This window comes from Curcuma longa, chromosome 6, assembly GCF_044706935.1.
Source record: "Curcuma longa cultivar G26 ecotype Majalengka, Jawa Barat chromosome 6, ITB_CL_G26_1.1, whole genome shotgun sequence".
NCBI lineage: Eukaryota > Viridiplantae > Streptophyta > Magnoliopsida > Zingiberales > Zingiberaceae > Curcuma > Curcuma longa.
The window spans coordinates 559946-632034 of NC_133866.1; the positions used below are offsets into that span (position 1 = coordinate 559946).

General features: G+C 37.4%; 3 protein-coding genes across 3 annotated transcripts in view; all 3 read left to right on the forward strand.

The window, feature by feature from the left end:
* Positions 1-15556: 15556 nt before the first annotated feature.
* On the forward strand, positions 15557-33602 carry LOC141831060 (glutathione S-transferase T1). Its single transcript, XM_074718501.1, has 7 exons — positions 15557-15738; positions 15871-15944; positions 25087-25147; positions 27583-27636; positions 28845-28924; positions 29565-29770; positions 33546-33602. The coding sequence occupies exons 1-7, from the start codon at positions 15674-15676 to the stop codon at positions 33600-33602; spliced, it is 597 nt and encodes a 198-aa protein (XP_074574602.1). The 5' UTR covers positions 15557-15673.
* An 8906-nt stretch (positions 33603-42508) lies between these two features.
* LOC141831061 (protein TRIGALACTOSYLDIACYLGLYCEROL 4, chloroplastic-like) lies at positions 42509-53459 on the forward strand. The gene is given in 4 exon segments (XM_074718502.1): positions 42509-42593; positions 50856-51199; positions 52952-53059; positions 53061-53459. Coding segments are annotated over 4 exon segments (627 nt in total). The 3' UTR covers positions 53151-53459.
* A 14844-nt stretch (positions 53460-68303) lies between these two features.
* Positions 68304-72089, forward strand: part of LOC141831063 (mitochondrial intermediate peptidase, mitochondrial-like) — a 12905-nt gene continuing 9119 nt past the window's right edge. The window contains exons 1-4 of the mRNA XM_074718504.1: positions 68304-68537; positions 68617-68698; positions 68787-68839; positions 68935-68989. Coding sequence (XP_074574605.1) covers positions 68338-68537; positions 68617-68698; positions 68787-68839; positions 68935-68989 — 390 coding nt within the window. The 5' untranslated portion in view covers positions 68304-68337. The remainder of the gene's footprint in view (positions 68538-68616; positions 68699-68786; positions 68840-68934; positions 68990-72089) is intronic.

The following is a 72089-nucleotide window of genomic DNA, read 5'->3' on the forward strand; positions in this document are numbered from 1 at the left end:
CAATCTTAAATATATGCATATAAATGGGCTCACATGAGATGGCAAGTACAACATTACAATTAATATTTGGATTAAGTTGTAACTTGTTAGTAACACTCTCTAATTGCTTTTTAATATTACTGTAGTCAGCCACATAATGTGTCTTCTTTTGAGCCAACATATTATATTCATGATTCATAAATGTTATCAAATATAAGCTAGGGTAGTTATTTGAATCATAATCATAGCTCGCTATTACCTTAATCAGCCACATAACATATCTTTTTTGGTCAACATATCATTCACATGATCAACATAATAATATATTTTTAGTGAGCTACCTCAAACATATATCTAGTCTAAAATTGATTTTCCTTTATGCTAATCACTCTTAGCATAAATATATGTTTATCGATATAAAATGTACTAAACCTATATAAGGTGTCTTCCTTTGAGCCGATACATTAGTTCAATTTAGTAACACTTGTGTAGATAAACTCAAGAAAATCCTAAGAGATATGATCGAATAGAAATAATCCACTACTGCAAATGGTTTTCAAGTAATCCCAAGTGGAAAACCAAGCAGCGGAGCGATAATGGGGCTTCCAGGACATAAAATGGTCTAGTCGTGTCACATGACAGGGTCAGGGCGTGTTGAGAAATATGAGCATGTTTGGATTGGCTAGAATGCCACATGGTCATGCCGTGTTTCCAACACGATCGTGTCTGACTTGGCCAAAATGTGACCCGACCAAAACGCTACACAACCTTGCCATGTTGGGCAACATGGTCGTGTTCGGTCGTGTTGGCATACAACATGCTACACAAGTATGGTGTGCACCATCACGCCGCATGACCTGGTCATGTTTTTCAATACGACTATAGCACCCTGATAAGTTAGGATTTTATACATTTTTAATCGATTCAATTTTGGATTTTTACATGAAAATAAATTGTTAAATGAATCGATTTGATTATAATTGTGACATATTGCATAATTGAAGCTTGATTATAATTTTCATGAAATTTAATGGTAATTTTTGCATTAATTGGGTTTTAATTGATTGTAAGGTTCAAATCGGATTAAGATTCGAGCTCAATCACGATCAAACCGAGCCAATTTGCCCAAATTGATCAAGCCAACATGGAGGACATGACCTAGCTCAAGCCCGATCAAGATCCCTCAAATTTTTATAAGCCCTAGACTGCCCTAAAGCCCTAGATCAAGTTCTGATCGTCAGATCAAAAATGGAAGGCCCAGATCCTTCAATTAATAGGCAGTATTTAAATCGAATTTAGGGAATGAATAGTTCGGCTGGCCGCACTGTTGACTCGTCCCCGCGAAGCCACCCCTGCTCGGCGACGTAGCTCTACAAGTAACGCCATCCACACAAATTTCTTCCATTGCGTTGCCTTGTCCACGGAGGAATCTCCAAAACCGGTTCGTTGGGTGAATTCCGGCAGCTGGAGGAGGCGCGGCGAGGGTCTCACCGGCGGCCACCATCCCTTCTTTTCAGCTTGTCCATCCATCCAAACACAATCCGAAGCTGCGATTCCCTTGAGGGGTTCTCTGAGAATCGTCCAGCATCCCGGAATCAAGAGAAAAATCAAATGGAGCAAAGTTGAAGCACGTAATCCAGTTTTTGCAGCTTAACATCCTCGCACAGCGCCTGTTTCGTTCAGAGAGGGTTTTCCAGCCGTTTTTGGGTGCTGGCAGCGAGAAAACCATGCGACGACCTAGTTGAAGCTTAGAATGGATTATTGAAATCACATTGTGGGAGTAAACGGCTTGATTGACACCAAGTTGAGACAAATTCAAGGAGAAAGGAGGGCTGGATGCATTAGATGTTTACTGCACATTTCTGAACTTTCTGTTTCTTCATTTCTGAAATTCTGTTTAATTCAAATCAACCTAAATTAAATTATCTTGTAAGCACCTTGGAATTTGTTTGTGTGTCATATACTTGTTAGTATTATCTTAGTTTTCGATTGTTAGGAATTTGTTGGATGCAAAACACACTTAGGCTTCTAACTTGCTACTTACTGTTTGTGTCATTTTGAGCCACTGTTCCGTGCCATCAGGATTAAGATAGAGCTAGTTTAAGTGTTTCCATTGCATTCTAGGATTTAGGTAGTTGGTTTCAATAACTTGCAATTATTTTTTTTTGCATTTTCTTGCATTGTTAATTTTTCTCGCATTCTAGGCTTATAGGTTTTAGATTACTGCATTTAGGGTTTTGTTAGGCTTTAGGAGACATTTTTAACTTGCATTTCATTGTGTTTTAATTAATTCGTTGCAAAACACCAAACCCCCATTTTACATTTAAAAACCCAAAAAAAACGACGCACGAAAGCTTGAATTAAGCAATTGTCTACTAGTCCTTGGAAAAATATGACTCGAGACCCCTAAACTTCATTTGTTTGAATTTATTATGGATTTTCGATAAATTTATAAATTCTAATTTGCAACCCTACTCGTGACACATAGTAATCTAGGATTGTCAAATTTTGGCGCCGTTGCCATGTAATTAACTAGTAGAAATTGTTTGATTTGATGCTTATGAATAATCTCCTTTATTGTTACTTGGATCATTGTTGGGTTCTAAAATGTATGAAAATTCTTTTTATCAACAACCATCTTATCGACAATCTGAACAGCAAAATTTTATTTGCAGGAGCCATATCAAGGTTTTCAACATGTGGATCAACAATTTAAACCTCAAAATCAGAATTTTCAAATGGGGCAATTTCAACAAGATTTCGAACGAGCAATCAAATCAATTTCAACAATCGTATCAACAACAACAAGGATTTCAACAACCATACAATAATTTTAGCCCCAATTCCATCATTTTCAGCAACCTTAATTCAATAATTTTCAGCAAGCACAGTTTCAGCCTTCAAACCAAGGATTTTCAGTCTTATGGTGGTTTCCAGCAGCCCCAAAATCTAAATTTTCATGGCGATAATTTTTAGCAACATTCATGGAACTCTCAAGGGAATTTTCAGCATCAAAACCATCCATTTCAACTCCAAAATCAGTGCCAAAAACAATTTTCTCAAAGTGGACAGATTTTCATACAATTTTCAACAGCCCACTTATTTTCAAAATCAACAACATTTAAATTCAATCCAAGACGATTATGGGGGTTCTAGTGAGTGTATTCAACAACAACAAAGGCTTGAGGAGATGATGCAATAAATGATGCGACAATAGAAATTGCAAAATCTTGAAAGGCTAATGGGTGATATGGTAAGGACGGGCGTTACAGAGAGGTCCTTAATCAGATACCCAGTGACAGAGGGTAGGACATCTAGTAGTATACTGGGGTGCCTGAGTAACAGCGGGAATGCCTTAACCAGGCAATCTGGAGTCATCTCAAACCAACAATAGTAACACTAGAACACCATTGATTTATTCCGAGGAAACCTGACAAGGTATAATTGGATAATTTGGTAAGAATCTCTGCAAATATGCATGTATTGAGGAATGGTAAAGAATCCATAGACAATCAATCATTGTTTTGAGGAATCCGAAGTCCTAGGATCGCCTTCCACACACTATCATAGTCGATTTCTCTTTGATTGAGGATTAGGAGCACTAGCACTCTCCTTCACCTCCCCCACACAAACCCAAATCACATTATCTCTCCACTCTTCTTGTGTTAGTTTAGTGATTAATTCCACGATCCCTGTAGATTCAATCTTTTATTACTTGACGACACCCGTATACTTGCGGGAGCCTATCAAGTTTTTGGCGTTGTTGCCGAGGACCGTGCGCAATTTTTTTTACTAAACTTTTATATTAAGAGTTTTTATTTTCTTTTCTTTATACATTGATTCCATTTATTCTTTCGATTCTTTCATAATCATATTGCATCTTCAATTGCTCAATAAGAGGTCTAACCAATTGTTTTAATCTTGCAAGAAGAGGAGCAAAAGGATGAACAATATACCACTGAAGAATTATTCATTACCAATCTCGGGAAGATCATTGGACCCTATTGTGCTTCCACCAATTTCTACTCCAAGTTTTGACATAAATCTAGGACTCATAGCGAAAATTCAAGAGATTGGGTTTGAGGGGAGTGAAGTAGAAAATCCTTATGTTCATCTCATTGAGTTCCACAGATACTGTAGTACAGTGAGATACAGAGGAATTCAATCTGAGTTCATCTGGTTATTGTTGTTTCCTTTCAGTCTCTGTGGTTCCGCTAAGGTTTGGATGTATTCTTTGCTACCTCAAAGCATCAAGTCATGGGATCAGCTAGAACGAGCATTTATAAATAAGTTTATCCCACCAAAGAAAACAATGATATTGAGAAATCAGATTTTGAATTTCCAGCAAATCGAAGGTGAATCTCTATGTGATGCTTGGGACAGATATAGACACATGCTTCAGTAGTGCCCTCACCACGGAATTCAAGAATGGCTGATTTTACACACCTTCTATGTGGGGCTTGAAGGTAAAGTCTTGAAAAATCGTTCCGGTAGATTCTTACAGAACAAAAATTTTCCAGAAACGATCTCAAGTTGCCCTCATAGTCGATCAAACGAAGTTTGATTGACTCGTTTAAATCATTGGGCTCTTGTGTTTGGTTTACAGGATCCAATATGAAAATCATAATTTAATTAACGCGGAAACATTAAATTATACCTTTCTTCGGACGGTTGTGAAGGATGAAGTTTGTACCCGAAGACCTCTTGATCTTCTGCTGTATCCCTCTCCCCTTCTCGAACGTTGTGTGGGCAACGATCCTTCGAGAATTTCTCCACCAAGAATATCCTCTCCGATGGCTAGCTAACTTTAGAAGAGGAAGAGGTTTGGCTTGCCGAGAGTTTCGGCCACCAAGCTTATGGTTATTGATCGATGCATTAACCCCTTCCAAGCCCCTTCTTTTATAGCCTAGCCATCTCATATTTATGGTATAATTTGAGCCATAAACATGGTATGATTGTATCGTAAACTTGGTATAATTTAGATCAATCAATCAGGAGATTTTGGCAAGATTTCAGAAGTTTCCAATTCGAACCCGAGAGGCTTAATCGATCAAGGAATCGATTAAACATCGTAACTTTTTCTCATTAACACTGGTAATCGATCAGGTGATCGATTACCAGCCTGGTAATCGATCAGATGATCGATTACCAGTCGATCTCCCCGGAGTCTTGGTAATCGATCAGCTGATCGATTACCAAGGTGTGTAATCGATCAGCTGATCGATTACACCTCCTTGCATGGGCTCGAATGCCTGGTTTCTTCACGAATTCTTCCAAGGTGGACTTGAGGATTTCTAGAGGCTACAGTAGGGACCTAGAGGAGGAATTGGTTTTGGTCTCCTGATAAACTTAAGCTTCCCATGCTCTTCACCGAACACACAGCTTAAGTCTATCAATAATAACTCATTCCACTAGAGAGTTATTATTGCACTACCGCACCAATCCCATATTATAATATGGGCTCCTTCTTACTATCAGTACATTAGTCTCCCTGTGTTTAAGATATCGTATGTCCGTCAATTAAATGAGTTACTGACAACTCGAATTTAATCAACTTCTAATCCAAGAGTAGTACCACTCAACCTTATTATCATGCGGACAAGGTCCACCTGCAGGGTTTACATGATAATCCTTATGAGCTCCTCAAGGGGACATCATCAACCTAGATTATAGGACACAGATTCCTTCTATAATCAACAACACACCATGTACATAATACTACTTCCCAACTCATCGGGCCTATTGATCTATCGATCTAAATCTCACCCTTTGATGAATTAAAGAAGTACATACTAAGCACATGTGTTTGTTATTATATCGGGATTAAGAGCATGTACATCTATAGTAACAGAGGTTTAGTTCGATTATATAGTCAGTATAAATCGAACAATCCTCAGATGGTCCTGTTCAATACACACTTAGTGTACTAGTGTAATTCTATAGTCAAGACAGACTAAGACCGAATTACACTACAACCACTCCAATGGTTTGTCCAATCCATCTTGGTTGTGAACACTGTTTATAACCTATAAAGGACTGATAACATGGTCTTCTGTGTGTGACTCCGCACACCATGTTTATCTATAATATAGATTACAAAATATGGACCAAATGTGATTCTTATTTCAAATATTGACCAGGATTCTGGTATACATCCCAACAGGGCTTTCTTTTGAAAACAAAAGTATGCTGGACTCATCCGCTGGTTGATCATGGTTAAATCAGAATAAAACAGGTGCATATGAGATAATCAGTCTAATTGTATCAAACATTAAAGATTGGGCTCTTGATAATAAGGAGGATTCTTTAGAGACTAATTTGGGACTGAAACCTTATGACTTACAAGAGGAAAGGGAAGAAGAGAATGCACTTATATTCAGTGATGACAACAATTAGTTCCATATACCTTGATTGATCAAGCTATGCTTGGAAACCTATGCTTGGACTCGAGGTTTTTGGGTTCTATTTACCAACAACAAATATGATCTATGTCTAACGTTGTGTCCAAGTCCAGATCGATTGTACACAACTCTTTGAGTTTCAAGCATCATATCAAACTACTTGTGGCCCAAATTAAACTTTTCTAATGAACTTTTTAGATCTTCAACTTGAATTTTCAGATTGAAATTTTTTCTCTCAAGTTGGACTTGAGTTGAACTTCCTATCTGAATCTTTTCAATTGAAGAGCTAAGGTTGATTTTCTCCTTAAGGAGTGTAACCTCCTTTTGAAGAGACTTAACCTGGACTGTTGATTTTGCCAATTTCCTAGATAATCAATAAATAATAGAATATAATTTTTCAATTAATTATCACTTATAGTGGTGTTTGGGCCTTCTAAATCAGATACAGATCCGTAGCTTGATTCAGACTCAGTTTTTGATTCAGTGTCAGGTTCGGACTCAATCTCGGCTAGCTTCTCATTTGTCGATAGAGTCAGGAAGCTCGTGTTCTCTTTCTCCTCTGAGTCTTGTGAGGAGGACTTATCCCACATGGCATTTAGCACTTCCTTCTTGGTCCTTTTCTCCTTCTTTTGCTTAGGGCACTCTACCTTAAAGTGCCCTTTCTCGTTGCAGGCATAGCACGTGACTTCGGCCTTATTGATTGGAGCCTTGCTTGATCTAGCTTTTTAGATCACTTTCCTCATGTCTGACTTCTTGAGGCCCTTCTTCTTTATAAGCATCTTCTAAACTAGGTTAACTAGTTCGGTGGTGACTTCATCATTGCTTTCAGAATTTGATACATCTTCGGATTCAGACTCGAGTCGGCGTCTTCCTTTGTGCATCTTTGATTGCCCTACAAGAAGTGCAATTCCTTTCTTGGTCGGATTGATGTTAGTTAGCTCGTGGAGCTCAAATTTTGCAAAATAGTTCATCCAATTTAAATTTTGAAAGGTCCCTAGAAACCTTATACACATCAACCATTGATGCCCATTGGGTGTTCCACGGGAACGCTTTCAAGGTGTACCTGATAATGTCTTTATTTTCCATAGGTTGTCCTATGGCATATAGACCATTTAGCACATCTTAGATCCATGAGTGCAGTCCATTCACGGATTCACCATCCTATATTTTAATATTATATAACTTTTTTTAATAGTAAGTCGTGCTTGCTTACCTTTGTGTATGATGTTCTCTCATGTAGCTCAATGAGCTTATCCCATAAGTCCTTAGCACTTATGAAGAGATCAACTCGGTTAAGCTCTTCTTTGTTGAGACTGCATTATAGAGTTTGGGTTTCCTTTATGTCGACCTCGATTTTATGCTTTATGGCGGTGTCCCACTTTTTGCATGGCTGTGGGATTCCGTCTACGTCGGTTAGGAGCGTAAATCCTGTCTGGATTATGATCTATATAATTTGCTTGATAGCTATTCATAGTTTATAATGAACTATCAAATGAACAATCTTGAATCCATGATTCTAGAGCTGATCAAAATGCTCAAAACAGTGAAGTCATCTGTTAAGAAAGAACAGAAAGTTGTGATGGTGATTGACTCTTTGAAGAAAGGTTCTAAGAAAAGGAAATCAAAGGATCAAGCTAAGGGAAAAAAAGGCCAAGAAAGAAGAACCGACACCAAATGGAGCATGTCACCATTGTGGCAAGGTGGGACATTGGAGAAGAAATTGCATGATTTATCTTGAATCCATGAAGAAGAAGGCATTTGATGCTCCATCTACTTCAAGTATCTTCATTATTGATTGTCATACTATTTCCTCTAACACTTGGATATTGGATACTGGATGTGGCTTACATATATATAATGACATATAGGGGCTAAGGAATAGTAGAAGACTTGTCCAGTAAAATTTAAATTTGTGAGTTGGCAATAGAGCAAATGTTGCAGCCAAAGTCATTGGAACGTATTTGTTGAAACTCCCTAGTGGACTTGTTTTGGAACTGGATAATTGTTATTATGTTTCTTCTTCAATAAAGAACATTATTTCTATTTCTTATTTAAATAGAAAATATTTTCATTTGACTTTTAATAACAATTATTGTTATATAACTTTGAATGAAATTTTTATGGAACTTGAAACATTATGCAATGGTATCTATATGTTAGATATATCCAATGACATATTCAATATCGAACTGAGCAACAAGCGTGCTCGAAGAGACGATCAATTAACATCTTACACGTGACATTGTCACCTTGGCCATATAAGTAAGAAACACATGTCCAAATTACACAAGTGTAGAATTCTAAATACATTTGAATTGGATTCATTTGATACATGTAATTCATGCTTAAAAGGCAAGATGACTAAGTTACCTTTTAAGGGAAAAGGTGAATGAGAGAATGACACTTTGGTCCTTATACATACCGATGTATGTGAACCCATGGCGACTCATGCATGAGGAGGTTATAGCTACTTCATCACCTTCATCGATAATCACTCACGATATGGGTATGTGTATCTATTGAGATACAAGTTTGAAGCCTTTTAAAAGTTCAAAAAATTTAGACATGAAGCAGAGAAACAACTTTGTAAGAGTAGTATTAAAGTACTTTGATCTGATTGAGGTAGTGAATACTTAAGTCAAGAGTTTCAAGATTATCTCAGGGATAATAGAATATTATCTCAATGGACTCCACCTTATACACCACAACATAATGAGGTGTTAGAAAGGAGAAAGTGAACCTTGTTGGATATTATTAGGTCAATGATAAATCATGCAAGTCTTCCAAATCCTTTTGGGGTTATGCATTGAGACAGTTATTTACTTGCTAAATAAAGTCCCGATTAAGGTAGTCTCTGCCACTCCATATGAGATATGAAATAATAAAAACATCATTTATCTTATTTGAAGATATGAGATTTTGTCCTACTTATGTGAAGAGGACTGTATCAGACAAAATAGATGCTAAGTATGATAAATGTCTATTTATTAGTTATCCTAAGAAAACTAGGGGTTAATAATTCTATCATCCCTGGGATTAAAAAGTGTTTGTTTCAAGGCATGTTGTATTCCTAAAGAAAGAGTTTCTCTTACAAGAAAATAGTGGAAAGGAGGTTGAGCTAAGTGTAGTTCAAGAGACTCCAATAGACACACAAAAGATGCCTAATCAAGACCCACAACCTATTGCTAAGAGGGATGAGATAATGGCTGAACATATTGATATACCGCCACTTTATAAATCTAGTAGGGCATGTCTAATTCTCAAGAGATTTGAATTTATTATAAGTGAATTGAGAGACATGTTGCTTATTGAGGATGAGGAGCCTATTAGTTATGAAAAAGTTCTAAAAAATTTAGAAAGGGACTTATGGTTAAAAGCCATGAAATCGAAAATAAATTCAATGTATGAAAATCAAGTTTGAAATTTAGTGGACCCACCCGAAGAGATAACACCTATTGGGTGCAAGTGGATTTTCAAAAAGGAAATCGACATGTATGATAATTTGATTACCAATAAAATAAGATTGGTGGTGAAAAATTATCGTCAAAAATATAGTATTGACTATGATGAAACCTTCTCACCAATGACTATACTTAAATCCATTCAGATACTCCTAGCTATAACAGTTTATTATGATTATAAGATATGATAAATGAATGTGAAAATAGTTTTCTTAACGAAAATCTATTCGAGGATATGTATATGATACAACTCGAAGGTTTCACATCTTTTGATAAAAATAAAGTATACAAGCTTTAACAGTCTATTTATGGACTGAAGCAAGCATTGAGGAGTGGGAATATCCATTTTAATAAGATAATCAAAGAGTTTGATTTCTCATAAAATCCAAATGAACCCTACGTGTACATGAAAATTAGTGGGAGTGCGGTCGTATTCCTCATATTATATGCTAGCTGACGGATGAGGGGAAGGGCGGAGATTGGACAAGTGGTAGGTCGTTGGCTGTTGGTCCTCTTGGATGACAACACAAAGGCGAGAACCCCATGTGATCGGCGACGATAGCAAGAGGGAGAGGGGCAGCGGCAAGGAGGAGGAGAAGGAGAAGAGGCTTAGGTTTTTCAATTCGTATTCTATCTTCAATAGAAATCTATCTATAGATATCTAATGGATTTGATTCATGAATCTAAAATCCATATCCATGAACTCAAAATCCAAACCAATAGTCTTAAGTTTGGTTCATGACCAAACTATGTTAGTTTAAGACCAAACTATGTTGGTTCAACACTAAAATATCTTTTAATTAAAATCAAATCAATTTGGTTTATAATTAAACCAAAAGGGTCCACTTCATCTTCAAAAGATATAACCATCTGCACTTTCATTTCGACAAAATATTTTTCATATTTGCCTTCTGTCTAGTCCAACCAGACTCATTCTCTCTCGATCTGAGAATCTAATTCTCAAACTTATTTTATATCTTTTAGATAATCTCATAGTACGTGTGACCTTATAGGTTTCTAATTTATGTTGATCGTCCATAATTAATCATTAATTATGGATTGACCATGAATGACACCGAGAAGTAGATCATGACCCCCAATTAATCAAAAAATCACAGTTGATTCTAGAACTACTTCTAAACCCTTCGGCAACCACAGTTGTTTGTGTGTCTGTTTCTTTCACTCATCTTATACTCGCTTAGTTCAGAACGTGATCTATGTGTCAATCTTCATTAAGCTGATTACATCACACCTAGTCCAAGCAGTAGTTCCTTATCATACTGATTCAAATTACTCAAACATCTATCCAAGAGGATCATCCTCTTGACGTATTTCTACTTGGCTAAAGACTTACCAGTAACAATCCTAATATAAGTGAACATAGGGTATACGTCTCCTAATAAAATGAGTGGTGAATCCTCTATGGGCTACTTAATTACCTTCAAGTATTTCGACTTATACTCAATCATCCCGAGTCCACACCTCCGAAAAGACATTTGCTTAAAATGTCAAAGTGTAAGTCTTTATGACCAAGATGACGTAAATACTTCAAATCGAATGAAACTTGTATTCGCAATGAGATCTTCATAGACATGTATAGAATTATATGAAGTTTCATGACAGGTCACTTTCGATGAACTAGTTATCCTTAACCAATATCCATATATTAGCTCTTAACATCCTAATATTTCCAATCAATTAGAATTGACTGCTTGGATAAATCAAGGAGTCTAACATATGCTAGTCTTATAGATCAATGATGTACAGTCTCATCAATTCATTGACTATGGAATATTTCAATACGCATATAATTACACATGTAGAGATACTCACTAATTGTAATCCAATCACAATTTCTCTCATGCTATGTATTGTATTATGGATTTCATTAATTGAGTTTAAGATAATTAGATACATAGAGAATGCACACTCAAATAGTGATTTTATTTATTCAATAAATGATATATTATCTAAGACAATTACCTTAAAACACCTCTCAAATATAATATAAACATTCTACTCCACTTATGGTGGTAAGAATTGATTGATAATTCCTTAACTGAGAAAAAAAATTCTATGCTTGGCTTAGACACCTTTTCTAGCTTTAGAACATCTTGAGAATCATATAGAGGATCCCTCCATACACTTGAGCAGGTATGGTCCAATTGAGTACTTTGGTTGTTAAATCCTCCTCATCCTCACCATCCCAACGTTTTCGCTCAATTCAATTGATTATATTTCTCACAGACAACACCCAAATGATACTGTGAAAATCGATTGACAAGGTGGATATTAAAGTGGTGATAATGTTGTGATAATTTTCAACGAGGTGAATGTTAAAGTGAGGATGTTATCTGATCCATGTTTCATGATTTGACTTGAATGATGCTGCTTGACCTACCCACATTAGAGGAAACGGTAGAGGATGTTATCTATTGTAACAAGTCTAGTACTTTCTAATCAATTGGGCATACCGTGGAGAAAAAAAAAACACTTAGACGGTTACTAGCTAGCCATGATTGTGATTGTGGAGGGTAGGGCCGGCTCTAGGCATAGGCCACTAAGGCCTATGCCTAGGACCCCCTTTTAATTGGGGCCCAACTTTCAATATATCAATATATATATTAAAAAATAAAAATTATTAAAATAAGTTTATTAATTGGTTTAATCGATTAGAGTCCCGAAAACCCCTTAAAATTCTCAAAAAATTCTAAAAACCGTTCACCTTCCTTCCGCTCTGAAATATGAATCCCCGATTTGAACCGAAATTTCCAAGTCGCCGTTCGCCTTCGCCCCGCCTTGTGGCCTGCGCGGCTGCGCCTTCGCCCAGCCCTGCCCTACGAGCCCTTCGCCCGGCCCTGCGCCGTCGCCTTTGCCTTCACCCGGCCCTGCGCACCTTTCGCCCCGTCGGCCGGCCCTGCGCCTTCGCGACTTCGCAGCTTCGCCCGGCCCTGTGCACCCTTCGCCCGACGGCCCCGACCCTGTGCCAGTGCGCCTTCGCCTTCGGCCGGGCCTGCGCTCGCTTGACCTTCGCGCCTACGGCCTACGCCTTCGCTTTTGCGCCCTAACCCTTCGGCCTTCTCGCCTTTGTCGGTGAGCAATGATTTTTTTTATTAAATGATCTTTATTATTTTATAAAATGACTTTTATTATTATGATTTATTTCATTATTAAATTGCTGGCATGTTTTGATGATTCAACAATCAGACTAATTACTTCATTTAATTTGATCAATGACGAGATAATTCTGATTGAAAATGGAATGAAAATATAATTTTCATGTTCATGAACGAATTGAATTAAGAAATAAATATATATTGATAGAATATGTAAATAAAATATTATAAATTGATCTTTCTTCTACCTATTAAATAATTTTTTAGGGTAAAAATTAATGTATCTGAGTAATGATTAATGTATGTGTTTCTTCAGGGTGAAAAGTTTTTAGAAAGTTGAAAGTCTTGAGGGCTTATTTTTCAAAATTAAAATTAATAAAGTCTTATTTACGTTCAACTATGTCTCAAAAAAGATTAAATAATTTAGCAATGTTATCAATTGAAAAAAATTTATTATTAAAACTTGAATATGAAAATTTAATTAATAATTTTGCTTCTAAAAAGCAATAAAATTTAATTTTATATAAAAAATTTATTTTTAAAATTAATATTTTAATTTATTTTAAAAAAATTTTAAACCCACCATTGTCGATCTCAAGTCCAAATAAAAAAGGATGAGAGAATTTTTTTTTAAATAATAATAATTATTTTTAAAAAAAATTGCCTAGGGCCCCCCGTAGGCTTGAGCCGCCCCTGATGGAGGGGCCATTAGCTAGAATCTTGGGCCATGTCATCATGGGATCGTTACTGAACTAAAGGCTTGGGAAACCGAGCTATAAGGACAGTTCAGAAGGTCGAATTGTATGAAAAGCTTTGGAAGCCAAACTGTGTGAAAGGAGCTCGAGAGGCTGAGCTATATAAGGATCTTGGAAAATTGAGTCGTATTGAGAGATTGAGTTGTATGAGCAGGGAGTTCATGATTAGGAACTTGTGCAAATTTTTCTAAATGTGGAATGGTGATTCAACTGGCCTAGTAGAGAAGGTTTGGTCCTCGTCATTCATAATTTCAAAGCCACGTAGCTATGATATGCCTGGAGTGGGATCATTATTATATAGTATCAATATATATATTTTATACTTTATCAAATTATTATAAATTCCTAATAAAATGCCACTAAAGATTATAAACAAAAGTTAAGAATATTAAATATGATTCTAATATTTTATATCAAATATTAAAAATAATATAAAATTAAATTTTGACTCATATTTAGTATCAAAATATGATTAAATATTTATAAATATTACATTTAACTTAATAATATTTTTATAAAGTCATTAATTAACTTGTTTACATGTTAATTTGTTATACATTTAATTAATGTCAAACTATATTATATAATTATTAAAAAAAAAAAAAGATAGTTCTCCCAGTAATGCCGAGGCTTAAGAAGCATTAGATTATATGGAATTTATTGTACATAATCTTACTTTAAATTACAAGAGATTATTTTAACACTTATGACATATAATAATAATTTTATAATTGTGTCAAGATTCTCTTTTTGCACATTTGCTTTTAAAAATTCAAAACAATACCCTAATATATTTTTCATCTTAAAAATATTATTATTTCAGCGTTGTTATAGAATAACTGCTAGATCACATCATGTTAAAAAAAAATCCATTCAACTTTATAAAAAAAATACCATATATAAAGCATTTTTATATTAAATTTATTTTTATTAATTTAAATAAAATTATTTAAATTTAATGAAAATATTTTAACATGTTTAAAATCATCTTAAAATTATTATAATAGTGTCCAAATGACTACTATAACAGTGTAAAATTGACTATTATAATTATAATAAATAATTAATTGCAATGTTGTAGCAGTTATTGTAGCTACATACTGACTATTACTCTATTATAACACTACGAAATAATTGCTATAATAAATTTATGATTATTTTGACTTTTAAGCATGTTAATAAAGTTTAAGTAATATTAATCAAGTTGATAAATAATTTTTTATATAAAAGTATTCTATATATAATATTTTTGATCAAATTAAATTATAAAAAAATTTATTTTAATATATATATATATATATTATAATAATTGTGGTGTAGTTGGAGCAGCTATTTTATAATTGTTACAATAATATTAAAAAAATATTTTTGATATGAAAAATATAATAAAGTGTTTTTTTAACTTTTTAAAAGCACGTAATGCTCTTTTAATATTTAAAAAATTAAGGACACCTATTATTAAAAATGAGTTTTATATTTTTCTTTAATTTTGTTTTGATACAATAAGTTAAATGACTACTTAATTTTTGAAAATTATATTAAAGGTTCTAAATAATTATAAAGTGTAGATAATTTTTTTAGAATTTTCTTTCTTTTTTAAGTTTCTCTTAAAGAGCAGGAGTAGAGAGGTAATTAAATATATAACATATTTTAGAAATTATTTAGTTTTTATAAATGATATACTATTAAACTTTTCTCAATTGTTGATCGAAATTTGCATTTACTGTCATTTGATTTAAATTGAATAATTAACAAAGATACAAGTCAACAAAAAGCATCCAAAGTCAAGTTTAAATTAACCCTATTTGATATAAAACTGTTGCATAAGCTTAATTTGGCGTTCCAAAAGCGACGGGATTACGGGAAAGATAAGTGTTCAGTTCACCCCTTCTTCCAAACCAACACGCATCGCCAACGCCGATCGGGAGAGAAACAGCAGCGGCTAGTCGAATCGGAGAAAGATGACGCTAAAGCTCTACGTCGATCGCATGTCACAGCCATCGCGGGCGATTTTAATATTTTGCAAGTAACAATCCCTGCTCATCATCACTTTTTTTTTTTTTGACATCTTTAATTCGGAAGAGATATCGTTGTCTTTGATCTCGAAATAAGAAAACTTCTGTCTTAATTTCTGAGATAATGGGGCGCTTGTTGCCAGGGTCAACGCGCTCCCATTCGAGGAGGTCAGAATTGATATCTCAAAGCGCCATCATAGATCGCCTGCATTCAAGGGTATCCTTTTATTTACGTTTGCTTTTCTCCGCTTGAATATCGTTGAGTGGCTATTTCTTTATTGTTATTTATTTTTCAGCCGTTTCAGTATATGGAATTGCCAACTCTATATAAAATGATTAACTAAAATGATGTTCTATACCCGATTTTGGTTTTGAACATGGCACAGAAAGATTAGTTGTATTGCATGCAAGAAACTGCCTATCTTAATAACAATTCTAGTGGGATGGCATAGTTCATTGTTGTGTTGAAGTTACATTATTCTATGGTTCATGGTGTTGGATTGTGTTCTGGTGTGCTGATGTGGTAGAGTGATGAATAGCAATTTCTGTGATGTTAGTGATCTACAAGACAAATATATGCAACAGAAAATAAAGAACACAATAAATACGTGCAAACTAGAATACGTTGTGATTTACCGTGGTTCGACAACTCACAAGCATTTATTCCATGACCTATGATCCGTCAAGTGGATCACTCCCATGAACCTCTATATTTTTTCTTTCTCGGCAACACTTGAGGTGGAGAAACCTCTTACGGATCAACAATTATAATGTATAAAAACTAAGGAAAAAGAAATACAATGGAGCTCTCAATGTGGCAGACTAATAGCACTATTCTCACTTGATTGATTTTTCTTCTCACAGCCCATCTAGCTCCTTTTATAACCTTCTTTAATCTTGTCGTTTCGCTGATGTAACAACTATTAGTCGATTGTTCGTCAACCATTAGTCGACTGATAGACAATATCTTATTCGAATTCTGTCGTTGAAGCTTCTGTCTTCAGTTGTGTTTGAATCAGTTGTTGTAGCATCAGCCAACTGAAGCTACCATCAGTTGATTGATCAATGTTGAGTTGATTGACCTTATGGTCTTGGCCAAAGAAACCTTAGTCGACTTGGCTAGTCGATTGCAAACCTTCTATTTGTTTGCCAAAGGTCTAAAACATCAATCGACGGATTACTCCATAATACTCTAAATGAACCTAACTTGGGGTATTGAATCACCGGTCAACTAATATCCATTTATGAGTCTACTAGGCAACCATAAACCCCAAAATACTTGGGGTATTTGACTCTTTTGGCCACCGGTCAACTAATTCACAACCATAATTTGGGGTGTGGTTTTCTCAATCACTAGTCGATTAGATCCCAATAGTAGTCAACTAATTCCTTTGACTTTAACCACATGTATAGTCGAGTCTGCCTAACTTGCTATCAATCCTCGTCCCTTGTACATAGGTTACTCCACTTACATCTTTAATGAAGTTTCTCCAAGCCTTGAGGTCTTGCCCCATTAAATTGCATCTCTCGGATGCTCCGAGTCTTCTACTCCTCATTTTATTCTTCACGTCTTTGCTTATGTAGTTCACCTCCTCGACTTGCGATGCTTCAATACTCCTCATCCTACGATTCTTCGGATGCTCGCTCCATCCTTCTCTGATCTCCATGGATCTTGGTCTGCGGTACCTCAAATGCTTGTGTTTTGCTTCTCTGATCACTACGGACCTTGAGCCATCGAGCTAACAAACACCTTGCCTGCACTTAGTCAACTTGTATACATAGTGTGTTGGGTTGCAAAGGTGCAAACATAGTCCTACATCTATAACACATGGAAAAGATCATGGGTTTAAAAGGATGGAAGATATCTCCATTGGCATGAGACCTTTTGGAGAGAGCCCAAGAATAAAGCCATGAGGGCTTAGGCCCAAAGTGGACAATATCATGCCATTGTGGAGATATTTTGATTCCATCGGTTCTAACAATTGGTATCAGAGCGAGGTCGCTCTTCACCGGACTAACCGCCGGATGAGCCATGATCCGGATCTAACCATGTGGGTTGAACCTTAAAACAAAGGAAGTGGGGGCTCCTGTGTTTGAATCAAGAAGGACCAGACACCGGGCAGGAAGTCCTAGTAGGTCGGGTAGACCGAGGGGCAAGAAGTCCTGGTTGCGGCTGGGCAGGAAGTCCTAGTAGGTCGAGTAGACCGAGGGGCATAAAGTCCTGGTTGCGGCTGGGCAAGAAGTCCTAGTAGGTCAGGGTGGACCGAGGGGCAGGAAGTCCTGGTTGCGGCTGGGTAGGAAGTCCTAGTAGATCGAGTGGACCGAGGGGCAGGAAGTCCTGGTTGCGACTGGGCAGGAAGTCCTGGTTGCGGCTGGGCAGGAAGTCTTGGTGGGTCGAGGATTCAGACATCAAATGGAGGTTTTCCGTTTGAGGGGGTCTGTGGTCCTTTGTTTGAGGGGGGGGGGATTATTGGGTTGCAAAGGTGCAAACATAGTCCCACATCTATAACACATGGAAAAGATCATGGGTTTAAAAGGATGGAAGATATCTCCATTGACATGAGGCCTTTTGGGGAGAGCCCAAAAGCAAAGCCATGAGGGCTTAGGTCCAAAGTGGACAATATCATGTCATTGTGGAGATGCAGACATCCTTGGGGACCCTACATAGTGGATCTTGTGTAACTTAACATACAAAGATATAATAACCAACCTAATTTAAACCTTTGCTCAACTCATCAAAACACTTAATTGCCTAATTGCAAAGGGGGAGAGAGTTCCAACACATGGTAACATATTACTCCTGAGAATGTCAGGATGATAATATAACATCATCATGCTTGTTGAACATTTACTTTCCCTCAAGTAATTGACCATCTATAATAGTGGCACAATTGTTGTGATATAGAGGATGCAATGTTGAATCTTGGTTGGTGAGGATGGAGACGAGTAATTCGTCAAGGTAAAACTTCATTGTTTTCAAGAAAAAAAAGTGAAAAAGAACAATTGGGGATCATAAAAAGGAAAACTATTTTGGACATTTCTCCTGCTCCCTTAAACCTTTAAAAACCCAATAGTCTCCTCTTAACCTAGGCATAGATTGGACATTTTCTTAGACTAGTAAAACCAACATCTCAGTTAAAATGGGGGAAGTAGATAGATACTTCAAATTATATGCATCATTGTCATGTTGTATTTTCATAAGATGCATTAGAAGTTCATTACTAAAGTAAGATTGCTATTTATAGTTTATAGTTGTGAAGCCTTTGAACTATTAATTGTTGGCTGACTTGGTAACTTTACAACTTTGGCAACTTGTTACTTCATCACCTATGATTTATGTAAAATAATAAGACAATGGATTTCTCTCTCTGTCTATTACAAGATATAAGCTACTATTTATACATGAATATAGGGACCTATTCTAGGAGAATTATTCTAAAAAAGAAAAAACAGAATTTTTATCCTTAATAGAATATTTTAACAATTCCTAAATATTCTAACACTCCCCCTCAAGCTGGAAGATATAAATTATATGTACCCAGCTTGTTACATATGTAGTCAATTCGAGGATGTCCTTTGTCTTCATACAAAAGGTCCTTTCTTGGAGCACCTCTGATATATCGGATAATGCTTGTTACAGCATCTCAATGTTTCTTGCATGGAGAGTTGACTTACTACACTTACTGTAAATGAGATACCCGGACGAGTAACAGTAAGGTAGCTTAGTCTCTCTGCTAATCGCCTGTATCGTTCAGGATCTGAAAGAGACTTCCTCTGATTTGGCATGAGCTTGACATTCGGAGAGCTGGAACTTGCTAGCTTGTTGCCGTTACTGGAAGAGGGCAGCGGAGAAGAGAGGCGCACGACCACAGGAAGAGTGGCGTCGTGAGGAAGAAACAGGAGCGCGCGACCACGGGAAGAGTGGCGTCGCGAGGAAGAAACAAAAGCTCGCGACCACGGGAAAAGTGGAGTTGCGAGGAAGAAACAGGAGTGCGTGACCACGGGAAGAGTGGCGTCGCGAGGAAGAAACAAGAGCGCATGACCACGGGAAGAGTGGCATCGCAAGGAAGAAACAAGAGCGCACGACCACGGGAAGAGTGACATCACGAGGAAGAAACAGAAGCGCGCGACCACGGGAAGAGTGGCGTCGCATGGAAGAAATAGAAGCGCGTGATCACAGGAAGAGTGGTGTCGCGAGGAAACATGCTGCTCGTCGCATCGTGGAAGACGCACGACGAGGAAGCCACCGTGATTGCTGCGTCGCGACGAGGAAAACGCGCGACGAGGAAGACGGCTGACAGAAACGCACGCGAGGAAAATGCGTGGCGAACAAAGAGAGAAGGAAGTCGTTGCAATTGCTTCGTCGCGACGAGGAAAACGCGCGACAAGGAAGGCGGCTGACAGAAACGCACGCGAGGAAAACGCGTGGCGAACAGAGAGAGAGAGAAGGAAAAAGATTGGTTTGGGCGGATAACCCTAAACCTAAGGAGGGAGGAAAACCCAAACCAAAACACGAGCACACGCGAGGAAAACGCGTGGCGAACAGAGAGAGAGAGAAGGAAGAGGATTGATTCGGGCAGATAACCCTAAACCTAAGAAGGGAGGAAAACTCAAACCTAAACACGAGCACACGCGAGGAAAACGCGTGGCGAACAGAGAGAGAGAGAAGGAAGAAAAATTGTTGCTGCTGTGTTGCTGGAAAAGCAGAAGGTGCTGGAATGGCGTCGCGATTGCTCTCTGTTCGCGGTGGACGTCGCGAACAGGGATGGAGAGACGCGGGAGGCTGCCTTCTTGGGTAGTGCGGCGTCGAGGAGGAGGGACTCGATGGCCTCGGGGCCGTGGTTCTCCTTACAAGGGTCGAGATCCTCCGGACCGGAAGCGTTCGTCGAAACCTCCCGGAGAGGCGAAGGAGGAGCAGGAGCTGACGAGATCTTGGCAGCGGAACCACCGTCCTCGAAGACGGCGTTGTCCCAAATCTGAAGGCTCATCTTCTTCTGAAGAGTTGCAGCAAGCTTCATGATCGAACGGGGAGAAGTTTGAGTAAGCGACAGGGAGCTTGCTACGACATCCAACTCATCCAATTCAGATCCTTGGCTTCTCTTATTTGCCGGCATCGCCTCCATCTCCCGATCCATCCTCTTCAAAGCGAGCGTACACGGATCCATGAACTTGGCCGGCACGATCCTCCCGCGCGGCCGCCCCCGCGCGTCCCGATCCGCCTTCTTGGCCCGGAGCGCCTACAGCCTCGAACTCAGCCGTGCGATCATCTCCTCGATCCTCACGATCTCGTCGTCCAGCGAGATCTCCTCGACCTCGGCGAAGGCAACACGGGAGGCGGCGGCGATGAAGAGAGAGAGGAGAAAGAATTAGGGTTAGGCGGCGGCGATGAAGAGAGAGAGAAGGCAGCGAAGAATCCTAGCCACTGGATCTTCTTCTTCTTTCCTCTAGCGGCCTTTGATTAGAACAGGGAGGCGCACGCGATTGGAGCGGCGAACAAAGATTCGCGAGCGCAAGGCGCGTGGCAGCGGCGAAAGAGAGAAGGAAGGGAATTGTGGCTTGGTTCGACGGATAAACCTAAACCTAAGCCAACCTTCGCTCTGATACCATGTAAAATAATAAGACAATGGATTTCTCTCTTTGTCTATTACAAGATATAAGTCCCTATTTATACATGAATATAGGGACCTATTCTAGGAGAATTATTCTAAAAAAGAAAAAACAGAATATTTATCCTTAATAGAATATTTTAATAATTCTTAAATATTCTAACAATTTACATGACAGGAGCTTATGAACCAACATTGCTTTAGTTGTTCAAATCTTTGTTCTACAGATGATGGAAAAAACGCTTACACTAAGTCATAGATCATAGTTGTGTTCAAGGCAACTAGATGACTAGATCTTGATAATAGATAAACTAACTAAAGAAACTTTACGGTTAACACAATATAATAATCTTTGACAATTCAATGTCTTGATCAAGGATGTCGGTGCTGACCCGTGTTGCTTGAAACGGACGATTTCTACTGTTCCAACATGGAACCAACACTGATACCCTACCGGCACGGATGTGTGGATGGCTACATGAGAATCCTATGCTTGCATGCCTCCTTGCATGCTTGTTTCCAACCAAACTGCGATTGTCCGGCCAAATCACAATTGGTAGCGCCACTGGGAGGAGAAATCACAAATGGAAAAAAGAGCTTTTGGGAAAAAGAATTTTGATATGTTTTCTTAATCGATAGTAGTCACATTTAGGTTCTTAGAATTGGTCAAGTTGGGGATGATCTTTTGTAGGTTCTAGATGTTTGATGTGCTAGATGATTATGGATTTCTAGTGAAGTGGAGTGAGCTACCAATGCAAGAAAGCGTGCAGTCATAGCCAACTGATATGGTCATCAAGACTTTTTCCTGTAATAAGATCTCTTCTAGCCCATGAATCCTTAATGGAAATAGAACAGTAGTAAAGGATATTGAAAAATTTAGTGATTTAGTGACTTTTGTAGCAAATAGTAAATTTAAAGAAAATTCAAATGTATAGGCAACTGTAGAAGGTGGTAAAGATGGAGGAGTAACATGACCAACACCTTGTATAGATAAGATGTGCTAGAGCAAAATGAATAGGATATGAGATGTAAGCTTAAGGCTACAGAAAATTCAAGATACTAGTAAACATATGCTCAGAAGCTCAGAATCTAGAATTCTGTTTATGACACATAAATATTTTCCTTGCAAGTGATAGAAGTACCTTATGAAGTAGAGATGACATGGATTGAGGCAGTGCATTCTGAGACTGGTCTGCCACTGGAGGAAACGTGCATATTCTATCATTAGCAAAGGGCCTATTTCTAGCAATACCATTCTTGGAAGTGCTGAATCAAAAAATATAAGAAAGTTTATGCTAGTAGAGATTAAGGACATTGAACACCACAACAGTTATGGAAGTTGCAGAAGATTGTTAGAATTGTTCAAGAAAGGATGAAAAGTAGCTAGGGAAGAGGAAATCAATTGATTTCTTCCTGCAGTGTTGGAAATACTACTAGAAAAGTATTAGTGCAACAATCCATTGGATGCTCTCATGATTGCCGAAGCGGCTGTCACAAATGGCTCAAAAAAAAAAGTGGAGCAGCATCTTGATTCTCATTGATCAAGGCAATAGATTATGCTAGGAATTGGCAAAAGTTTATTATACTGGTTGTAGTTCTCATAGCTCTGGCGCAAGGCAACAGAAGTTTTTCTTCTCTTCATTCGAATGGAAAAAATTGGATAGCGGGTGAAGATGGAATTACAGCAGAATCACAAAAAAGGACTAAAGTATAAACCCTCTTCTTGTAGTCCTTTTCTTGCGATGATCTCGCAGGGGATGTTAGGTTGGACTTATGCAAGAGATGCAGAAATGCTTAGGTACTCTTAAGAAGTGAACAATATGCTATGACACAATATGGAAAGGGGCAGACCTACAGTGACTTTAGTGGGACAAATACGATTCAAACTTGTAATCAAAGAAAAGGAATTAATGGGAAGATGATGATCCTACTTGGAACCATGGTTTAAAATCTCGACCCGTGCCAAGGTTTTGGTTCTAGATCGGAACGATACAATTTCAATACCATATCGTGCCATGCCGATATGGTTTCGGTATTTTTTATATATAAAATATATTAACATAAAATAAAAAATTTAATCAAAATATTTAAAAATAAAAATTAAATAATTAAATATATATATATATATATATATTAAATTAATGGAATAATTTTATTAGATTTTAATTAAGTCTATTTAAATTATTTCAATCATAGTTAAGGAGTTGATTAAAATTATTAACCTAAGTTATTTAATTAAACCTAACTTAAAAACCTTCGGCCTCTTGTTCTGCGACGTGTTGTCGGGCTCGCGTGACGTGTCCGCGGGGCCTCGGGGCCTCGGGGCATGCTAGTACTGGAGGCGTGTCTGCGCCAGTCCGCTGACGGAACGAAATGTTTCGCTTGTATTGGACGAAATGACACGAGTTTTAAATTATGCTTGGAACCTTTATCTGTTCATAGGTAAAATTATTAGGGTTTATCTTTAGGGTAGTCTCCTCTACCTTTTTTTATTACTTTATTGTCATTTTACATTTATACTTAAGTCCTCAATCGTCTCTTTGAGACCAAGCCTGGCATGTTTGTTCTTTTCCTTGCGCAGTGTTATGGCAGATCAGTTAATTTAGGATTGGTTGTGGGGATGGTTTTCTTCCGTTAAAGCCATAGGACTAGAGAGCCTTCTACAATGGCATTTGAGCATCTCCTCCAGTAGAACCGAGGCTTCTCCTTACCTTGATTTGGTGATGTGTTGATGAACTCTATTTGGTGTGAAAGCAACTGCCAAATTTTCTCCAGCTGCTTGCTTCTAAGCTTGAGCTGCCTTGCACATGCACTTTAATCCTTCTCCCTATGGAATGCCAACCACAGTAGTCCATGGGCTCTTGTGCCAACATGAGCCCATATTTTAAGTCCCACTATTACTGTTATTGTATCTGTCTCCATCTTCACTATGAACATTAACTTCTTATCTTTATCATGATACATTATTATGCGGGGAGGCCTTTAGCCTTCTTTTTTTACAAAAATTGTTTACAATAACCATGATTCTTTAGGAATGCTGTAAAATAAGAGTCTCAATGGTTCTCCTTAGGCTTTATGGCGTTTCAAGAGGAATCTGATCTATCGAACATCAGAATATAAAACGGCCAGTTATGTGCAATCAATTGTGCTTCAGGATTGGTTCTTTCAGAAATTGGTTGCTAGATATAGTTAAAAAAATAATTCGCTATAAATTCAGGTACTGATTGAAATAGTTGTCTGGATATTGTCTTATGCTACTGTGAATTAACTAAATGTGATCGTAAATATTACATCACCACTAGTGTCATTATCAAGTGTTAATTTCAGTCCTAACTATTTAGGCCCAGCTATTAATTCTAAATATTGCCTTTGGCAATTATCTTGAGGTTAATCAATATTATCATTTTTGTTCATCTGAAAGGTGGATTGGATACATGCTAAATTTATAAAAGATGTGAGTAGAGATTATGCACCTTCAACTTTAGCAACATTCAGTTTTGTTGCATTAAATAGCTAATATCAAATAGGGTAGTAAAGTCAGATATGCATTTCTTCATTATGCTCCTTGGAAAAGTATTCTGTTAGATGAAAATAATGACTTTATTTACTCTTGATCTATTTCATGTTTGTAAATTCTTGTTTTTGTGCTCCTGCTCACACTAACAGATTAGAAGTTCCAGCTGATTGGTAACAATCATGCATTTTGCAATTTACGCTATATTCAAAAATGTACTGACTCAGATTGTTTCTCAGAAATAAACCCCATGGGACAAGTTCCAGCAATTGTTGATGGAAGATTTAAGCTTTTTGAGAGGTAAATATTAATTCTCTTTATAAATTTATTGCAGCGTTGTTTCTTAAATATGGTGAAATATATTTTTCAGTTAGTTTTTGTTTCATCTAAGTCATTGCATGATGGGCTCCACTCCTAGCGTGTTACAGAACACTATGATAAATTTCCTAGCAGCTCAAATGAGTTCAATGTTGGCAAATCATGCTTGTTTAATAGAAGTTATGTTGGATTGATCAAAATAATCATTTATTTCTACTAAATAATTAGGAAATATATAAGGGGTTTGATCCATTAAAACTAGGGGTATCCATCTTAACTTAAATTGACATCAATTATTATTTTTAAGAAAATGATTTAATTCTTCTGTAAACAATAATACAATGTTGGGCACATGTTATTTTATGGACTTATATGTGTATGAGAGCATGACTTTTAGTGTTGAGCCATGTTGGTCAATATGGACTGAATTTATCATTCCGCTCGCTGATTGACATGTGAGATAAACTTTGGCATGGTAGAACAATAAAAACATAGGTAGAGAAAGGAGGAGAAGGAGAGGAGTTCGACGGTGTCAGAAAATAAAGGAGTAGGGTGTTGGTGTACGGAGCACCACATGATCGAACTTGAATTTTGATAATGACAAATTATTCAAGTTAAGTTTGTAAAGTGAACTAATGAGCTGAACTAAATGTGCAAGTAGCATAGGGAAGTCCTAGTTGCAGCTAGGAAACTAAGACCTGGTTTGGAAGACTGGGCAAGGAAGTCCTGGCCAGGAGGACTGGCAAAGGAAGTCCTAGTCTGGAGGACTGGACAAGGAAGTTCTCGTTAGGGGGATTGAGTAAGGAAGTTTTGGTTAGGAGGACTGGGCAGGAAGACTTGGCAGATCAGAGCATCAGGCAAAAAAGTCTAAGTGGGTTTGGAGGACCGGGCGTCAGCAGTGAAAGTCCTCGGGGCCGAGGATCAAGGTTGAGTAAAAGCCCAACAGGTTTGGAAGACCGGGTTGGCAAAAGGTAAAATCTTCCGAGTGGAGTGAGCGAGAACGTGTTTCCAGGAAGGGGAACAGTGAGCGTCAGTCTGACCTAGGGTTTCATTGGAAACCTAAAGTTAAGACTAGATAGTTTGCCAAAATTTGTTTGTTTATATTTTGTTCTGGACTAACTTGTGATGCAAGAAAAGAGGGACTGAAACTGAGTTCTAGGTGCCCTTATCTCTATCTAGGCGATCGGACGGTCCAAGCGTTCGAAAGGGATTCAAGCGCTTGGACGTCATCCGATCGTGCCAATAAGGCGGATGAGGTGATAAAGTCCCAGTGGTCGGGACACCTTAGCCTCCAGACACCCGGATCGAAATAAGGCGTTGCGGAGTCAAAGTTAATCCAACAACCTCCAAGTTAGCATCCAGGCATTCAGAAGGGATATAGACTCCTGGAAGATGTCGAGTCAGCATTGGAAGCGGATCAACAGGATAACGTGAAGGTGTCTGGAAGAACTTTCAGGCATCCGGATCGGACTATATAAGTAGCTGCAAGGGGAAACCCTAGAATACAATTCATACGCTACTACGACAGCTTCCTGTCCGTGAACAACCCATCCAGTACGCCGTCGTAACGTCGAGGAGCTGCACCGACTTCTACATTTCAATTTTAACTTCCTAGTGGGTAACATTTGTATTTTTTTTTTTTTTTACTTAAGTTATATGGACAGTAAGCTCCTAACATATTTTGTAAAGCGAAAACTCCTTGTAAGAGGGGAGTTTAATAGTGGATTACCTGTTGGAAACGATCAAGGATCGTGGATCTTGAAGTAGTAGTCTGTGACTGTGAATCAAGTAAATAAAAGTGTACTTTTTAAAATTTTCCCTGCATTTATTATTTTCGTACTCTGATTTACGCAAGATTTTCTGTACAAGTGAAAAAGTGACAAAGCACTATTTACCCCCTTTAGCGCTCTAACTCGATCCTACATAGAGCGGAAGAGAAGAAAGACTGAGGGAGAGAGGGAAGATAGAGGAGAAAGAGAGGAGTATTAGAGACGAGAAGCAATGTGCGTGGATGATTGGCGGATGGGGGGATGGGGTGTGGGTGCTACAGAGGGGGGGGGGGGGGGGGGGGCGCTACTATACGAATCAGAAAGGGGAGGGGGGGGGGGCTCCTATAGGAATTAGAAAAAAAAAATAATGTGTGAGAGAGAAAAGAAAAACCTAATTTGAATTTACTTGATTATAATCATCATGTCTACATGATAAACTCCACCTAATCTTAAACAACCTTACACTCGATCACTAAAACTTAAAATAGTTGTTAATTTAACTTAATTGGTATCTAAAAAGTTTAGATAAGACAAACTTTATTGTCTAACCTCAATAAAGATTTTTTAAATATTATTTACCATCCTTTTTCTTGAACAAATATTATTTGTCATCTCACGGTTCAATTATGATTGTTTTTGCTTGTGCAGTCATGCCATATTGAGCTACCTTGCTTGTGCATTTCCAGGAATTCCTGACCACTGGTAACTTCTAATATGCCATTTAAATTCTCCTTTCTGGCCATTAAAGGGCTTGGTTTTGATTGTTGTATTGTCCTTCTGACAATTTAGTAGTGGTATCTGGTAATAAGTGTTGGGACCAAAATGTAAAAATGTAGGGAGCACATTTTAAATACTACAATATTAGGGTCCTAAGTCGACCTAATTTTAAAACTGTTCTGTTAATAATACGGGCAGGATGGGGAATGGGAACCCTAATGGAATTCTTCCCTTTGCAGTAAACATAGCTTTTATGCTGCCAGTAAGCAACTAATGCATTTATCTGAAACCCAATATGCTTTCCATATCTTTGACAAACAATGATATAGTACCATTTTTATGCCAACAGTGAAAAATGTGGCCTTCTGACAATTTAGTAGTGGTATCTGGTAATAAGTGTTGGGACCAAAATGTAAAAATGTAGGGAGCACATTTTAAATACTACAATATTAGGGTCCTAAGTCGACCTAATTTTAAAACTGTTCTGTTAATAATACGGGCAGGATGGGGAATGGGAACCCTAATGGAATTCTTCCCTTTGCAGTAAACATAGCTTTTATGCTGCCAGTAAGCAACTAATGCATTTATCTGAAACCCAATATGCTTTCCATATCTTTGACAAACAATGATATAGTACCATTTTTATGCCAACAGTGAAAAATGTGGTCTTCTCTACCTATCTGCATCTCAAGAAGGTTTTAGGAGACCAGAGAATTCAGTTTCAAGAATAGAAAAATAAGTGTGCAACTGAAAAATCTTCAGTAAAGTTGTAAGACAACTGTGTAAAAATTAATAATTAAAGAGTTTTTGCCTTCTGATTTGTGGAGAAGGAAATGCCATGGAATAGCAAAAGAATGAATCTTCTCTATATTCCGGGTTCCCCACAAAGGAATTTCTGGTGCCAAAACTATTAGCTGTTTGCTTTGGTCTTTAATTTAAAGGATCAGGGGAAAAGAGACTCTTCAGTTTATTTATTATTATTTGAAGTTGCATGCTTGGCGCATTAAAACAAATTTATTGATTCTTCAGATAAACTTTTTTTGATTATTTATGTTAAAGATTTATTCTTCTTTTGGCTTACTAGGGATTAGCTGATGGCAATCAAATCTAGAAAATAGTTTCCCATCAAATTATGTTCTTATCTTTGTCAGCTTGAGTTTCCTTATATCTTACATATGCATTTTTTTTGAAAGGTATCCTGCAGATCTCACGACCAGAGCCAAAATCCATTCCATCTTGGATTGGCATCACTCCAATCTACGCCGTGGTTCAAGTACCACATTTTTCCAGCTTACTCTGCATTCCTGATTCACAATGTGCATCTTCTTATGATTGTCTCTCAGGCATCCATGAGGATGGATAATTATTACTGAATTATGTTGAAGCATGACAGTCTGTCCATGATTAATATATAAATTATGCTAAAAATTATTGAAGATAAAATAATACTAAAAACAAATAATTTTTGTAGAATTATTAGAATCTAGAATTCTGAAACACTTGTATTTTAAGTGTTTGAATCCTGTTATGGTTTTAATACTTGATCATTTATTGCCTGGAGGTTTAGGAAGAGTTGGGCTCATGGCGTCCATTAAGATGAGAATTAATTTACATCCAAAAAAAGGAAATTAGAGGGGAGTTCCTTAAAAGAGGGGAAAAAAGATACTTCCAAGTTTCAAGTCTTAAGACCCCAATAGCAATACTTTATCTTCTGTAAATTATTAATTGTGTTTTTCCTCGTAGTTCTTAATTTTCTTTGCATGTAAATTGTACCCTAATGGAGGATTGTACCCTTAAGACTAGCACCAATATATAATTTAATTCCCATGACAGTTTTCCATATTTGTTAGTTGTACACACATCATGTAGTATAATGAGATTTCTAGTGCCTGATTCTGTATCTTGCAATACAGTGGGCTTTGTTCTTAACAGCACACTGGCGCCTGCACTTGGTCTGCCATTAAATCCACAAGCAGCAAAGGAAGCTGAGAAAGTTCTTAGTGAATCACTTTCCCATATAGAATCTGTATGGCTTAAAGGAAATGCAAAATTTCTGCTAGGGAACTTCAGGCCATCCATTGCAGATCTCAGTCTTGTCTGTGAAATTATGCAACTTGAGGTATGCCAGCTCTATTCATCACCATGCAAACTACTCATCACTTTGAATATTAGGCTTTATACTGAAGCTTTTTTCTTGTAGTTTAGTATTGTAATGATAGCACAAAAAAATTACTGTTTATAGGTTTGGTGGTATGAACTAGTTAAGTCTATTTAATGTGCCAACAAAATGAGACCAATGACTAGAAATTTGAAACCAAAGTTGCAACAGAACCACTTTAGATTTGTCTTAGTTATGTGTTATTTGAGCATCTCTATTTGGTTTGAAGTTGATTCATCTCCATTTTGCCACCAATGACCACTCAGCTGAAGTACAAGAATCATTTCAAGAATTTATCCCATTTGATTGATACTTAATTGGTTTATAATTCCTAGTCCCTTTTCTTTAGAAATATGTATGTCACTTTGTCAGTGTAACAGATGTTAGATAAAGTCTACATCTAGCAGATGTTCCATCGTTGATTTGATCTAAACCTTATGATCATGTTCCCTGATGATCACAATTTCATAAATAATAAAAAAAATTATAGAAGCATATGGCGTCATCTAGAGGGACTGAGCATGTTTCCAAAATGGAAAGAAATACTAGTGCATTGATTCAAGTTCCCATTAAGATCAAGAACATAAATCGAATAGTGGTAGTCCTTGATACTTAACACAGAAATAAGGAACCTGCCCTAAATAGCTTACTAAAATCATGAAGAACAATCAGGACTAAGCTCTCTAGACGCATGCTAATTACTTTTCCTGTTCATTTAATATTCACACAAGATCTATCCCTAAGCCCAAAATACAATTCACACAATCTTTTAAGGTAGTCTTTATATTACCACAAGTTGCAAGCTTCACTCATTGCATACTTTAATTTGTTTTGTCAAACTTTGTATTTTCTAATGACCTACAATAAATGCACCTAGTCCTCGTCTCGCTCCATGTGCCAACTTCATGCTATACTTACATAGTTCATCTTCTTCCAATCACCGTCAATGTTGTGCCTCAGTGCTTCTCGTCTTGTGGTCCCTCGGATGTTCCATTCCATCCTTCTATCTCTATTGGACCTTGAGTCACTGAGTCACAAAACTTGGTTGCGTTAAGTCAAACTTCACGAGTTTCTCCAATACCACCTTAACATTTGTCCTGCAGCCCCTCGTATACCTCATAAAACCTTCTTTGGACTTCCAAGCCATTGAGCATGTTGTCTTGGTCACACCAAGTCGCAACCACACTTGACCTCATCGAGTCACAAGCTCTGCGAGCTCAATATATGTCTTGCCATGTTTGTGCACAATTAAAACCCAATGTCAAGTCTGACCACTTTGGGCACAATTGCATTAAGAATCTCCTTTTTTATATTTTGATGCTTAGTAAGGAAAATTAACAAATGAAATAGGACCTAAAACGCTCCTCCTCCACCTAAGTTCCTCTTAAAGCCAGAAATTTTCCAAGAGAAGATGAGATTCCAATTCTCTTCACTTTTCCTGAAGGTGAGATTCCTAACTAAAACCTCGTCCCATTCCTTTTCCCCCTTCGACATAAAAAAAAATGCATCAACAATGGTAACCATCTTGAAATATTATGATCAACTCATGTTGAATGTTTCATTTCTGGACATTTTGCATAGCTCTAGTCTATCGCCTACCTAACCCCCAATTGACTAAACCCAAAGCAAGTTGTTTGGTAATGATTTAGCTTGCACTCATTCCCAAACCCATTGGCACATCTGATAACGCTTTAGTATGCTAAAACACATTCTTTAGGATCCTACTGTTATTGGTCATAATTCGGTCCACATGACACGAATAAGGTTCAAAATCTTAAACCTTGCTAGAATTTCGGAGTTGGACTAAAATGATACTTTTTTGGTATCGTAATAAGGTTCAAAATCTTAAACCTTGCTAGAGTTTTGAAGTTTGACTAAAATGATACTTTTTTAGTATCGTATTGGTGTTTCGAAATATAGTCCCGGTGGAGAATTGGAGGGGGAAGTAGAAAGGAGATGCAAAAGAATAAGAAAAGAACATCTTTAGCTTACTCGGATGTCCCATCTCAAATGATACAGTTTTAATATAGTATTGTATGAAAACAAGATACAAAAAAATGAACATTATTTTATCTTGATGTGTTTTGTAATGTATTAAGGGGTGTTAAATGATAGTATGAAACAAGGTTTAAAATATCGAGCCGTGCCGGAGTTTCGGTTCTGGACCGGAACGATACAGTTTCGGTACCGTATCGTACCGTGCCGGTATAGTTTCGGTATTTTTAAAATATAAAATATATTAATTAAAATAAAAAATTTAATCTAAATATTTAAAAATAAAAAATAAAATTTTTTTGATAATTTTATAGGTTTTAATAAAGCCTATTTAAACTATCCTAAATTATAATTTTGAACTATAGCTAGGAGTTAATTATTAAAATCCTAATTAAACCTAAAGTTTTAAACAGAAAAAAAAACAAAATCGCGCGATCGCGGCCGGCGTGGAACATCACCGGGCCCAGCGGCGTCGCCGGCCCCGGGAGGCTCCTCCGGCGGCGTCGCCGGCCCCGGGCGGCGCTTCCGGCGGCGTCGCCGAGGCCTCGCGACGCCTCCGGAGGCGTCACCGAGGCCGCGCGACGCCTCCGGAGCCGTCGTGTCTAAAATTCACCTCATCGTTGGATGCTGAAGTAGGAGCTTCCTTCAAAGATGAAGATAAACTTACGTAGAATGACACAGGTCAGAAGCGTCGGAGTTGTCCAATAAAGCCCTTCGTGTTTATGTTTCTCTTCGATTGTAGAAGTTGATGAAATGAATAGAAAGCAGGAATAGAAGAAGAGAGATACTAGGTTCAGATCCCGATATCGCCATTGCCTTTAATCCTTATATATGACTTATGTTCTGAACCATAGGGTTGGTGGGCCCTAGATGCGGGTCGCAATAATACAGACCATGAGGGATCTTGACTAATTATATTTGGGTCTACAAGGACCATGCCGAATTATGGCTTATATGCACAAGGTACATGTCTAATTATGGTCCGTACCTACAAGGACCATAACTTGGCCTATGGCTCCCCAAAGGATTAGACCCAGCATAAGGGGCATGGAGAGTCTAGGACACGTGAAGGGGAGAGTTGAATATGGAGCTCAAACACAGCCTTGAGTGGAGGGCTTTGTCGACTCGGATATTGAGTGTGTGAGAGATCTTGCAGGGGTCAAGCTATAAGGACTCGAGAGGTTGAGTTACATGAAAGAATTCAAGGTCAAGTTGCATGGGGTGCTTGGGATGTCGAGCTGTGGCCTAGTCATATACGAGACTCGAAGCGCCGAGTCATATAAGGGACTCGGAGTGCCGAGTTGTATAGGGGACTCAGTGTGCTGAGTTATTCGAGTCATATAAGGGACTCAAGAGTCTCAGTATAGAATTAGACTGAAGCTATATAGGTTGGAGTTGCCGATGTGGACTGGAGTCATGTAGGTTAGAGCTTGATGTGAAGCGGGATTACTATCTCGGGGTATCATGAGTCTCCCCTTTAAGTCAGGCTGAGGAGCAAAGATGAATGAGGCATGTGAAGTTGCTGAATTTGAGAAGTATGAAAATGCAACTGCCATGTTATAACTAATTTCTTGCCTAGCATCATGCCACCATAATATCGTCATTATAACGCCTCCCCTAATAAAATCCTGATGTAATCTCTGATGGTTGTCATATCAAATCAGTGGCAATGGTTAATCTCTTCACTAAAGTGGCCATGCCAATTGCTCTATCGGTGGTTTTGTTACACTATTGGATGCAGTGCGGGGACCTTGAGGTTGATCTCTCCTCTTGGATCAAGAGTAGATCCTGCCTGTAGTGCTTATCTTTCTCGAGGTTCTTAATCCTCGCATAGTTGTCCCATGCTATCTGATCCTCGCGGTTGCCCCACACTGTCACATAAGGGTTTTGGTAGCCTTGAGGAGTCCCTGTCATTGGATATGAGGATTTGATAGCCCTGAGGAGTCTCTGCACCATTGGATCTAATGAGGGGGATTTGTAAGGGCTAAAATTTGCATTGCTTCCCATTTGTGCATGCTATCAAATCTTTTACTTCTTTATTCTTTCTCTGTGTGGCTCCGTGTAAGTTCTTTTCTTGTCCTTTCTTTCTTCTCCTTTACATCCCCAATCTCCTTTAGATGGCGTCCTTCAATCCGGCTAGCGGACACGGTGGTAAGTCTCTGGTCATTGCTAGGGCAACGCTTGGGCCGAACAACCTTGGTTTAAATCATTGTCCACCCAACTCACCCTTGTTGACAATTGAGCGGCTATCCAAGGATTTTGAGGTTATTGTTTCAAAATCTTCTGACCACCCCCATCTACCATTGGCTAGTGCTCTAGCTTTCTTTGTGGGTCTAGTTCGACTATGGCTTTTGGCTTCTCATTCTCCAGTTCTTTCTTGAAATCTATACCTCTATCTTTTACTCTCTCTTTTATCTAAAAGGCTGAAGTATTGTACTTCACTATGTAGCTTGATTCTCAATTTCTTGGAGTGAGCCTAACTCCCACAAGGTTTAGAAAAACTTCTACTTCTTCCTTTGACCTTTCTCCCCCTTTTATTTTTTGACTTGTTAGGAGGACAATCTCCCTCGTGTCCCCCATCTATGTAGATTTAGGGAGTTTGCCTCCTTCAAAGAAGTCACCCGAGCAATCTAAGGTTATATATACATCAATTGCTATGTAGATTTAGGGAGTTTGCCTCCTTCAAAGAAGTCACCCGAGCAATCTAAGGTTATATATACATCAATTGCTATGTAGATTTAGGGAGTTTGCCTCCTTTAAACAAGTCACCTGAGCAATCTAAGGTTATATATACATTAATTGTACATAAGTTTTCTCTATGATTGGTCAAATTAATGATTTATATAATATTTGTGATTTTGACCTAAAGTAATGCATCATAATAAACATTTTAAACTAAATCATTTTTCTAACATCTTACATAATATCTACGTGCCTCAATACACAAATTATGTTACTATTGGTTCTTTGTGAGTTGTAATGAAGGTATATATCTAGTCTATATGATCATACAATTCTAGTGTAACTATTGTATTCTATAAAGCACATTTAGTAAATACATCGATAATCTTGAGATCTACATAGTCAAATATTATGTCTCCCCTTGTTATATGGTCCCTATGAGCTTTCTCTCAAGTAAGACCGGGTTCTTAGTCAAATTAATGGCACTCACATTATTACACAATGCTTGAACTTTTTTGTAATTAAATCCATAGTCTTCAAATGTATGCATCATCCACAACAATTGAGTCACACATCCTCCCATTGTCACGCTTCGCATGAGCTAGGCTTGCCATGAAGCTAGCTTTGCTCACCACGCATGAGCTTTAAATAGTGTCAGAGTAAAAACATACAAACCAAACTAAATGAAAATACATACCTTAAAAGAAAACTCCACTAATACTATGCATACATGTTAGCAAATAACTTGAAGGTCAAAAACTCCATAATGTGAGCACAAAATGTAAAGTGGGCTTAAGAGAGAAGTACATGATATCAAATAAGATATTTCATAACAAAATCCAAGAAAGAGTAACTAATCAACATGTTCATTTTCAACGGTTTTTCTTATTGTAAACTTCTCTTAAATCAACTCTTAGATGAATTCATCATTTCTCGTATTTTTTCTTTTATTTTTTACAAAAATTCCTGTTTTAATTTATCAAAAAATCCACATATAAACATACTATATAAGGGTAGACGACTTGTAATCTACCTAATAAAGAATGCATCGTATATATGGATGAACGATTTGCAATCCATCCAAAATGTAATGCATCAAAATCATATATGAATATATAAGGTGAATGACCCGTTAAAGATGTATCGTATACACGTGGAGTGAATGACCCACAATCCATTCAATACAAAATACATCGTAAATATATATAAAGGGTGAATGACCCGTTAAAGATGTATCGTATACACGTGGAGTGAATGACCCACAATCCATTCAATACAAAATACATCGTAAATATATATAAAGGGTGAATGATCTGCAATATACTCAGTAAAGATGTATCGTATATATATAAGTTGAATGATCCTCAATCTACCTAATATGAAATATATCATGTGTATACACATATACTTACATATATCGAATGAACGACTAGCAATCCATCTGAGTGCATCTCACATAGAATAAGGTAAACGATCTGCAATTCATCCAGCGAGAAAGTCATCTCATATAAAATGGTCGAAGCCTACGCATGCGTGAAAAAACCTAAGGGCTCTTTTTAAGTGCGAAGATAATGCTCTATAATATATGTAATTCATTTTATTTTCATACATAGCGAGTCATGCAACTTCTTCGGAGCGCAGAGCTGAATCTTTCTAATGTAGGTGTTATATTTATTATTTCATTAATTTAAGTTAATTTAATAAAAGTGTTAAGGCAATCCGTTTTTGAACATAGAGCCAAAGCTCTATAGTTTGATTCATTTATTGCATTATTAATTAGCATAATTAGATAATTTAATTTGTCATCGTTCTCTAAGGGAACAATCAAAATAGATATCAAGTATGAATATAAAAAGAGAAAGCAATACGGAAGAAAATTATCAAGCAACAAGAATAGATATAAGATCATGTAAAGAATTTTGTTTCCAATAACCTTATCAGTATATCTATTTTTGCAAATTGAATCATGCACAAGGTAATTAAAATGAAACAATCAAGAAAAACCCACCTCTAATGTAGAGATTTATTTTAGCATTTGCATGACCATATGATTTCCTCTTTGTGATCATCAACACAAAACCATGGTAAATATGGTAATTGGGCGATAAGAAACTTGATCAGCTTCATCTAAGCCTAACGACGACTCTAGCACATGGACCAACTAACTAATGCATCAATCTTTGTATACTCTCTTTTGAGTAAGGGCTTTCACTTTTCTCCTCACAACATCAGGCCATCCTTCATCTCCGTTAACAAAGCCACTAGTTGAGGAGTTTCTCTTCTTACGAGTATGTTCGTGATGGCTCCATTATGAGGGATATACTCTCTTTCATTTATAATGGTTTGAGGATCCTAAAAACAATACACAATGGAGAAGGAATTCATACAGTGGTTGAGCTCATCGATTAAAGCACATTATTAGAAAAGAAAGCGTGGATAGAGCTGACACGATAGAGGACACACCTCTGTTCAAAGTTAATGGGGGATGAGAAAATGAGGCGAGGAAGGTGAGGGGATAGCATGAAGGTGCTCATTGATCTAAGAAGAAAGAGATCACTAGGGTGGGTGTGCTAAGCAACGACTTTAATGGTGGAGGCGGCGGGTAGCAGACAAAAGAGAGGAAGCAACATTACTCATTTGCGGCGAAGAGAGGAAAGAAAAAAACTAGCAACAGGACATGAAAAAGTGGGGAGAAGAAGGGGATTAGGTTTTAATTCACAAATTAGTCCACTATTTTAAAATACAATTTAGTCCTTAAAAATTTACATTTATGACACCTGTAGCCATATACTTGGCCTTCGTGGTGGATAGTGCAACACAATGTTACTTGTAGCTACTTCACTTAATAGGTGAAATCTAAGAAATTGACATCCTCTATTAGTGTACTCTTTTTATCCAATTTGCACCCCATAAAATCAGAATCGGAGTAAACTACCAATTTAAATGCATCAATCCCTTGATACCAAAGACCTATTAAGAATTCCCTTGAGATTGCTCATAATTCTCTTAATGGCAATCAAATTTGATTCCTTGTCACAGGATTGATATCTCATACACATGCCAACCACAAATAACATATCCTGTCCACTAACGGTACCTATGACATTCCTATAATACTTAGATCCACTGGTTTATCATTTGGGTCATGATATAATTTAACACTTGTGGCTATTAGAGTGGACAACTCCTTAGCACTTTCCATGCTAAACTTCATAATAAGTTCCTTGGCATATTTCATTTGGTTGACATGGATTCCCTGCTTAATTTGTTTGACTTTAAGTCCTAGGAATAAATTCAACTCTCCTACCAACTCATCTCAAATTTACTCTCCATATGAGTAATAAATTTACGAAGGAAATCACTATTGGTTGACCCAAAAATAATATCATTAACATACACTTGGGCAATAGCAAAATCATTTTTATGTGACTTAATGAACAAGGTGGGATCTAATTGTCCCATTCTAAAGTCTTTAGAAATGAGAAAAGATGAGAGACCAAACTCAGGGTGCTTGTTTTAGCACATACAAGACCTTGGGAAAGTCTACATTTTAAAATCTCAATGGTTATTCTATATAGACTTCTTCTCTAATAAAATCATTTAACAATTCGGACTTCACATCTATCTAAAATAACTTCAACCATTTGTGAGCAGCAAATGCTAAAAGCATCTAGATAGATTCAAGATGAGCTACGCGGGTGTAAGTCTCATCATAATTTAATCCTTCAACTTGGGTGAAACCACGAGAATAAACTAGCCTTGTTTCTTATTACAGTTCCCTTATAATATCAATAATTGATTTTTCTTGTGGTCTAGGAACTAAAGTCTAAATTTTATTCGTTACAAATTGGGTCAATTCCTCTTGCAGCACTAACACCCAATCTAGTTCTAACAATGTATGATATATAGTCTTCTTAGGCTCAACTTGAGATATCGAGGCATCTTGATTTCCTAAGTTCCTAAAGTAAGATCTAGTCCTTACTCCTTGAGATATGTCTCCATCAACAACTTGTTCAATGGGATGGTTGGAACTAACCCTAAGTGACCTAGGTGGTTGAGATGTATCCGCCAGATTCTCTACCTCCCTTCTTTCATCATTCGATTCGCTTCTAGCTTCCCCTTGAACATTGCCATCTAAGATTAATTTCGAGTCCAAAGGTAATTTTTTTGTTTAAGGTTCTATCAATATCCTTATCAATAGATTACTTTGGGGTTTTCATCAAATACAACATTAGAAGATTGCTCAACCTTTAATCTTGAGAGTCCTCTTGTTGTACACTTTATATACCCTACTAGTTAAGAAGTATCCAACTAGGACTCTTTCATCTACCTCTGTCGAAAATTTTCCAAGATGGTTCTTGGTATTTAAAATGTATGCCTTATAACCAAACACCCACAAATATTTAATTGTAAGTCTTTCCAAACTACAACTTGTAAGAAGTTTTCCCTAAACATATGGACAAGTGTCGTATTTGGACTGTTGGCATTAGCTTTGAGCTCAAGCTTTGGCATTACCTTGAGCTTTTTTCTAAGTTCATTTGACCATGTATCTAATTCAAGGACTTCTCCATTATCAATTGTTGGGACTTTAAAACCCTTCTTTACAACTAGGTCTCAATATCGACCATTAGATAATACTCCAAGTTCACTCCATAGAAATATGGTGGTCTTGCAATGCTAATCCCCTCTTGAGAAGTCATCTCTTTCTAAATGTGTGCTTCTTCAGGCAGTTAGTCTGTTGGAAGCTACCTTGCTCTGGTACTATTTGTAGGATCCAAGAGAGAGTAGAGGGGGAGGGGTGAATACTCTATTAATTTCTCCATAAAACAAAGTTAGCGCATTGAAAATACAATAATATATGAAATTATTGCAATTAATTCTAAAATGTAGAATGATCTCCTTCTTAGTAAGAAATTAAAGGTGGATAAACATTTTCTTACAATTGTTCGCTTATAAGATTAAGAACTTAAGCACAAGAACACCTCACAATCATAATTACAAGAGAAATAGATTTGGAAACTTTGAGCACTTAGGGCCTTTCCCACTCTAGTTCCTAGTTGCCTTGACCCATATATAGAGCCAAACCAACAACTTTCTCCTCTCTCCCCAAAATCAGGCTTTCCAGGTGAGTAGTCGATTGGCCAAGCATCATCAATCGACTCTTGTTAGTGATTTGATGGCTATGTGTTACTTTTTCGAGCATCAACGATAAACTGGATTATTACCATTGGGCTCATTAGTTGATTGCTAGACGACTTTAAATTAAGTGATGCCTAGTAGTCGACTGTCATCAAAATCAAAATGAACAAAATACTCTGTTTGATTTTGTTTGGTGCTCAGTCTACTAGTTCTCCTATCGACTGATACGAACCTTTAGTCGACTAACATGCCTTCTCTAGCCGCTTCCATCCTGAGTTCGCGCTTGCCTTTGTTTCTCTAGAGTGCTAGCACTTGTTGTCTTGACTTTGGTGCTAGAAGGTTTTCCAAATCTCCGAGATTTCCTCCTTGTCAAAAAGCTCCTCGCTTTTGGAATTTCTTTCTTGTGCATAACATTTGATCCTTGTTGACTCATCGGGACCTCCTTTATCTAGCATCCGGTTTTGATTTGCTGGGACTTCCTTTGTCTAGCATTTGGTACTCGACTTGCTTAGACTTTCTACATGCCAAGTGCCCATTTGGACTTTTCCTTTCTAAGAATCTCTCTGGACTTCCTTAGTTGTAACTGCAACCTATATTAAGTTTACCTACACACTTGACATTCATATGAAACAACCAACATTGCCTTAAATATTATCCAAACATCAAAACCACTTGAACACATGCTATGACATGATTGCACCATCATTATCGAAACCTGGATCTTGCACCTTAGGTTTAGCTTGTGTAAGTCGACCTAAAATAAGAGAGTTGGACATCAAACTCCTTTGCTAAGGATGGATTAACATATCAATATTTTGGATTCACACATTACATTCTAGAAAACAAGTTTGACCTAGTAAAAGTTTAGGTCGGAACTAATTTTATTCTAGAAAATTGCATTAACCACTTTAGGTAGGTCAACCTACTCTGAGCCTGGGTAGTATGACAAGGGGACCTTTGATAGTTTATATTCATCCATCCATCCTATTGATGAGATACAAAAATGAAAAGATAATCAGACTCATCCTTCTCTAACATACACAAACAACCACATGATTAAGAAAACTTTAAAGCTAAGTCACATTACCTTATACTAAAAGACTAACATTTGTTTAGCTATTACATTAGAACTAAAATACCGCAACTCCAATTACATGATGACACTACAATAGGATCCCCAACCACGACATGAAACAAAAAACAAAACGCTATCAACTTAGACAAGATAAATGCAGTCTCTTTGCCATATCGATTATTTTCTATGAACATCCTATGATCTCGTGCCTCCTCTCACTTGAAAATCTTGAAGCAACAATATTTACAGGTATTAGCTTATGTTGACTAAGTAGATAATTATCAATGATTATGCAAAACTAAACTAGGCATGGCAACATCACAAGGAAAATTCCATCCACCCAAGCAAAAGTAATAACATAACCATCTACTAACCTACTTAACCAAGTATAACCAATAAATTAGGAGTACATACCGTACATACAAAAACTTGCACAAATAAAAATTATGTACTGATTGTGAGCGATAATACATGCTAGCATGATCGGGTTTCGTGAGCAGTTAGGATATATATACAAAGAGCCACTGCTCACGGACGACAATACACATTACCACTATTTGATCTAGTGGGTAGATATGGTGTGCAAGTAGCTATCTAGTTACTGATTGTGGGCGATAATACATGCTACCACGACTGTGTCTTGTGAGCAATCAAGAAGTATAAAGAATCATTATTTGCGAGCGACAATATATGCAACCAAGACCGGGTCTCGTGGGTATATATATATGAAGTAACAGTAAACAAGTAAAGCAGTAACAATCTCAACCAAGAGAATACTCTACCGACTATGTTACGGTAAACTATCGCACTATCGCCAACATAAAGGCACAAGTATAAATGACAATAAGTAGCATGGATAACAATGAGATCAAATAAGAGCAAGCAAATAAAATGTCAAACTCAAGAAATGATAATGAGTGGATATAAAGGTAAAAATAACTATTGCGCAATCAAATAAAAGAATCATACACTAAAAACAAAAAAAACAAAGAATCTACAGAGGTTAAAGGAACTACCCACCTCTATTGTAGAATGCCTTAGTTGTCTTCAAGTCAGAGGGTCTATTATGAGCTTGAATCCTACAAGTACAAGATACGAAGTCAATCTAAGTACTAGAGTAATCCTAGTAATAAAGTTAAATGGATTTATCAACCTATTGATTAACTTCATATGTTAATCCATTAATCTACCTATCAATTGATTGATAACCTTAATTAATCATTTAATTATTAAATCTACTAATTAATTAATCAATCTAATTACTTAATCGAACTATTGATCTTTTAATTAATCAATTTGTTAATTACAAACTTTAATTAATCACATTTATAGATTAATTAATCAAACCTTAATTAACTAACTAATTAGTTAAATCAAAATAGTGTTAATCATTCATCAATCAAAACAAAACCCTAATAGCTCTTTAATAAACCTAACCTTTCTTCTTGGTTTTCGGTGGCAACTCATGGTGGTGGGGTTGGCCGATGGTCGACGACGCATGCAGGCAATAGTGGCACCGGTGATGACAACAGAAAGGACTCAAATTGGATGTACACGGTTAGGAAATCGGTTGAAGGAGCTTTGGTAGCATAACTGCGGGCATCTAATTCGCACCACGCGGTCGGAGTCACAATAGTGCAACCCTTGGTGTAGCTCTGCAACAGAGTCAAGTGCGATCAAGGTTGGCGTGGTCGCACCCGAAGGGGAACGATCGAAAGTTGATCGGCAACAAGGATTTCCACGACGAGGGGCTCGGGGTGACATTTGGCTGAGGATGGAGGCAAAGGCTGTGGATAGAGAGGCAGGTGATGACGATTAGCTTTGGTTCAGAGATGGAGAGGAGGAAGAGAAGCGGTGGTGTGGTGCATAAGGTGGGCACGGTGGCAAAGAGGGGTAATTAAAACTTATGGTTTGATTAAATAAACTTAGCTTTTATTATTTAATCAATTCCCAGCTTAAATAAGATTACCCAAATAGGCTTCCCCAAATATTAATCGAATTATCCCATTAAAATATATAAAAATTATTGTAAATTTTGAAAATTCCTAAATAAAATTTATATATTCATCTTTATTTATTTTACATTTTATTAACCTATTATTATTAGTTATATTATTATTTAGAGTTAAATTAAATCAAAATTTGTAATCTATTGAGTTCTTATCATCCTAAATATATATATGCATATTTATTTATTTTCATGATATAACATTCTCCCCCACTAACCCCAAATTTACATTCCTAAGTGAATAGATGGGGGTACTGAGTTTGTATGTTGTCTTCCAGCTCCTAAGTGGCTTTCTCATCAATATGGTGTTGCCATCCTACCTTTACAAGTTGGATTGTCTTTTTCCGCAGTTGACGTTCCTTATGTTCCAATATCTGTATTGAAATATCTTTGTAGGTTGCATCTGGCTGAAGTGAGATTGATATAGTCTTTAGGATATGAGCAGGATGTGGTACATATTTCCTCAATATGGAGACATGAAAAACATCATGTACTCCTACGAGGATCGGAGTGATGTGAATCCAAGGAGAAAGATGTCTCATGAATCCACAACAAATTGAATGGTCAAATATAACGAGGGCCTAACTTTCCTTTCAGGCCAAATCTCTTAACCCCTTTGGCGGGTGAAACACATAGAAATACATGATCACCTACTTCAAATTCTAAAAGTCTTCGTCTGCGATCCGTATAATTCTTTTGTCAATCTTGAGCTTTCATCAATCTTTGTTGGATGATCTGTACTAATTTCGTATCTCGTTGGGTACCTTGTGGGTCCAAAACTTGTCATTCCCCAACCTTCCGTTAGATGGTCTTATTTTGCAATTGACATTCTTTTCGATCATGGATACAAACTAGATATTTCTTATGGGTCTGCGATCCGTATAATTCTTTTGTCAATCTTGAGCTTTCATCAATCTTTGTTGGATGATCTGTACTAATTTCGTATCTCGTTGGGTACCTTGTGGGTCCAAAACTTGTCGTTCCCCAACCTTCCGTTAGATGGTCTTATTTCGCAATTGACATTCTTTTCGATCATGGATACAAACTAGATATTTCTTATGGGTCACATCAATTTGGAACAAACACTAAGGTATTCTCCATGATATGCATGGAACCAAGTACATACTTCTGTATTAAAAATATGGAAGTTGTTATATGCCTCTTCTAAAACTAAGTGATGTGTGAACAAAAGAGCAATTTAGTCTTTTTATTATTTTTGTGAAGTTAGGGTTGTGAGGGTTTTTTCGTCTTTGCAATGTTAGAGTCTTGAGTCTATTTAAATACATATTTAGTTATTTTAGGATTTTCAATTTTTGATAAATAAGAATTTACGACCGCACTGTTTCTTCCCAAACATCGAGTTTGGTTGCCTATCTCCTGACATTTTACGGAAACAACAAGGTTTAAAAGATTGCTTCTAGTATTCGTGCAAGAATCAACGAAACCGATAGTTATCTGCTGCGTTAGTTGGTATTAGAGTGAAGTTGATCTTGTGGAGTCAGCCACCGTCTCCTTCGGGAATGGCGAACTTTGCTTTCTTATTTCCTAGTATTCTGTTGAATCAACAGGTTGTAGAAAATTATTTCCGGTATTCATGTGTGAATCAACGGATTTAATAACTTTCCGTTGCATCATATCGAGAAGACAGTAACGTGTCGACAATGCTTCTGATGATGATATGATTAGCAATTCAAGGGCAAACTTTCTCTACCATGGAGAGAATGATACGGGAATAAAAGAGAAATTTAGTCTTTTTTATTATTTTTGTGAAGTTAGGGTTTTAAGGGCATTTTCGTCTTTGCAATGTTAGAGTCTTGAGTTTATTTAAACACATGTTTAGTTGCTTTAGGGTTTTTAGTTTTTTTATTAATAAGAATTTGCGGCCACGTCGTTTATTTCCAAACGTCAAGTTTGATTATCCATCTCCTATCATTCTATTGAATCAACAGGGTTTAGAAGATCACTTCCGGTATGCGTGGGCGAATCAATGGAAGTGATAGTTATCCGCTGCATCACTAAGGGGTAACAATTAAGCAGTATGCTACTATCTTAAAAAGTTCCTAAATGTCACGGAATTAGCTTCCCTTATGAATTACATGATGATCTACTTCTAAAGTAGATAATTACTACTCTATGAGTTATGAGCCCCCTGTGCTTCCACTACGCTCACATTACTGTCTAGTTAATTGTTGTGAGAAAAATTCACTAGACATATTTCTCAGCTGCCTCCAAAGTCCATTATGCATGCTCGTAATAGATCCTCTAGTATCTGAATGATGCGCTTTGTCTGTCCATCGGTTTGAGAATGAAATGTTGTACTAAAATGGAGTTTTGTCTCCGTAACTTGTTGGAAACTCTGCCAGAATTGCGAGCTAAAATGGGGTCTCGGTCAGAAATGATACTTAGGGGTATTCCATGAAGCCTGGTCATTTTCCTATAGGATAACTTTGCTAAACGATCCAAGGAGTCAGTCTTATGGGTCGGTAGGAAATGGACGGATTTGATTCATTAATCAACGATTTCCAAATAGAATCATGCCCCTTCCGAGTTCTTAGTAATCCCACCATGAAGTCCATTGTAATATGTTGTCATTTACCACTTAGGTACAAAAATCTTTTGAAGTACGCCTGCTGGTTTTGATGTTCTACCTTTACTTGTTGACACACCAAGCATCGAGCTATAAAGTTCGCAATATCCTTCTTCACATTGTTCTACTAGTAAAAGCATTTTAGGTCTCGATCCATATGGACACCTCTCAGATGGACAACGAATTGTGATCGATGCACTTCTTGGAGTAGGTCTTCTTTAATCAGGTGTGTCTCGGGAACACACAGTCTTTTGCGAAAACGGAGAGAGTCCCAACCTTGCATGAATTTGTCTGTAGTCTTGAATCTAATTCACTACTTAAGAATTTGATGTGTTGATTTCCAACTTGTGCTTCCATGATTCATTTGACTAAAGGTGACTGAGCAACCATAGACACTAGTAAGCACTCTAACTTCCCAACTGGTAATAACTTCTACCTTTTGAGGATCCACAGAAATGCCTTTGCTAGAAATCACATGTTCAAGAAATCCCATGGAGGATAGCCAAAATGTGCATATGCTAAACTTCGTGTATCAACGTTTCTTCTGTAACGTCTCTAAAACTATGCAGAGATGTTATTCATGCTTCTCCTTTGATCTTGAATATATTAGGATATCATCCATGAAAATGATGACAAATCAATCCAAATACTCTAGGAACACCCGATTCATCAAATTCATAAAGGTGGCTGGAGCATTAGTAAAGCTCAAACGACATTACTAAGAACTTGTAATGTCCGTACCATGTGCGAAACATCGTCTTCTATACGTCTGCATCTTTTACTCTAGCTGATCCATCCTTCTTTTTAACAAAAAGGACGGGAGCTCCCATGGAGAGATGCTAGGACAAATGAATTCGCTATCTAACAACTCTTAAAGTTGCAGCTTTAGTTCTTCTAGTTCCTTTGGCGCCATGCGATATGAGATCTTTGATATTGGAATCGTCCCTGAAAGTATTTCGATCGCGAATTCCACTTGCCTTGGTAGTGGCAAGCTAGGGAGTTCGTCTAGAAACACATCAGGGTATTCTGGAACTATAAGAACATTCAAGAAGAGTGATGTACTATCCTCATTAGATCTTATCAATGATAGTAGATACCCCTGACATCTACTGGATAATAGTTTCTTGGCTTGTAGTGTCGGAAAAATATCCCTTCGTTGTTAGTCTCGATGAATTCCCAAGATGGTTGGCTCGGAGGTTGAAAGGTTATTACTCTTGATCGACAGTTGACTGTGACATGGCCAGTGGTCAACCAGTTAATGCCTAGAATGATGTCAAAGTCCACCATTTCTAATACTTGTATATCTACGACTAAGGTATGACTTCCAAAGTCCAAGGGGCAACTCTTGATTTCTTGGTTGGATCTTAATACTTTCCTTGATGGTGTTGTTACAGCTAATCCACATGATCTCATGTTGGAACTCTCCTAATTTTACTCATAAATACTCGATCTAACCCTTTTGATAAATGCCAGTAGAGGATTTAGACATTTTGATCCGAATGTAGGCTACAAGACCTTGGGTGAATTGAAACATGCAGTCATGGTCTTGAGCTACTAGGTGGGAGCAACATTCGACTAGTCAACTAAACTCCGCAGTGTAATCCATTACATTATGATTGCCCTGCTTAAGGTTCAAGAACTCCTGACGACGAACTACACAAAAAGAGTAGGAAAACACTATCTTTGAAATGCCTCTAGAGCGCATTGTAATCCATTGCATTATGATGACCCTGCTTAAGGTTTAGGAACTCCTGACGACAAACTACACAAAAAGTGTAGAGAAACACTATATCTAAAAAGCCTCTAGAAATAATCGTCAAGTGATGCTTTGTTCTCTGAAAATCATCTTCTATAATTTCCACCAAGTAATGGTTTGATCTGGCAAATGATATGTAGCTAGCTTCACCTTTAGCCTTAGTGCAGGTTATATATCCGAATGTACTTCTATTTTATCCAACTAGGTACGAGCGGTCCATGCGTCAGAATTCTCATGGAATAGAGTACATCGATCCTCTATTGACTGGACTAGTATTGTTACACCTGCCTTGTCCATTACCCCATTAGTAGTGGTAGGAGAGAGTACGGTTGTTGGTGCTCCTTGAAAGTTCGTTCCTTGACCTCCATTAGGTTATTGATGTGCTAGACCCTCACTTTCCGACTCTTCATTAGTTTGCATCAGAGTTGAGTTCCCTAAGTGTCAATGGGTCGCTTTCGAGGTCGACCTTGACAACGATCATGAGTAGGGGCGGTTTCATTAGGTGACATTTCCTACTATGACCAAGTGAGTACGTAATGGAAAGGTATAGTAACAACTACAAACACACTAATTTCCTATAACTTAGAGATGTCCTTCGGCTTGTCTAGGGTCTCAAAACTTGAAAAGTCATAAATCGAATAAAACAAAACAAAATTCCAAAACACAAAACCATAAGTAGGCATCGCAATCTAGACCTTGATACCAATAAAAATTGTCATGCCCTGGGGTGTAAATCGTCATCTAATGATGGGGAATACCCCTTAGTGACAATCTCATAATATGAAGCCAAATGTTGCTAACATAGAAGCGATAAATGACAATAAAGAAAGGCCACCAAGTATGTATATAAATATAACTTAAAAGCTTGCATGCATGTCTTAAACATACATTTTTAGAAAATATAAAAGTTAAACAATCGGACAGAAATAAATAACAAGTGTCAAGTACTAAAGAAAGAATAGTGTGATGACAAAAGAAAAGAAAAGAAAATGTTTGTGATCGACAAGCGAATGATCTTTGAGCAACGCAAGGGTGATCGACACAACATATCCTGTACCTATTAACTTGGAAGTCAAAGGTAGTGAGTATAAATAACTCAGTGGGTATAAGATAGATAGTGAATCATACGAAAATGCATGGAGATCAAAGGAACAGTCTTAGGTAATATTACTAACAAAAGTAAGAGCACTGACATAACCATTTAGCAAAAATGACATAAACCAGTAAATCGGGAGTATATACCATACATCCAAACACATGCACAAAGGTACTGACTGCAGGTGACAATACACGCTACCATGATTGGGTCTTATGGGCAATCAGAGTATATATACAGAGTCACTGTTTGCGAGCGACAATACACACTATCAACAGATAGAGTGTGCAAGTAGTTTTCTAGCTACTGTTTATGGGTGACTATACACTACAATGATCTTGTCTCGTGACCAGTCAAGATGCACAACGAATCACAATCTATGGTTGGCAAAACATGCTACCATGATCGGGTCTCGTGGACAGATAGGTGTAGGTAGCTATTTAGCTACTAATTGCGACTGATAATACACGCTACCATGACCGAGTCTTGTGAGCATTCAAGATGTACACTATCTGCGGACAACGCGATACCATGATTAGATCTTATGGACTGATATATATATATATATATATATATATATATATATATATATATATATATATATATATATTAACAGTTAAGTAAAACGGTAACAATGTTAACCAAGAGAATACTCTACCTACTATGTTACGGTATACTATCGCTAACATAAAGGAGTAAATATAAATGATAATAAATAACATCGTTAACAAGGAGACTAAATAAGGGCAAGTAAATAAAAGATCAAGCTCAAGAAACGATGAGTGGATATGAAGATAAAAATAACTATTGCACAATCAAATAAAATAATTATATGCTAAGGATAAAGAATCTACAGAGGTCAAAGGAAAGAACTACCCACCTTTACTATAGAATGTCCTAACCATCTTCAAGTCAGAGGGTCTTCCTTGAGCTCGAATCCTACAAGTACAAAATACGAAGTCAACACTAAAGTAATCCTAGTAATAAAGTCAAATAGTTTTATCAACCTATTGATTAACTTCATTTGTTAATTCCTTAATCTATCTATCAATTGATTGATAACCTTAATTAATTATCTAATTATTAAATCTACTAATTAATTAATCATTCTAATAACTTAATCAAACTATTGATTAATTAATTAATCAATCTTTTAATTATAAACTTTAATTAATCACATTTGCAGATTAATTAACCAAACCTTAATTAACTAATTAGTTAAATCAAAATAGCTTTAATTATTCATCAATCAAAACAAAACCCTAATATCCCTTTAATAAACCTAACCTTTCTTCGTCTTGGTCTCCGGTGGCAGCTCACGACGGTGGGTTGGCCTGCAGTTGGTGGCAAGTGCAGGCGGCAGTGGTGTCGACGATGACAAGAGAGGGAACTCAAACAGGTTGTGCACGGTTGGGAAATCGATTGAAGGAGCTCCAACAACACGACCTCGGTTGTCCAATTCACACCACGTGGTCGGAGTCACGGCAATGCAACTGCTAGTGTAGCTCCTCTATAGAGTTGAGTGCGATCAAGACCGAGGTGGTGGAATCCGGTGGGGAGCGGTTGAAAGTTGTTCAACAACAAGGATTTCCTTGACAAGGGGCTCGGGGTGACATAGGGCTGAGGGTGGTAACTTAAGTCGTGAATAAGGAGGCTTGCGGCGGCGGTTGGCTTTGGCTCAGATATGGGGGAGGAGGAAGAGTAGCGGTGGTATGGCGGTGCACAAGGTGGGCATAGTGGCAAAGAGGTGTAATCAAAACCTAGGGTTTGATTAAATAAACTTAGTTTTTATTATTCAATCAATAGGATAACCCAAACAGACTTCGTCAAACCTTAATTAATTTATCCCATTAAAATATATAAGAATTTAAAATAAATTTTATATATTCGTCTTTATTTATTTTACATTTTGTTAATCTATTATTATTAGTTATATTATTATTTAGAGTTAAAATTAAATCAAAATTTTTAATCTATTGAGTCCTTATCTTCCTAAATAGCATTAAACTCCCCAGTCTTGAGATAAGGTTGCCATCTGCTGCCTCTAGTTATATTTTCTATGGAGCATATGTTAGAAAATATTTTTTTTTCTTAGTATGAAATATGTAGAACAGTCAATCATGCAGTAAATAGCAGCATATTTTGATGCACACTGAATTGGACTAAATGCATGTTCCTCTCCGAATCTTATATGCTTGTCATGAGTTTAAACTGCGACTCCACTCTTATCTGCTCTTTACAACAACTAATTTTGGTTTATGTTTTAGCAGAAATAAGCAAGATAAGTAGCATTTTATTAGATGCTTACTTATATGGCCTTGATAGTTCTCAAGGTTTTGAATTTTTCTGTGCTGTTAAAATTGCATAAATTTTGGATATTTACTAGTTTACTGTCTACTTTTTCTAGTGTATTGACTAGTTTCTATTAGTTGTTTGTTCTAATTGTAGCTGATAGGAAAATATGGAAGTCCCAGTCTAATCATGACATGCTTTAAGTCTAGTAAGATACTATTTTTTTGTCTTAATTTTTCAAATAACTTGCTCAAACTGACAGGCTAATTTCTGCTATATGCTTGGAATTGTGTAGCATAGAAATCTCAGTTCATGATTTTCTACTAGTAGTTCATTTTATTTGTTACCTAGTTTGGCTTTCACTAAAATTCAAACAAGACTGCTATTTATGAATTCTTGGATTGTGTCTTCTATAGGGACTGTAGCCAGTGTATCTTTGGGAGATTGCTCAGCACGGTTCAGCGATGAAGAACGGTTGCACTTGCAGGCATCCCATGCCTTAAGGATATGTGCCCAAAGAAATAATTTGGCAGCCTTTGCTGACTTCTTTGCATCTATTTCTACATCAGCTCAGTATGGAAATTTTCAGAGGCCTTTTCTTGATCTAACACGGTTAAATGCGCAAATACATTTTCCCTCAGGTTCATCATTTTTAAGCAGTGTTGCTGGTTTGGCCCAGAATTTATATAACTCTCAAGAACTGAACCTAGAACAACTTTGTGCTGTTTGTCCTGAGTTGACACTGTCTCTACAACAACAGGTAATGCAATTTTCATGGAGCTGCAAAAAGATACCTAAGGATTATGCATGGTAGTTACAATCCCACAATTACAAGAACATGTTATGATGTTGGCACAGTTTTGGATTAATCATATTTATAATGTATGCTTTAGTTTTTCGACAAGTTACTTATAGGCACCGATATATTTGGATTAGCCTTTACATTGTACCATCGTCGATGCCTTGGTTAATGTACCTTGGAAGAGAATCTTCATGATTCATCCCATCAGTGCAACTGAACTTGCAAGTAGATACATAGTACAAACTTGAAGGTTGGTTCTCCTCTTGGGGAAAATATACATAAAAGGATTGATTTTATTTTATTTGAAGATATCCAACACAAGTTTTATCATAATAACAAACAAACCACATTGCAGTTGACTACTCGAAAATTATGCGACCATTTATTATACATGTCTTGCTATCAATATTCATTTTTTTCTTTAATTATCTAAGGAAAGTTTTCTTTGCCTCCCTTTATCCTTCACACATTCAATTTTGTTTGAATGTCTATACTACCTATCTGTTCTCATTTTATTATCTATTGGTGCTATATTAAATTGCAATTATTGCTAAGATGAAAATCTTATGCACATAATTAGAGTGTTGTGTTTTTAGGGAACAAATAGATACAAAATGTAATGCAGTAGAGATGAGAATGGTAAGAATAATATGTGGCGTTATTAGAAAGGATAAAATAAACATTAAAATTTGAGAGCAATGTTGCTCCAATGAATAATAAAATGAGAAAAATAGCTTGACATGAGATAAACATGTTCAAAGGTGAGCTAAAGTTTCTATTGTTAGAAAAGTGAATTTATTAGTGTTGAAGGTGCAAAGAATAGAGGGAGAATAAAGAAAACAGTACTCAATATAATAAAAGATGATTTATGTATTTTTAATATTATTAGTGATATTATTTTGCATAGAGCTCAAGAGAAGAATAAGATTTGAATATAATAAAATATTTGGAACAAACAAAGCTTGATGATAATAACAACCATGAATTGCTCTCATATAAATCCCACAGCTTGATCTATCTGGATTTGATTTAGTTTCAGAGTTTTAAGCATCCATTGGGTCTGAGGATTGGGCTTTTGTCCATCCTGGGAAAATCATAATTAGTATCAACTTGAATCCTTCACATCCCTTATTACATGGATGTAGGAAATATGACATGAATACCAAATACCCCATAACCACTTTCGGTAATATCCTTAATCAATTACATCTATATTACACACTGATTTCCCATGTGTAGCAATGGAAACAATTAGGTATTCTATTTTGGTCTTTGAAAAGTGCATCTATAACACGTTTTTTCTCACATAGTTCTGCTTGCTTTGATCTTTTGTTAGGTTGTTTGGGATTACTATGTAGTTGTTTGTTATGATTCAAAGGGAAACAGTAGGTAGTGGAATTTAAGAAACTTGTGTAATGAGTACCTTTTGTAGAAAATTTGTATATTAGATTTTCTTTGCGTATTTGCATTTCCATTGGATGCATGCTCCATGGTGATTGTGTCAGAACACAATGCAAATTCTTTGTCAGACAAACGTGCTGTTTCTTCCTGTTACAACAACATTGTGCCAATATCTTACCTCTCCTAACATCTTGACTTTTGTGCCCCTTTACGAAGTAACGGTAGAGATTGGCTGCTTTTGAGAGCACAGAACAATTGACTAACCTTCAACTATTTTCTGAAGTTCTAATTTCAGTTTCTACTTCATAGATGATTGGGCCTTTCAGTTTTCGAGTAGATTCCAGAATTCTGTTTACTCCAAGTGAAAGAAACAAAGTTGTTCAAGTAGAGGAATCAGTATTTGCAATCGACTGGGCTTTTGAAGGTTCTTGGTTCAGCAAAGGCCACTGCTTGGTATTCACCCAGACGCCAAGAGGCCATGGTGGAACTCCGTTTCTTTGAGAGATGAAAAAGTGTGGCTTTCCCAATTGTTGCAACATCTCGCCCTTTTGCAATTTTATGGGTCAGGCAGTCAGTATCTTAGATCTACATCCCATGCAGGCCTACTATGTATGGAAAAGTTAGTTTGAGATACCAGCGACTCATTTTTTTCCATATGGAAAGGAGACCTGGTTATTGTTTTATAGTTCATAACTTTTAGCATACAAGAAGAATATGATTTCCTGGTTATGGTTTTATAGTTCACAACTTTTAGCGTACAAGAAGAATATGATTTGCTGGTTATGGCTTATTGCAATAACAATAATAAAGTCTTATCCCATTAGATGGGCCGGCCAATGGTTTGTACGAATAAGTTCTTTTTTTTTTTGAGTGTTACAAGACTATGAATCAGTTTGAGTTTTATGATCGAGTGGGTTTTAAGAGAAGTCTGATCTGACCTAACCTGATTAGATTATAAAAGTTTGAACCCCGATCCAAAATCCAAACGCATGCAAAATATTATGACTTGGGTCCGTTTGTGTTTTTTTTTTCGTTTACCATTTTCTCCATTTTCTCGGATGGGCCAGATTGGTTTTCACCTATTTTTCAGCTTCAAATATTTTTGCTATTTAATGTTTTGTACTATATATTTAATGTTAATTATTTAAATTAGTTCGCTCGGACTTGCTCGTTTATATTTTTGAATATATTTTCTATTACCATTTGGAATGTAATTGCTCATACTTTTCCCAATCAAGTAATGCAGGTATATGAGTCGAGGAAAAGCGTTTTTGAAACCAAATAAAATGAGATGACAATTGCTTAGTATTGTTTTTTTTTTTTAAACCTTTGTAGCTTGTGATAAGAACTTTACTACTAATGCAACAAAGTTTCATAAAATAATTGAAAGAAAACGTGCGTATATATGAAATTTACTGAATGATGTATTCCATCAGATAAGGAATATGGGTAAGCATGTAGCTATGTTACCATAACTATAAAATCTAATACAACACTAAAAGTGAGTTTATAAGTGGAGAAAAACATATTAATAGAAAGTGTGGTTATTGTAAGAAATTATGGCATACCAAGGATATATTCAATGGTGTAGTCAGAATTTTTAACTGTCTTGAACTAAATTATAAAAATAATAATACACACATACATATATAATGAACATTTAACCAACATATAATATTTAGAAGCACGGCCAGATGCTTGGACCCTTCTGTTTTGGCACACGGCCGTGCCTGGTAGGCACGGCCAACAGCAGATGCTCCCTTCTGGATGGTAACACGACCGTGCCTGTGAGGCACGGCCATGACTTGGCTTTCTTCTGTTTCAAAGCACGGCCGTGTCTGGTAGACACGACCCCTCTGCTGCTGAGGGAGGATGTTGGCACGGCCGTGCTAGTGAGGCACGGCCCAGGCTTGTTGGTCTTCTGTTTGGGCACACGCCCGTGCCCTTTGAAACACGGCCACAAGCTGAGTAGACACAGCCGTGCCTATGAGGCACGGCCCTGTCTTGCCTTGTCTTCAATTGTACTCCATTTTTGCCCGTTTTTACTCCATTTTCCACCCTGAAACATGTAGAAACACGAGCAGATCTCCGAACTAGGAAATACAAGATATGTGCCTAAAAGCATAAATAAGGGATGCAATGCACACAAGATTTTAGCAATAAACTCAGAAAGATGTGCAAATAAAGCATAAATACATATCTACATCCTACGCACATCAAGCAGGCTTCTCGAGGCTGGAGACGCGGGTGGACTCTGGTTTCACAGAGATGCGAGGCCAGATGACCAGCCTTTACGATATGATGCAGTCATGGATGCTTGGTCACCCGCCTCCACAGCCTTCCGATGCTGCGCCTTCAGATGCTGCTCCTACTGTTGATGCCCCACCTGATGATGTTCCTACTGATGCAGCTGCTGATTCTGATTTGCCTCTTAGGGATGTCGTGGTAGATCCCGAGACTGGCACGATGTCATTTTGGGTTGACATGCGTGATACTTGACTTGTCATTTGGTTGTGATGTTTGCCTTGCTACTCTGTTTTGATGTTATTTTGACTTGCTGTTTTAGCTTTCTGTATGATTCTGCTATGTCCTTATTGTATTATTTCCTTTCCCTTATGTTTATGTCATATCTTATGCTTATTTCTTATCATATGTCATATTTGTTTCTCGTGTTTCCTCCTGATGTGCGTAGGATGTATATATGTATTTATGCTTTATTTGCACATCTTTCTGAGTTTATTGCTTAATTCTTGTGTACATTGCATCCCATATTCATGCATTTAGGCACATATCTTACATTTCCTAGTTCGGAGATCTGCTCGTGTTTTTATATGTTTCAGGGTGGAAAATGGAGCAAAAACGGGTAAAAACGGAGTACCCATTGAAGACAAGGCAAGACAGGGCCGTGCCTCATAGGCACGGCCGTGTCTCTCAGCTTCCAGGCCGTGCTTCAAAGGGCACGGGCGTGTGCATCAACAGAATACCATCAAGTCCAGGCCGTGCCTCACAGGCACGGCCGTGCCAACACTTCCCCTCAGCAGCAGCCAGAGGCCGTGTCTCACAGACACGGCCGTGCTTCAAAACAGAATCCAGCCAAGTCATGGCCGTGCCTCACAGGCACGGCCGTGTCTCCATCCAGAAGGAAGCCACTGCTGTTGGCCGTGCCTACCAGGCACGGCCGTGTGCCAAAACAGAAGGGTCCAAGCAGCTGGCCGTGTCTCAAACACACGGCCGTGTCCAGCAAATGAGGAGAAGACAGGCTTAGGCCGTGCCTCACAGGCACGGCCGTGCCTTCAAACAGAAGGGAGACAAGTCTGGACCGTGCCCCAGAGGCACGGCCGTGCCCCAGAACAGAGGCTTGACTGCCTTCGGCCGTGCCCCCAAAGCACGGCCGTGCCTCCTCCTGTGCCCGACGCCCACACGGGGCCGTGCCTCCCAGGCACGGCCGTGTGCACGGGGGCGTGCTGCATTCGTGACCTGCACTATAAATAGGTCCTTATTGAGACCTAGGAAAGGGGGGAGACCTTGGAGAGCCACCGGAGCTGTTCTAGAGCCACCGACGCCTGTTTCGGAGCGAGATTCGACGATCCATCCACCGATCCGACTGCTCCAGTCCATCCTCATCCCATCTACGCCGAGATTGCAGTCCAAGGAGGAAGATAAGTCTCATTTCTGCATTTCTTTGTTGTATCCTTGGATTGAGATGTATTCTTTCCTTCCTTTGGATTGTAACCTCCACGCTATGGAGTAGATTCCCTAGATTCTAGGATGTAGGATGAATCAGATGTAATGGATGATTGTATTTGGATTTGATTAATCTACCGTTTTCTATGATATAACTGTCTATTGCTTTGTGGATTTGTGCTTGTGCTTGATGATAAATTATGTGTGTGTGAATCCATGAGGGTAGGAATTTACTATGAATTGGGGAATCATTAGGCCGTACACCGGGGCGCTCTGTGACAGGGGGAATGCCTTGAACCGGGCGAGTTCCGAGGGGTTTCCTAATGCGTAGTTAAATTCCTATGAGGGATAGTTAGCGGTTATTCGTTGTTGGGGAGAGATCCGTAAAAAGATATCCTGTGACAGGGGATAGGGTTCTTTTAGTACTCCGGGGCGCCTGAGTGACACGGGAATGCCTTGAACCGGGCTTCTAGAACCATTTCAAACCGACAACGAGTGACGTAAGAACACCAATGCATTAATTCGAGGATACCTGACGAGGTTGAATTGGATAAATTGGTTAACATCCCTACAATTGAACAGTTATTGAGGAAAGGTAGAGGATCCAAGTCAATCAATCCATACTCTGAGGAGTCCGAAGTCCTAGGATCGTTTCACCACAAGTGTCACAGTCGATCCCTTTCTCCGATTTCTAGGATAAAGTACTTTAGAACACTCCCATCTCCCCCACACAACTCATGCTCAATATTCTCTCCACCTTATTGTGCTAGATCTAGTAAGTAATTCCACGGTCCCTGTGGATTCGATCTTTTTATTACTTGACGACATTCCGTATACTTGCGGAACGCTATCAAGGTCTCTGGACCGGATATGGTCGAAGAAGGTATGATAGCTCGGTGTCTTCGGATCGGATCAGAGTCAGAGAGGGCTCAGTAGCTCGTTCTCTGATTACGTGATCCAGCGCGGTTGGCTCGGGTGAGACCCAAGTTAACCTGATCAAGATTTAATGTTTAGCCTGGTTTAATCGATCAGGGAATCGATTAACCAAAGGTGAGTTGGTTAATCAATCTGATGATCGATTACAGTCCTTTAATCGATCTGGTGATCGATTACAGACCATTCTGTGAGACCCACGTTAATTTGTTAATCGATCTGATGATCAATTACCAAGCATTCTGTGACAATTCGCAAAACTCACAGAACGCACCATAATCGATTGGGCAATCGATTATGGTGAACCGTAATCGATCAAGTGATCAATTACATGTTTTGCTGAGAAACCGAGTTACGGATGGTAATCGATCGCCTGATCGATTACCATTCATTAATCGATCAGGTGATCGATTAAGAGCAATGGTAATCGACTGGTTGATCGATTACACGCCTTAGTGAGGAATAATTACGATGTTTAATCGATTGTTTGATCGATTAAGATACCTGATCGTTTCTGCTCTGATTTCTGATTGCTCTGATTGTTCTGATATTTCTGATATGCTTTGCTAACCATCTCTGAAGTTTGCAGCTCGAATTTGAATTCAAGTAAAGAAGAGGGAGAGTCAAGGGCTGCCTTTTATCCTTGTCAGCTTGTCGAGTTTGGTTTCTCAGGTAAACGACAATGGTGAGACCTGAGCTGCACGGGAAGGCGATCAGTGAGTGAGCTAAGAGGAGAGCATGGTGCTGGTAAGCTCAGTGGCTCAGACTGATCGTGGTGCAGTGGACTCAGAGTCCGTTTGAACAAGCAGGCTAAAAGGAAAAGAGGAAGAAGAAGAGAGCTGTCACTTACTCTCGGAAAACCCTAAGCTGTGTGTGCTCGTGCTTGCTTGGCTGTGTGTTCTCTGTTCATTGTCTTCCGGGAAGCCTTCTGTTGTTTTCCTTAGTTCATTGAGGCTGTGCTGTAAGTTTCATTTAGTTGTGCCTCTTTGAGTTCTCCTTCTATAATCTCTGTGCTTGATCTGTATATTTGAGATTGGTTGTGGAGAGGTCTCTCCACCGAGAAGGAGACATTTTCTAGCCGGTTGCATCCGGGGTGTGATCTACCGAAGATCAAGGGATCGTCCACCTCACGGACACGCCGAGGAGTAGGGGCAAGTTATCCTCGAACCTCGTATATAATTGTGTTAGCATTGTTTCTACTTTTATATCTTGTTTTCTCTATTTTCCGCTGCGTACTAACATTTTGTAGGAGAAAAACGATCAATTTGCGATAAGAGGCTATTCCCCCCCCCCCTCTAGCCATCTCACAATCTTCAACATCCTTAAAAGCACTTCCTTTGAAATTTTCTTTCTACAATTGGATTTCATTGATATCAGTTCTTGATTTCTTTATATCTCTTCAATAATCCTTAATAGATGTGGATTCCAAATCAAGAATGCTAGTGGAGAGTAGAAAGCAAGCAAGCCTATGGAAGTGCTTGAAATTTAAGTTGTTTGAGTAAGCCCTACTTGACTTTGATCATGAATTAGAATTAGGGTGAGAGTCACTGATTTATATATTGAAAACAACCTTGTGAGACTGAGTGTGATGCATTTATCTTAATTAGTCACGATGGATGAAACTTGCTAGACGGTTAACCGAGCACAAGGGTTTAATCCATGGGCTTAAGCTTTTGAGACTTTACAAGCTTAGATAATTTTCTTTTATTTGTTTCTAATCATGATTGAGAATGATCTAGGGGGTACGACCTTAGTTTATTTTATTGACTTGAGCGGGACGCTCAAGGGTAAGTGTGGTGGAATTTGATGAGTTAGGGTTTTATTAATTTTTAATCAATTTATTTTTGAGTTTTTACATGAAAATAAATTATGAAATGAATCGATTCATTTGTATTTGTCCTATATTGCATGATTTGAGGCTTGATATAATTTTCATGATTTAATGGTGAATTTTTACATTAATTGAGTTTATTGGATTTTAGGGCTCAAATCGGATCAAGATCGAGTCCAACCGCGATCAAATCGAGTCAAATTCGCCCAAATTGGTCAAGCCCACAGGGAGGACATGACCTAACTCAAGTCTGATCAAGATCTACAAATTTTTCCAAGCCCTAGGGTGCCCAAAAACCCTAGATCAAACTCTCCTCCACAGGATCAAGAATGGACGGCCAGGATCAAGTGATTAATCAGAAGTATTAAAGCTCCAACTTAGGAAGTGAACAGTGGCTGGCCGCCACTGTTCATCGTTCCCGCGAAGCGTTCCCCTGTCTAAGACCGTAACAACCAGGCCAGCCCCGTCCACCCAATCCGCGTCCATCGTGTTCCTTGATCTCTGAAGAGTTAGAAGCCGGTCGATTGGGTGAAATCCGGCGACCGGACGGAGGCGCGATGGCGGGGTTTCTTCCGGTGGTGCCAACCCCTATTTTTGCTTGTTCCGGCCATCTACGGTACAATACGAAGCTGCGATCCTCTGAGGGGTTCTCTGAGGTTCGTGGAGCATTCGGGAATCATCAGCACATCGATTGGAGCAAGTAGAAGCTACGGATTCCGGTTTTGCCATCTCAAACCTGTCTGTACAGCATCTGTTCAATGCCGAAGAGGGTTTCTTCAGAGTTTCTGGGTGCTGGCAGTTAGAAAACCACACGACGACCATCTTCAAGCTTCCAAAGGGATTATTGAAGCCTCATTGTTGGATTCAACAGTTTTTTTAACACCAAACTGAGAAGAAACGAGGGAAAGGGGAAGGCTGGATGCTTAGTTTACAGTTTCTGCACAATTCCTGTTTTTATTACTGATAGTTTCTGATTTCTTGCTTTAGGGTTGTTTGAATTCAAATTTGTTTGATCTAATTCCTGTTTACAATGCTTGAATTCTTGTTAGTGATTGGTACTTTAGCTGTTTGATGTTGATAGATTAGTTTTAGAGGTTTTGTAAGCCTAGTTTTATCTTCGAGCAACTGAATTTGACTGAAACTCTGAATTTCCCTTCCTGGTTACTATTCCGTATCATTGGATGCAATTTTTGGTTATAAACCTGTCAAACACCATTGGATGCAATTTTTGGTTAATGCACAATGATAGTGTGGGTAGTGTTTCTTTGCCAAGTTACTGTAGCGTGCCAACAATCTCCTGTTTCGTGCCAATTTCATGCTATTTGATAGGTTTGCTAGGTTTAAATTTTGATTTAAGCATTTAGGGTTTCAATAGCTTGGTTTTTGATTGTTTGATTCAACTCCACTTGAATTTAGATTTCATATGATCAATTTAGTTTCATGTAGCTTGCATTAGGTTTAGCTCGGTTCAATAGTTTCATTTTTAGGTTAGTGATTTGTATTTTTCATATACTTGCTAATTTTGAGTTACATTTCATTTTTAAACCCCAAAACCCCATTTTCATAGAAAACTAAAAAAAAATACGACATCGAAAGCTCAATTAAACAACTTTTCTACTAACCTTGGAAAAACACGACTCGATGCCCCTATACTTACTTGCTTGTGTTTATCGTAGGTTTTCGATATTTAAAATCAATTTGCAGCCCTACTCGTGACATTTCCATAGCAAATCTAGGGTTGTCAAAGATAATTTCAATGTCACGCAACAATTGATATCGCTCATCAATACGAAGCTTTCCATTTGTGACCTCCATTGGTTGAAGTAGTCTTGTTCGTACGGTGGAGGGTCATAGAAGTTTTAGCCAAGCATCTCCTTGTGCTCTATTTTCTTTGCACTATTATAAAACTAAAAAGATGTTCTAAGACTTTTTAAGGTCTTGGGTAAGTAGTGCAATAGAAAATGAAAGCTAATAAAAAAATTCATTCAAATAAAAGAAAATATTTTGAAAATTTGAATGGTTGTTAAAATTATTCAGAGAGCCCAAACTCTAATACCAATTATAGAACCGGATTGTACAATAGAGGGGGTGAATATTGCTCGTTTAAAACTTATTCTTTTATGAAAACCAAACACAGATACACAACGGAAAATATAAAATAAAAAGCAAATTAGTTAGTTACTTGGTTCATAGTCCAGTGACTGCTACTCCAAGACCCACAATCCTTTATACTATTTTTGATTGGACAATCCACTAATGCTCTCTTCTTCAAAACTTTTGAAGAAGGAGACAACCTCTTACAAAAGATGAGGAAGACAGTAATAAGCTATTATCCCCTTTAATGTAAATGCTAGTAATAAAATTACCAACAACTAAGAAATGGAACTTCGTAGTATGTTGTCGGAGAGCCTCTCGGTGTGTCAATAGCAGCACTTGAACGAACATAATAGCAAGAGAGAAAAATAGATCATTAAAAATTAAATTTGAGCCTCGGATCCTGAGGCTTCTTTTATAGCCTTCATCCGATCGACTGAACCTTGTTTGGTTGATTAATCCTTTCAGTCGACTGAACCTCCTATCAGGCGATTGGATCATGAACTTTACTTGCTTGCTCCGATCCGATCAGATCAATCTCACGAAATTTATTTTTTGGTTGATTGATCTTCTTGATCAGTCCATTAAACACTTAAGTTTCATTTTGTTGACTGCTTTGATCATATCCGATCTGCACTTTCCAAATATATTTAGTCAGTTGATCATTCTGATCAATGAACCTCTATTTTCTTCTTTGCTAGATCCGGATTTGATTTGTGTCTATCCACTTTTATTGATCGACTGAACCCTTTGGTATGATCGGTCGATCGAAAGGGTTTAGTCGACTGAACCCTTCGGTCATAAAGGACTTTATTTTTCTGTATAATAAAGTTAGCACAATAGAAATAACAATAAACATGTAAAATAGAGTTAGAAATATATATGAATGCATGCTTTAATTTGATAGTTAATGTAGGTGCAGTGTGAGCTTTTTGTGGATCGCTAGAGGAGAGGAGTGAAAATCGACCTGTAAAATTAACCTCTTTCTCTTGCTAATATTTTAAGCAAGGACACACTAATTATAATATAAATAGCATGAAATAAAATACGAGACACAGAATTTACTTGATTACAACCCTCAAGTTGTTAGTATAAGATTATGAAAGCTCTAATTAAAGTCACCTCATCAGAATTGATTCGGAGGTGGAGAAGCCTCGTACAATGGTTGAGCGTAGACTTTAAATGAATTGAATGAAATAGATAATTCAAGTGTGTATATTCTACATCAAGCTTTAGTCTATTTCTAGCCTTCACCTTGATCTAACCGTTGTGTTGATGTGGCACTTTCGGGCATCTGGAAGACTTCCAGGCACTTGGATTCATTGATTCCAATCTGATATGTCAACGGTCCGTGATAGGCTCTCATAAAAGTATGATTGTCGTTAAGTAATAAAAAGTTATCGAATCCACATGAACCATGAAATTAATTACTAGACTAGCACAAAAAGAGTTGTAAACAAAATAGTTTTGGTGTTGGAGCGAGAAAGAAGGAGAACTGAAGGACCTAATCCTCGAATGAAAGGGAATCAACTATATGGCAAGTATGGTAAACGATCCTAGGATTTCGAAGTCCTTGAGAGTTATGGCTGATAGTATCATGGATGTTTTGTTATTGCTCAATGTTTATATCAATGTAGGGATTCTAACCAAGATATCCAATTAGACCTTATCAGACTTCATCAAAATTAAATCATGAATCTCTAATGTTATGATCACTAGTTCGAGATGATACCTAGATAGTCCGGTTCTGTAGCTCTCCCGTTGTCACCGGACACTCCGACAATACTACTGGTATCCTACCCTCTGTCACCGAGTACCCAATTAAAGACTTTTTGCTAGTAATCAATAACCGTTAGTTATCCTTCATGAGAATTTGTTACAGCTTAAGAATCTTCTCATAAAGTTCGATTAAAAAGGTTCACCTCCTGTCATAAGGCACCTCGATCATACGATCCTAAGATTTCCTATAAATCGTAATTCACTCCCATCCATATGAAATCAAGTCTTCAAAATATCACCAAATACGCACAAAATATAATTCCATATAACAAAGTATAAGCATGTTATAGAAGATAGCAAATACAAATTCATCGAATACAATCATCCGTTACATCTCAATTTCTCCTACATCCTAGAATCAAAGAGATCTATTATATGATGCAGGAAATACAATTCAAGAAGGAAGAAGAAGAATTCATCAGTGTTCCAAAATCCAAGAAAGAAAAGGAAAAGGACTTATCAATATATGTGGTCTTTCTTGAATTGTGATCTCCTCGTCGGCGATGGATAGAAGCAGTGGAGTAGCCTCAAGAAGATGTATGTGATAGTGAATTCCCTTCGGAACGTGGTTACGACGCCTCCTTGTTGTCCTCTCACGGCTCCCTCCAAAAGGGTTCTAAAAAGTTATTTAAATAGGCTTTTGGTGCGACATGGCTGTGTTTCACGAAACGACACGGTCGTGTTTCATGGAACGACATGACCATGCCTGATAGGCACAGCCCAAAGAGGTTGTTGACCTGGAAGAGAGGCACGACCTAGTACACCTGTGGCTCTATTTCTGGGGCACGGTTATGCCTTGTAGGCATGGCCTAAAGATGTTATGGTTCTGTTTCTAGGGCACGATCGTGCCTGGTGGCATGGCCTAGAGAAGGAGCTCTTCTGAGAGCATGGCACGGTCGTGCCTTGTAGGCATGATCCAGTCTTGGCTTATGTTGTTCCTTTTTCATTCCGTCTTTTTCACACCTATTTCTATCCTGCAAATGCAAAAGTATGAGAGCAAACCTCTGAACTAGGAAATAGAGAAAATGTGCCTAGTGCATGAATAAAGGATGCGATAAATATAGAGTATCAACATAAAAATGCATAAAGATGTCCAATAAAAATAGTAAAAATATATGCATACTCTACACATATCAGTCCGCAATGAGTCTAGATGACTCCTCGCAATCCGAATGCCTGGAACCTCTCCGGGCACTTGGACTCCGCTGACATGGACTCCATCCTCATCCACTTCGGCATTGGCTCGTGCTGACGTGGATTGAATATTCAGGCATCTAGAATGTCGAGGTGCTCGAATTAGATCCGAGCAACTAGAATGGTCAAGTTCATGTTGATTATTTTCCTTCTTCGTTCTCTGTTCTACTTTGGTTGCCTTGTGTAGTCTTCCTCCTATCCTCTCGTCCCTCGGATGCACCGAGCCCTTTCAGCTCGCTTTCCTTCTTACTCCACCGGAGTACTCTTCTGTAGCTCCTCGTACCTCAAATGCACTGAACCCGTCGACTCCTTTCCCGTGATATCCTTCTTGCTTGCTTGTGTCTTCTGCCAAGGTTCGCCATCTGGATATTACATGTGATCTCCTAGTCCTTGTATGCTTAGACACACGTGTTAAAATACCATAGGATCTAATTTCAGACTTATTTGACTACACATCAAAACTCCACTGGGTTACTAATAGTTAAGATTATCTGATCTCGATTTAGAAACCTCCTTTAGTTCTTCAGTCGAATCAACACCTAATGTTGTCCCAACTAGGACACATCCTTATTGCCTTCGAGAATGAAAGACCTCTACATGACTTACCTTACTTACTCGCTAAATATCTGATACTCTAGATCTGTTTGAACTTTCTTTGTTTAGTGTTTGATCGACTTGATACACTAAGATTTTCTTGTAAAATCAAATTAACACAATAGATAATGCAAAACATATTAGCAACATTGTACTTTGATTTACCAAATTTGCTAGTCCGATAGACCATACATGGTTGATCAAAAATCTTATTTTGGTCACTTGAACCTACTGATCTCACTTGCTTGGAGTTTACTCTTCCAAGACATATTGCTACCTAAGGTTCACACCCTCAAGATTTTCTTTTTGTTTGGAGTTCACTCCTTCAAAACTTTTCACTACTTAATGTTTACTCCCTTAGGATTTTTTCTTTTGACTGGAGTTTACTCCTCTAAGATTTCTTACTATTTAAGGTTCACTCCCTTCAAGTAGATCAAGAGTGATTAGATGTTTGGTAAGAAAAAACTTTGACTTTATCCTTTGTCAGTTATTTGATAAACCTTGACCTGATTGAACTTTACCTTTGCTAGTTATTCGGTTAACCTTGACTTGACTAGACGTTTTGCTTGACTGAGTCAACATTTATCAGATTCCATTAAACATATTATTAAACAAACATCAAATCTTAAAGATCGATTGCACTATCACTATGATCTCTCAGCCACCTTATGCAACCTTTTCCAACCTCTTCAGACTTTGAGTCACTGAGCCTTCAACTTAGTCATGCCAAGTCATTGCTGTAGGGTCTAAAGAATGTCCATATCTCCACAATGACATGATATTGTCCACTTTGGGCCTAAGCCCTCATGGTTTTGCTCTTGGGCTCTCCCCAAAAGGTCTCATGCCAATGGAGATACTTTCCATCCTTTTAACCCCATGATCTTTTCCATGTGCTTTAGATGTGGGACTATGTTTGCACCCTTGCAACCCAACAATCCCCCCCTCAAACAAAGGACCACAGGCCCCCCTGAATCCTCGACCCACCAGGACTTTTTTCACCTAGCCGCAACTAGGCTTTTGCCCCTCGGTCCACCCGACCTACTAGGACTTTCACCTGGTGTCTGGTCCTCTTGATTCAGACACGGGAGCACCCACTTCCTTTGTTTTTAAGGTTCAAAGCACATGGTTAGATCTGGATCATGGCTCATCCGGCGGTTAGTCCGGTGAAGAGCGGTCTCGCTCTGATACCAATTGTAGGGTCTAAAGAATGTCCATATCTCCACAATGACATGATATTGTCCACTTTGGGCCTAAGCCTTCATGGTTTTGCTCTTGGGCTCTCCCCAAAAGGCCTCATGCCAATGGAGAAACTTTCCATCCTTTTAACCCCATGATCTTTTCCATGTGCTTTAGATGTGGGACTATGTTTGCACCCTTGCAACCCAACAATTGCTCTAGAGACGTTCTAACCGTCACCATAGTACTTCTTGTTCTATGATCCTTCCTTGGATGTCCCATACCATCATTCTATGATTTCTATAGACTTTCAAGCCACTAAGCATATTGTCTATGCCAAGTCCTCGTCAATGTCATCATTTGATATCATTGAACATGAGTTCTCCAAACTTTGCACATTCTTTCAAGTCCCTGCACACTCAAATATACATATCAAATACAATAATAAAGACCTAAATAAATCCCTTGTATAAACATCAAAATTCAAGGCAATTTAGATTGCTTTGGGTATGATTGCACTAATAGAGAGCTAATTTGTAAACTTTCTTAAGGTTGAGACTGTGAGAGGCTCGCTGTATCACTTTTCGTGGAGGAGCAATTGATAGGGGATTGATCAAAAGTGACTCACCTAATGAGTCGTAGGCGATGGAATGTGAACATTATCTTTATTATATTTTTGTTGCAAAATTTACTTGACATAATTAACAAACTTCCACGTGGCACACAGGTCATAACTATAGTTTGATTTGTCATTGCGTTTTATAATTCTTTTTTAAGGATTCAAGTATCTACCTCTCCTCTGACTATATTAAATCACACTTGAACTTTTTTTTATGCAACGGTTTTATAAACCATGCATGGACTTGAATCTCAAGGAAGATATTCATGGTAAGACATTACAGAGAGATCTATGGTGTGACATTGTCTATTTAATCAGTGTAGCGTCAAATATTTTTGGCCAAGGTATTTGAGTACCTTTATGTATTATAAAATGCAAACAGTAATGTATCATGTTGTCTATACAATCAGTGTACTGTCAAATATTTTTCATCCATCTCCAAAATAAATTTGAATAACACTTATATTATTGAATATCGATGGTCAAATCTTCACAACCCATTGCTAATTGAAATTGGTCATGCTTCATCGGGTATTCAACCATGACTTACAAGGGAATCCATATTTTTTCCAATTCAAGTACTTATGATCCAATCCATACTTTTTCCAATTCAAGTATTCAATCATGGCCGATCTATATGTGTTCTATATTTTTTCCATCGTAGAATATAAATCTTACATCAGTTGAAATTCGACCTATGATATTTTGAAACTCCTTCCTATATCTTTACCATCACATCGTATCCAGTGCAACAACCCGAGCAACGCTAATGCCTCACAATGATGGTCTATGACAGTCTTGATTTTAAATTCATCAAATTATCTAATAATATTTAAATATATAATGTCTCATTGTAAATCTCTTCTTTAAAATTCTAAAATTTCAAGTATGATATTGTTAATATTTTTACTATATATCATATAAAATATTTACTTTTTATAAGTGTTTGATGAATTTATACTCCGATAAGCAATGTGTTAAGAAGATGTCCTATAATTCTGAGAATATATATGATATTTGTAGTTTTTTTTTGATAATAAATGTTTCAGATGAGTATTCAATTAAAATTGAATTGAATTAAAATTAAATTAATTAAAATTGAATAAATTAAAATCTTTTAAAATAATTGAACCAATTAAATTTTTTAATAAAAATTAAACAATTGAATTGATAAAATATTAATTAATTTAATCAAAAATTAAATTAATTAAAATTTTTAAATATTATAAAAAAATTTATTGATTAATTATGAATTTATAAATTTATTTATTTATTAATTTTTAATTTTGATTATTAATTTAATAAGAGATTTTAAAATAAAATCAAAATCTAATCGAATTAATTGATATAATTATTTTAAAATTTAAAATTCTATAATAATTAAATTAAAATTTTAAAATTGATCCATTTATTCAATTTAATTAATTTTTTAATAGTTTATTTTAAATAGAAAATATCTTTGATATTATATTGCTTTCACAAATTTAATAATACTTTTATTTATTTAAAAGAATACATTTAATAATTTTATAAAAAATTTAAATAAAATGACCAAAGGGACGGTCGGTTAGCAAAATAAACATATTTTAAGTGTGCATTTTAAGCTAAAATAAATATATTTTAGAGTAGTTAATTTTGCTAGTGGTAGTTTAGGCGTGCGGCGAATGTGTGGTTTGGAATTCAGAAACCCGCAGGAATTGCCTCGCTCCGAACGACTGCGATAGTGCAGTTCCTACCAGGAACCTAGCGGCTGGCGGTGGCGGGTGACGAGAGCAAAACGCCGTCTTTCTGATGTTTCGTGCCCTAACTACCCGCCGATTTGTGGCCGCCCGCCTCTTTTCCTCCTCTCGAACTTCCTCCGGCGGCATCTGCTTCGCTGCTTCTTCGTCTGCCGATGCTGTCGCCATTGGTGCCGAGACGGGTCTTTATGGCTTCGATGTACTCAAGACCGCCAAAGGCTTCCGCAGATTCGTCGACGAGGCTATCAGTCGGTAAGAGGAATCCAGATACTCGAAAAACAAAATACTCGTTCCCAGTATTTTTCCTAAACTTTTAACACCTTGGCTTTAGATCCGGAGACCTCGTCTCCTACATCTCTCAGTTGCCACCCTCGATGGAGGTTATCCGGGCAATGGACGAAATCTCTGATACTGTAAATCTCTCTCATTTCTTATTTATTTGTTTGTGTTTTCGTTTCTCCTATCTCAGAAGGCTTCGTATGTTCCTTTGATCTATCATAGGTCTGCTCGGTTATTGATTCCGCAGAACTGTGTCGGAACACCCATCCTGACAGGTAGTCGAACAGTTTCTTTTGTTTTCATCCTTTTTAAAGATAATTCTTTCTGGTTCATTGATATTGACTTACATTTGTACAACTGTGCTTCTTAGGGAATATGTGGAGGAAGCAAACAAGGCATCAATGAGAATAAATGAATATCTCCATGTGAGTCTAAACTGTTATTTCCTTCATTGATCCATTTCTATTTAGATTTTGTGGTGAATTGAAATGTGGTTTATACCTCTGTGCAATCAATTTATCATTTGTTTAAAATGCACTCTATGTGGCCAGATATGTGTATGCTGTTGCACCTTATCAGGTGTAAACCCTTGAGTGGTAGATATTTTCTACCAGAGTGTAATATGAACACCTACAACATCCAACTATAACTCATACATAAGGATCTGAAAGATGACATTGTCACAAAATACCATATATTACATGCTGGATCATTAATCACAAACACAAACTGCTAAACCACAGGATCTGAAGATTGCCCATCACAACATCAATGATCACTAACCACAAATCCATCACAGACAAATTATATCTTTGAATTCCTTATAAAACATGACATGCTGCAATACAAGTCTCATCATTCACATCCATAGATAAAAAATTACAAGATTGTGATAATCCCAACTATGCTAACAATGTTAGAGTGATTACTTGACATCGACCAATGTTAACTCCTTCTAGCTAGAACAACTACTGAACAATGTGCCTGTATTTGAGGCAAAGAAAAAGGAAAGTCAACACAAATGCTACCTATGATTAATCAATATGGTAGGGGAAAGATATGCCAAATGTCTAATGCTCATGCACCATTAACTATATATATGCCATAAAATTCATAACCATGCGTATTATGCACCCTAAATGTAGAGTTTGATCAATAATGCTTTGTTTACTCTTTACTTTGAAGTGTGGATTGAAGAAGGAAAGGAATCCAAGGTGGAGAAAAATCCCAAGGGAAAAGGAAATGAAACAGGAAAAGAAGAAAAATAACAAGGAAAGGGAAAAACAAGAATGGCGGACTCCGACAAGTTCGTGGTCGCCTTGTGTAACCTCACGGTTGTGAGCGAGGTAGCCTGCGACGCAAGTGAGGCTGCCCATGGCAGCGAGCTGCCTCTCTTGTGGCCATGAACAACCTTGTGGTGCCGTGGGAGAGATTTGAGTGAGGCACGAGCTTGACGAGGAAGGGAAGGAAAGTTCATTTTGCCGAATTATGGGTGGACGAAAAATTGCTCAAAAAATGATCCAGAGGAATGAGGAAAGGATATGCAATTTATCCTTTCTCTTGTCCGCACCTCCTAGTAAAGTGGGCATAAAAGTAATAGTACTATGGAAAAAATGATGCACCTTGATAATCCAACAGTTCCAATGCAACCTTAAACATGGTTAACTGAAATTATTAAATAAACTATCACAAATGATAGATTGGAAATCCAACTATCTTGAGAGGTAGCGAATAGATGGGTAACCACACCTAGCCTTCTATCATTTGTTGTCCTCAATTTTCCTCGATGCAAAATGAAATATAATCAATGTGATAAATAATGAACAAGTCAATATCAATTCAAGATGAAGCCTTCTCACATCTAACGGAACATCCTTATCTTTAGTTTAGTACATTCCCAACTTTAACATGCAACCTAATAAGATGGATTATGTCATCGAGCAAGTATTATGTGGATACACTAATACTCATGAGCTCACCCTCCTATATGCAAATCTTACACCTCATCTACGTATCAATGTCAATGCTACACAAATGGATACATAAAAGAATATAGCTGAAATAAGAATGGAAAAAATAAAAAGCAAGACCATGAAACTAGGTATTGGTATTGTAATACTGAATCAAGAAACAATTAATAAATCTTCATTTCATCATCTTATACCACATAACTTCCATCAGGACCGCCCTCATTGATCGACACCAAAGTATGCATTCTCATTCCCACCCTAGATTAGCCCTCATCTCACTCTCGACCATCAATCTTGTTTAGCAACCTCTTCTAATCTTTCACACTTCATCTTATATCATCAATCATTCACAACATCATTGGCCTAGGCAACAATCTTATCTCCCCCTTAACACTAAGCACAAAATTGCCAATTCGAGGTTTGCGTTGTCTATCCTAGCACACAAGTACTCTTTTGTTTCTTATTGTTGCATTTCTATCTCTCTAATTCTATTTAGTGGGATAAGACTTGGTCGTTGTTGTTTTTGTTGCATTTCTATCACTCCTATAGTAACTACAAATTACACTGGTAGAAGATAGATTGTTTCGATAAAAAGAGAATTGTTGAAACTTGATACTATTCGGTATAGGTAATGTCCTGTGTCGTTGTGTTAATCATGTCAATAAGTATTGTGTCATGCCAACACTTGATACCTTTTGACATGCTAGAATACATATCTTGACATGCGATCATATAATGTTGTTATTTCTTTTAGCTTGTGTTCATATAAGATATTGTTAAAATTGTATTATTCCAAATGCAATAGAGTTTGAACTTGAGTATATATTGTTTTATTTCCTTTTTCTTATTCGTCTTCCTCCTTTTACTTCTAAATTAAATTATATATTAGAACGTTAAGACAATATTGAAACTATATAGTTCTAGCAAAGATCAAAACTTTGGCATGACTTGAGAATTTGAAGCTTGCAAACAGTTACAACAATAATAACAATCAAACTTTTATCCCATTAAGTGGGGTCGACTATATCGATTCTTCTATAGTATTTGGCTCAATCCTCTATTATATCTTCATCTATATTTAAATAAAATTTATCCTATTTATCATTGCTAACCAAGTATTCTTTGGTCTCTTTTTTTTGATTAATGTGCATATATCATGATCTCATATAACCTAACTATGACATTTATTAGTTTCTTAAGTACAAATTCATACCATCTTAAACATACCTCTCAAAATTTTCCTTTAGTAGGCACAATTTCGAAATTTTCTCTAATATTCTCATTTCTTATCTATTTATTCTTGCATGCTAATACATCCACTTTAATATTTTCATCTCTGCGACTCTCATCTTCTATTCATATACTCGCTTTATAGCCTAATGTCCAACACCATATAACATAGCAAGTTTAATTGTCATTTTGTAAAACTTCCATTGCTTCATAGCCTAATGTCCAATACCATATAACATAGCAAGTTTAATTGTCATTTTGTAAAACTTCCATTTAAGTTTTAGAGTATATTTTGTATTAACTCAAGCCTAAAACTTTTAATTTT

Bases quoted from the DNA above. Each gene is read 5' to 3' on its own strand.
- LOC141831060 (XM_074718501.1), top strand. From the start codon at position 15,674: ATGACGCTAAAGCTCTACGTCGATCGCATGTCACAGCCATCGCGGGCG. The intron at 25,148-27,582 runs GTAAATATTAAT...TTGCTTGTGCAG, and splicing joins AGATTTAAGCTTTTTGAGAG to TCATGCCATATTGAGCTACC. The intron at 27,637-28,844 runs GTAACTTCTAAT...TTTTTTTGAAAG, and splicing joins CCAGGAATTCCTGACCACTG to GTATCCTGCAGATCTCACGA.